General features: G+C 36.7%; 2 protein-coding genes across 4 annotated transcripts; one reads left to right on the top strand and one right to left on the bottom strand.

The window, feature by feature from the left end:
* Positions 1 to 5,981: 5,981 nt before the first annotated feature.
* LON2 (lon protease 2) lies at positions 5,982 to 22,911 on the top strand. Of its 2 annotated transcripts, none has more exons than XM_068611026.2 (17): positions 5,982 to 6,569; positions 6,669 to 6,781; positions 6,866 to 6,974; positions 7,279 to 7,448; positions 8,081 to 8,172; positions 8,655 to 8,834; positions 8,918 to 9,001; positions 9,574 to 9,701; positions 9,878 to 10,079; positions 10,171 to 10,377; positions 11,347 to 11,477; positions 11,903 to 12,116; positions 12,860 to 13,162; positions 13,581 to 13,775; positions 15,042 to 15,287; positions 22,112 to 22,213; positions 22,451 to 22,911. In XM_068611026.2, the coding sequence occupies exons 1-17, from the start codon at positions 6,463 to 6,465 to the stop codon at positions 22,532 to 22,534; spliced, it is 2,667 nt and encodes an 888-aa protein (XP_068467127.1). In that variant the 5' UTR covers positions 5,982 to 6,462; the 3' UTR covers positions 22,535 to 22,911. The 2 variants fall into 2 exon arrangements, with proteins under 2 accessions (XP_068467127.1, XP_068467128.1); XM_068611027.1 differs by having other exon boundaries at positions 6,196 to 6,569; positions 8,092 to 8,172.
* A 33,181-nt stretch (positions 22,912 to 56,092) lies between these two features.
* On the bottom strand, positions 56,093 to 58,262 carry LOC137809957 (BOI-related E3 ubiquitin-protein ligase 1). Of its 2 annotated transcripts, none has more exons than XM_068611024.2 (4): positions 57,555 to 58,262; positions 57,389 to 57,477; positions 57,001 to 57,311; positions 56,093 to 56,842 (listed from the first exon to the last, which is right to left on the bottom strand). In XM_068611024.2, exons 1-4 carry the CDS (start codon positions 57,602 to 57,604, stop codon positions 56,339 to 56,341), a joined length of 954 nt encoding a protein of 317 aa, XP_068467125.2. In that variant the 5' UTR covers positions 57,605 to 58,262; the 3' UTR covers positions 56,093 to 56,338. The 2 variants fall into 2 exon arrangements, with proteins under 2 accessions (XP_068467125.2, XP_068467126.2); XM_068611025.2 differs by having other exon boundaries at positions 57,389 to 57,474; positions 57,555 to 57,817.
* Positions 58,263 to 60,948: the final 2,686 nt, after the last annotated feature.

The raw sequence follows: 60,948 nt of genomic DNA, 5'->3' as shown, positions 1-60,948 counted from the left end.
TAGGATACACCATTAATTTATGTGAGAAGGCTGAAAAAGGGCCAGCATTTAAAGGTTTCGTGAAAACATCCGCGATCTGCAAAGTGGTAGGGACATGTAGAAGATGCAGTTGCTTTTATTGAATAGCATCACGAACAAAATGGAGGTCAAGCTCAAAGTGTTTGGTCTTGGAGTGCATAATAGGATTGGATGCCAGAAGAACAGCGCCAAGGTTATCCGAGCGAATGGTGGGTAGAGTAGGAGGAAGACGAAGTTCAGTGAGCAGATTCTGGATTCATTTGAGTTCAGCAAGCGTAGCAGCAATGAAAGCCAAGCAATAGGATTTGAGCCGAGAAAGACAACAAGGCCGGAGGTAGATTTCCTATCATCAAGATCAGAACCCCAATCAGCATCAGCAAAGGCATTGAGAGTGAGTTGAGAAGGGCGCCGAAAATGAAGACCATGAGTGGTAGTGCCAGCTAGGTAATGGAGAATACGTTTAACAACATTCTAGTGGTGATGCTGAAGGTTGTTCATGAACTGGTATGCTTTGTTGACACTATAGGCGAGTTCAGGATGAGTAATGAGGATATATTGAAGAGAGCCTATCATTGAGCAATAGAATGAAGGATCGTTTACAACAATGGTAGCTATTGTTAAACGAGTAGTGGAAAGCATGGATGTTGGTTGAGGCTTGGAAGAGAGCATGTTGGTTTTAAGAAGGAGATCCTGATTGTATTTAGTTTGAGATAGATGTAAGCCGCCATCCAACGTCCAAGTGGCTTCAATCCCGAGAAAGTAATGAAGAGTCCCAAGGTCCTTTAGGGCAAAGTGCTGACTGAGAGAGTGAATAAGACGTTGAATGGCACTGTTAGAGTTCCCTATGATTAGTATATCATTAACATAGATTAGGACAAAGATAGTAATGTTGTTGTGGAAGTGAAGGAAAAGAGAGGTGTCACTTTTAGTAGGATGAAAACCAAGAGAAAGCAAAGTGGTACTTAGTTTGTGAAACCAGGATCTGGGTGCTTGCTTCAACCCATAGAGAGCTTTGGTAAGTTTGCAAACAGTGTTGGAGTCACCAGTTTCAAAACCAGGAGGTTGACTCATGTAGACAGATTCCTCAAGGTCACCATACAAAAAGGCGTTATTAATATCAATTTGATTGACAGACCAGTTTAATTGAAGAGCTAGAGTAAGGATAATACGGATGGTGACAGGCTTTATCACAGGACTGAATGTTTCAAAATAGTCAAAACCATATTGCTGATGAAAACCTTTGGCGACGAGGTGAGCTTTATTGCGCTGAAATAAGCCATCAACATTGTATTTTATTTTGAAAATCCATTTGCAACCAATGGGTTAAACTCCAGGAGGAAGGGTAGTGAGAATCCAAGTGTTGTTTGTGTTTAGAGCAGCAAGTTCTTCTTACATGGCAGCAAGCCATTGGGGAAGATCTAAGGCCTCTTTGGTGGATTTTGGAAGAGGCAACAGAGGGACAACAATGAAAGCACTTGGACCAAGTAAGGCAGCCTTTGCACGTGTAAGCCTAGGGTGAGTGTTGGGAGGAGCAGGATGTCGTGGAGGTGAAACCGTGGAAGACAAATCAGAGTGAGAGGATATGGATGCAGAGGAAGCAGGTTGGTCATGTGAAGAAGCAGGGGCGATGGGTTGTGAGGCAGGAAGAGCTGGTTGTGACACAGAGATAGTCGGTTACTGGAAAACAGTTAAACTAGGTGAAGAATCGGAGGGGCTATTTGTGGGTGGAGAGACAGAAGAAAAAGGGTTAGAAGAATCAGCATAGGGAAAAACAGATTCATTAAAAGTAACATGACGAGTAATATACATACGTCCAGTGGGAGAGAGACACATGTAGCCTTTGTGATTGGAGGCATAGCCAAGAAACACACACAAAGATGAACGAAAACTCATTTTATGTTTATTATATGGGCGAAGCAAAGGATAACAAACACATCCAAAGGTTTTGTAAAAAACATAATCAGGTTGTGTGTTAAACAACAAATAATATGGGCTTTGATTATTTAAAACAGGTGTGCGTAAAACATTGATAATGGATACGACAACAGTGAAAGCATAGCCCCAGAAATGCATGGGTAATTTAGAACAAGTAAGTAAAGTCAAACCAATATCAACAATATGTCTATGCTTGCGTTCTACATAACCATTCTGTTCATGAGTGTGAGGGCAAGTTAGACGATGAGATATGCCATTGGATAGCAAAAAGGATTTAAAACAGAGAAATTCTTTTGCATTATCATGCTTAACAAAAGAAAACCAGTTTGTTTTTCAACATATATTTTAAAAGATTTAAAAACAGTGAAAGCTTGTGATTTAGCATGAATTAAATAGAACCAAACATATCTAGTGTAAGCATCCACAAAAGAGATATAATAAGGAACACCATTAGTGGCAGGGGTAGCCGATGGCCCCCAAATGTCAATGAAAACAAGCTGTAAAGGTTTAGTGTATATAGGTTGAAAAGCTTTAAAAGGAAGCTGATGGGACTTGCCAACAACACAGGATTCACAAAATTCATGTTTAGCAGTAAAGGGTATATTACACATCTTCATTATTTGATGAATCACTCTTGGTTGGGCATGACCAAACCGGGAGTGCCACAAATGATAAGCAGAAGAGCTAGTAGTGAGTGCAATATTGTAAGCAGAATATGATGCAGTTTGAACTAGATTGGGAAACACATAAAGACCATCTTTAAACTTGAATATTTTGATGGTTCCCTGACGTTTAACAAGACAAACATCAGCATGAAACTCAAAGAAAACATATCACGGGCGAACCTGGAAACACTTAATAGATTTTTAGAAATAGTAGGAACATGCAGAAGGTGGTGTAAAGAGAAGGTATGATGAGTATTAAGATTTGTAAAAGTTGCAGAACCAATAGAAGTAATAGGAAGCTGGAAACCATTACCTACAACCACCTTTTCCGAACCTGTGTAGGGAGTTGTTGTGGAAAGATTGGTGCCATGATTTTTGGGGGTCCCGAGGGGTACCAAAGGGGATCATGGAGATTTTTGGGGGTCCCGAGGATCGAAGGTTCATCATCACAAAGAGAAGAAGGAAAATGAGCAGTATTAGCAATAACTTGAGATGGAGTGAAAGAATCAAACCTATGCCAACAGTGAAGGGCAGTGTGCCCATATTTTCCACAGATTTGACATTGAACCCGAGAAGAGGAAGCAGTAGAAGATATCTTGGGGAAGTTCTTGGATAATTGAAAGTGGGGTTTAGAGTAGAACCGTTGTTTGGCGTGACCAGAGGGGCGGAAAAAGGAGGAAGAATGTGTAGAACTGGATAGGGAGAGAAGGAGGATGGGACAGAAGCAACATTTGCCTGCAGAATGTGATCAACAGATTGTTTGTTTCGTTCAATACGATTTTCTTGAGCAAGAAGCAGTGCTTCAATGTTTGCAACCGTGTAAGGGTCAAGATGGGATGTGATAGAAGTTATAAAAGGGTCGTATTCGTCAAACAGCCCATCAAGAACAACTTCAATGTGATCTTCAGTAGAGATGGGACAACCCACAGCAGCCAATTGATCTACGATTTTCTTGATATCAACAAGGTAGGCAGAGATGGAGCGATCCTTCTTGGGTGTACGCAGCTGCTGCTTGTGCTTCTTGATTAGAGCACGGGTTTGGGACGCATAATGGGTCTGGAGCTTTTCCCAGACTTGGGCTGTGTCCCTACCAACCATCTGGGTGAGGACACCTGCGGTCATTGATGCCAGTAACCAGGCCAAGATTGCTTGATCTTGACGATCATACTGGATGTATTTGAAATTCACAATTGGAGAAGTGTCTTCCTCGATAGAAATAAGACGTGGAGGAATGCATGACCCATCCAGAAAGTAAAGAAGATCTAAACTGCAAAGAGTGGCATTAACTTGCTGCCGCCAGACAAGGAAGTTTTCTGAAACCAGTTTTAGAGGAATTGGTGTATGAAAGATATGAGAGGGAAGGGCTTCGGGCTTGGCAGAAAAAGTTTCAGAATTGGGTTCAGTGGTAGATGATGAGGCCATTTTGTTGGCTCTGGATACCATAAAAGAGTAAAGAGGGAAAGTGAAAGGATTAGGAAGAAGAGAGAGAGATTGAGAGAACTTTAGTATATGATATTTAGCTTTACATGTAGAGCAGCCTGGATATTAATAGTACCCAGTGCAGTATGGAATACAAGTAAACAGTTAGGATTGTTATAAACAGTTATTACTGTTATACCTAATACGAGTTTCCTCCAAATAATTTTTAAATATATATATATATATAAAAGTAACGTTCTTTTTATCTTGTTTAATAAAATGAATTTCTTTAAAAAAATTAGACAAATAAAAGTAATTTTAAAAAAAAAAAAATTCTTAAATCTTTTCAAAGATGTTTAGTCACATAAATCACGCTTTTCTTAATGTTGGAAGGTAATGAGTGATTAATCCAAGAAGAAATCACAATATTGCATCTTTTTCACAGTTCATACAACGGGTCTTCACGATGCAAACAATCCATGAACTTCAGCAGCTTATTGTTGGATAAAAGAACACGTTACATGTTTCTAATCCAAAAATGATAGTTGTCTTGTTAAATTGAGGAGAGACAAACATAATTCTAGGATTCTTTCCGATGCAAATAATAAGGGTTTGTACGGATTTGCAGGATTAATATAATGATTTATAATAGAACATTTTTTCAATGTGTGATGTTTTAGAAAAATATATGAAGAAAACAACAAGAAAAGAAAAAAAGCAATCCACAACAAAAAAGAACAGAAGTAGCAGCAGAGACCAAACATGTCATTCAACCTATTCTGATATTATATTAAATATATTATTCCATTTTGAAAAAATAACAAACAATTTTTTTATATTAAGTACAATATAATCCATGAAACTTTTAGAATAGTGCATGAGAACTGAACAAAACTTTATTAGAAAAAACATATAAAACTCAGGTCACAAGATAATATAAAGAGTCATTCTATAGAAGACAAGCAGGAAGTGCTGAGTAATAGACGCTATCTATGAGAAAAATACATTAAACGGTCTAGTTATTAGACAATACCCATTAAATGATCTCGCTAGACAATAATCTAATACAATACAAATATATTAAAATACATTAAGATCTAAATATGTGTCCACTAAGAGTTACAACACTCCTTTTAAATTAGCTTTACTAATTTGACAACTTTTGTTTTTTTATATGTTATTGAATGTCATGATTTAGTGCGAAAACAAATGATTAAATTTTGATGTTTGGAAAATTCACAATTGAAATAATTTTTGTGTGTTCTAAAAATAAAATTTCACAATAGAATCTAGAAAAATAAATATAAATATAGATGATACATTCTAGAAAAGATTTTATGAGAAACAAAATCCAAATATATATTTAAGAGAATAAATTCTAGAAACAACGAAAATCTAGAAACATATTCCGTATATATTCCAGAAAATTGTTTCGGAAAGATTAATCTAGTAAAATTTTCAGAAACCCAAATTCACAAACGTATTCTGAAATATCAAATACAAAATACATTTTCACCTAAACCTTTCATTTTCAATTCACTTCCTGTAGTGTAGAGTGGAGGTTAAAATTTTAATGGATTAAGGAAGCAACAGCCCATAACAAATTATTGTTTTGTAGAGACAATTATTATATTCAAAATAACAAAGAATATTCTTGCAATCACAATTTGGAAGAAATGAATGACTCCGAAAAAATAAAAAGAACTTTGATGTGGTATATTTGATTGAATTACTTGAAATTTAACATGGATGGTTGTTACGTAGGTAATTGCTTCCTACATCATATTATATAAATGATATCCCAACGCAAAATTTAAAACTTAACATTTTACTTGATTTTATACTTTTGATTTTATTTTTATTTGTGAATATATAAATACGGAGGTGAGTTTTATACGTTCTGATAGGTTATTTTTGTATTTTATTTAAGTTTTTAGATGATCATATGAGTTTCAGATTTTTATATCTGAAATGGTGTTGGAAATTAAAATTCAAAACTCATTTATGTTTATTTACAAATCTTGACTTCATGATGGTAAGTTAGTAAGTTTCGACATATTAGTTTTGGATTTGTAAGAATTAGAAAATGGATATTGAGAAAAAATTTGAAATTATTAATGACGGACATTTCACGTCGTGAGTGTGTTTAGTGTCAGTTAAATTGATATGATGCAGGAGAATCACCCTCATATTATGTATGGTGTATGATTGCGATGGCGCCAGAATAGAGAATAGTAATTGAGTTTTGCAGAGAGTGATGATAAGCAGGTTGCAGTAGCAAGCAGTGAGTTAAGAATATAGGTCGAAAGCGCGTTGGGGTTTAATTGGATTTCATTGCACAGACCCACTAATTTCCACGTCATAGTTCAGTTAAGCTAAGACTAAACCAAACGGAACCACATATTCACTTCTCTCTCTTTCTCTCATGGCGGAATCGATTGAACTTCCGAGTCGGTTAGCAATCCTTCCATTCAGGAACAAAGTCCTTTTGCCTGGCGCCATCATTCGTATTTATTGCACTTCTCCCACAAGGTTCGTCAACCACAATCCCTTTCAATTCTTACAACACTGCTAAATTCAAAAACCACATGCACCTACGTCCCTCTTTCCTTAATGAATCAATGAATGCAGTGTGAAGTTGGTGGAGCAAGAACTTTGGCAGCGAGAAGACAAGGGCTTGATTGGCATCTTACCGGTACGTGATGCTGCTCAACTTAAGACAGCGGCTCCTGTTGTACCCCACGGTGATGAACTCATCTCTAATTTTGCCTTTTTTTAAGATAAAAAGTGGTTTCCAATATTGTTATTTTGTGTTCTCTTCCTTGTAGGGGTAGGTACTGATTCTCTAGACAAAAGCTCAAAAGTGCAAGGCGGTTCGCCAAATTCTCATGAGCTTGATGCGAATAGTCAGCATGATGTTGTTCATTGGCATAAGAGGTATGGCTCGGGGAACATCTTTTGTGTCACATTAAGAATCAATCACATAACATAATTCATCAGGCCATCTGCAGGAAGTTTTCTCACCCACCAAAATATTTTCTTCTAATGAACTTTGATTTAGTTTGCTGTTTCTTTTCTGCTAAATTGACTGTCCCTCTTTCGGATTTCTACATTCATCTTTTCGCATCACACCTTCCTCAATTTTGTTATGCTGCGAAGTGGATAAGTTATCTCGTGGCTTTTTTTTGAAAAAAAAAAAATGATCAGATGGAGGTGGGTTTTAATTGACATTCAATTCCAGGGGGGTAGCTGCTCGAGCACTACACTTATCTAGGGGAGTGGAGAAACCAAGTGGAAGAGTCACATATATTGTTGTTCTTGAAGGTCTATGCAGGTTTAGTGTCCAGGAACTAAGCATGAGAGGAACATACCATACTGCAAGGATCTCATCCCTAGAGATGACCAGGACTGGTAACTCAATCATGTTTTCCTTAACGTGATTTTTTATTTAGGAAATTCATATCTTTATTTTGTGTACGTTACTTTCACACTTCATTCTGTTTTTTTCGGAAAACAATTATAATAATGATAATAATTATCACAATTATAATTAAACAACGGATACATTTAGTAATATGTTCCACTAGTGAAAAATTACGTTATCACTTGGGATCAATTTCTTCATCTTACTAGATGTAAATATTCTGAGCAACTTTTTCTATCTGCTTGCTATGAATTCATAGATCATTAACGCTGTCAATTATTAGCATACTAGCTCAAATCCGTTATTCTATATGAGAAGCTAACAAGTGTTCATTGCAATCTGAGAAAAGTTTAATGTATTTGACACAACAATCTGCTTATTTAAAGATGTTAAAGATAAGATTTTATGACAGTAATATTCAATGTTTCAATAACATACCTTCCAATGATCAATCACTACTATTTTATAAACAATGAGAGGTGGGGCCACATGATTTTAAACGTCTTCAAGTAGTTTTATTCTTTTGATCTCCTTATTTTCATTTCAACATTCTTTATCATTTCAGAAACTTAGTTCTTATCTTTGAAGATGCTGAGTTACTTCTATTTTTCTAATCTAGAGATGGAACAGGTGGAGCAAGACCCGGATTTTATAATGTTATCTCGGCAATTTAAAGCAACAGCCACAGAGCTTATTTCTGTTCTGGAGCAGGTAAAAGCTTGTGACAATATAACATTAAAACGTCTTCAACTAACATAATAACATAGATGTGGAAGGGAATTATTGTGCTAATAAATTGGCCTCCCTTGGCATTGCTAATAAGTTAGATTTTAGCTGGTATAGTATATGCATTCATGCATTACTCTTGACTTTTTCATAATAGGTTTCAACTCCCAATGTTTCGCTTAAAATAATTTTTTTAGATGGAAATGTTGTTTGAGCATTGATCTATTAAATCCCCTGGCATGCTGGAGTAGATGGTTGAAGAATATCATTTGATCGCATGATTGCACAAAGTATTCTTCAATATATGAAATGTTGCCTATGGACATTTGCCTTCATAGTCTAATTGGTTAGTGTGAATGAACTATCATGTTACAGTTATATATTCTTATTATTAATGATATCATGGACATGTAACAATTTCCTTGTTGTATGAGCATTAGTAGCTTATTTTTTATTCTTGTATACAGAAACAAAAAACTGGTGGGAGGACAAAAGTTCTTTTGGAAACAGTTCCAGTGCACAAGTTGGCTGATATATTTGTTGCTAGCTTTGAGATAAGTTTTGAAGAACAGCTATCAATGTTGGATTCTGTTGACCCTAAAGTCAGGCTTTCAAAAGCGACAGAATTGGTTGATAGGCACTTACAGGTAAGTATTAGTGTTACTGATGCATCCTTCTGTTTTGATTTCCTATTATTTATCTTTGATTCCACTACTGTCCACGAATGCAGTCAATACGTGTAGCAGAGAAAATTACACAAAAGGTTGAAGGACAATTGTCAAAATCTCAAAAGGAATTTCTCCTTCGACAGCAGGTTAGGTTTAATTTTCAATTCAAAAGTTTGTTATTAGAATAACACCTCCTCACATGAGGACTGAATATATTGTGGGTGAGTCTAGATAAATATCATCATGGAAAGTGGGTTTTAATGAAGTCTATCTCAACCTCATAAGACCAACTTGTAAGGTGAGGTTTGCACTTACTTATATAGTATAATTTGACTATATCTTTAGTCAATGTGTGATATCTCATAAGAACTTTGATGTAAGTTTGGTTGAAATAAGCAGTGTGTCTTTGTGGCAAATGGTTATTTATTGCTGTACCTTCTGAATTTTCATGGTCTAAGGATTTACAGGACAGAATCAAAACTTTGTTGGCTTTTAAGGGTGGAAAAATACATATTAAAGAGCGTTTTTAGTTTTGATTATAGAAGCAGCGTGTAATTGGTGAAATATTACTATTATGCCAAGAATTTGATAAGGTTTGGACTCTTAGAAAGTTCAACTGCAGAGGAACATTTTACTTCTGTTTCTATGTATTGTCTTGTATGGCTATTTATCTAATAGGAGTTTTTTTGTATTCCTTTCTATGTATAATATATGTTAGATGAGGGCTATAAAAGAGGAGCTCGGTGATGATGATGATGATGAAGATGACCTTGCTGCCCTGGAAAGAAAGATGCAAAGTGCAGGAATGCCACAGAATGTATGGAAGCATGTTCAGAGAGAGTTAAGGTGCTTTTTTGTCAACATAGCCATATACATGCCAATGACTGGTCTTTCAGACTGGTCTTTCAGAGGGAATTTCTTGCCATAAATTTCAATAAAAATGAAATTTGTATATTATCAAAATACAAGCCACTTTACTAATTAGTGGAGGCAATCAATTAATTTTACTCTAATTCTCCCAGGAGACTTAAAAAAATGCAGCCTCAGCAGCCTGGGTATAACAGTTCACGGGCTTATCTGGATCTTCTTGCTGATTTGCCATGGCAGAAGACCAGCAAAGAGCTTGAACTGGACTTAAAAGCTGCACAGGAGCGGCTGGACAATGATCACTATGGTTTAGTGAAGGTCAAGCAACGGATAATTGAATACTTGGCTGTTCGCAAGGTTTTCAAATCCCTGTTATTGTGCCTCCCAGTAAATATATGGTAGTCTGCATCTTAATGTGTATCTGATATTAAATGTATGTGCATTGCAGCTTAAGCCAGATGCAAGGGGTCCAATATTGTGCTTTGTTGGACCACCGGGTGTTGGGAAGACATCATTGGCATCTTCTATTGCTGCTGCTCTGGACAGAAAATTTGTACGCATATCCCTTGGTGGAGTCAAGGATGAGGCTGATATTAGAGGACACAGGAGAACATACATCGGAAGCATGCCTGGGAGGCTTATAGATGGACTGAAGGTTCAGAATCCAACTTAGATATTGAAAACTACCTGATTCTTACAAAATTTGCAAATAATTGTAGGCTTTATTATACATGGACTGCTAGCTCTTTCTTCTTATATGTTATTATTTTCCATTTGATAGTCCTAGTCAATAGACTAGAGCTGAGTGAATAGGAAGCAGAGAGACAAACTCTAGATTCAGAGTGTTTGTGCATTACAGTGATAAGGAGAATGCTGATTGATTTACAATACAAATTCTAAATTCTAGGTTCTAAATAATTGTGCAGTACACAAAGAAGGAAGTGTCCCTGAGTGAAAGCAGGAGGTGCTATGATAGGACGAGGGTATTATGTGGTGCCCAAGTTCCACATCGAGTAGTATGGGATGCTTGGTGGAGTATTTAACTGTTTGACTCAACTCCCTTAATGGCTATCTTTTTTAGGGTGGGTTCTCCGAATGCTTGGGTACTTATCATACTCTAATAAGGAAAGGCCTGCAGAGTGGAGATTTCAAAAGGATAGAAGAAAATTGTCTTCAGATGGATAGAAAAATGTTCAAAAGGATAGGAAAAACATAGCTTCAGATGGATAACAAAATGTTCAAAAGGATAGGAGAAACTTAGCTTCAGATGGATAGTAAAATGTTCAAAAGGATTTTAAGAATTAGTTTTGTTACGCGTGCTAACATAAAAGTTTGCTAATTCTAGTTATCATATACTATGGATGGAAAATAAAAATGAAGATACAGATGGTGGAGAATTCATCTCATGCCTTAATATATATATTATTTGGTAAATAGTAAGTATTGTAAAAGAACAGGTAGGCTTTATCTTTTCTTTTCTATACACACGGTAACACATGCTTGAAGTTTACAAGGTCATGCAATAAGATTGGACTAGACAAATAAAATCTCATGATACATGTTTGTTCTGCTTTTCTTTGGGATCTGATTTAGATTGAAAGTTGCTTTTGTATTTGACCTATAGAGAGTAGCAGTTTGCAATCCTGTCATGTTGCTTGATGAAATTGACAAGACAGGGTCTGATGTTCGCGGAGATCCAGCTTCTGCATTGCTAGAGGTTCTTGATCCAGAACAAAACAAAACATTCAATGATCAGTATCCTGTACTCTTCATAATGACTTTTCCTTATCTTGGTTTATAAATTTTGATATTTTATGTTGGTGTATTTTTAAGATGCAGAATCATTTCAGTGTTTTCTTCTTCTTCACATATGATACGAGAATAGTATCTATTTTCTGAAGTAACAGAAGGTATTTTGCATTTTTACTAGCAAGCTGACAGTCCAAAATGTCAGTCACTCAATCTCGTACATTGCACATACAAGTATTTTCGTTAGATTATTTTGAACGATGAATTGGTGCTAATATCAGTAAACAGTTTTTGTAAGGAAATCATGTTAATATTCTTTATACCTGGTATATCCTTCATTTCACCGGAACTAGTTCATTTTTGTTGTTACTGCTTTATTTTCTTCTATTCCAATAAATAAATAATCCAAAGTTGTTCCTTAAGTTGGCTAGTTATTTGAATGTTCCATTTGATCTATCCAAGGTCATTTTTGTGGCTACAGCAAATAGAGCACATCCTATTCCTCCACCTCTGCTTGACAGGATGGAGGTCATTGAGCTTCCTGGATATACACCTGAGGAAAAGCTCAAAATAGCCATGAAGCATTTGATTCCAAGAGTTTTGGATCAGCATGGTTTGAGTTCTGAGTTTCTTCAGATTCCAGAGGTACTGAAGTTTTTTCTTGAGCAGTGAAAAGTTTGTTTTCATTCTGTTGAAGTGAAAGTAGTTTGGGTGACATTAGATTTAGAGATATAGATGTAGTTTTCTGATCTGTTATTCTCAAGAGAAATATCACTGAAATAAGTGATATAGAGAGAATTTATGAGGGGTTACAAACCCTAAGCTCTAACTATCTCTAAGTTAGAGAGTGCTACAGAATGAAAAGAGCCTACCAACTACAGCTTAACAGAGAGTAAACCTAAAAGAAAAGGGAAAAATAATACAGAGTAAAAGTAGACTCTAGTACATCTTCTTTATTAAACCAAAAGCCTTTAAAAAAACAAACAATATTCTTTGTCCAATCTTTCAATGAAGGGAAATTGGAAATACATAACATATTAATTTACCTGAAATGTGTCCAGAAATTCTATGTGTTAGCTATCCATTCTGGCATCTCTCTTTTCCCAGTTTGCGTAGTATTTTTTTTATTTTTATCAAACTCATGTTAGGGATCACAGTGAAACCTGACATAATGCTTTCTATGTTTTCCACCTTCATAAAAACTTTGTTTGGTGTGCATTAAAAGTCCTTTCTTAGTAATCCTTAGTGTTGCTTGCTATTCTACTAATAAAACTATAGAAAAGATGTAAAGCATACTGTATAGTCACATCGAAATAACCTGTACTGATTGTTATTTTTAGAAAGAATATTTGTGGTGTTGATTCCTGAGTAGAATATTTTTGACGCAGGGAATGGTGGAACTTGTTATTCAGAGATATACTAGGGAAGCTGGTGTACGCAATTTGGAAAGGAGTCTTGCTTCCCTGGCTCGTGCTGCTGCAGTAAGAGTAGCAGAGCAAGACCACGTAGTTCCATTAAGCAAAGGGGTTGAGGGACTTTCTACCCCACTTCTGGAAAGTAAACTTGCTGATGCTGCTGAGGTTGAACTGGAAGTGATACCCATGGGTGTCAACAATCGTGACATTTCAAACACATTCAGGATCATCTCTCCATTGGTTGTTGATGAAGCTATGCTTGAAAAAGTTCTAGGGGTAACTGCTTGGCAAATTTGTGTGTTTGCATTTGAAGTTTCAAATATTATCCCTCCCCTCAAAAGGAAAACAAATATGGGATTAAACTATATAGAAATATTTGTCTGTCCCTCAGCAACTGGAATCTAATGCTCTCATAGCTTGCCGTATAATTCTGTATTGTATCTCAGGAAATAGTGTTTCAAGTGCAAACAAGTCTGTATGTGTAGTATATAATATAGTCCCTTGGCCCCTGTGAATGCAGTGAGCAATATGTTAAAGTTCACTCAAGTTATAAGCTCAAATATAATACATGAATGAGTACCTTGTGTATGAATTCATCTTGACAGTGATTTTATATAAACAAATCTTCAATGGAATTTAATTTGACAATCTGGTTAAACGAGAGAAGTGCCTTATTTGTTGTTGTCAACTACAGCCTCCAAAGTTTGATGGAAGGGAAGCAGCAGACCGTGTAGCTACCCCTGGGGCTTCTGTTGGGCTGGTTTGGACTACTTTTGGTGGGGAAGTTCAGTTTGTGGAGGCTACAACAATGGTCGGCAAGGGTGAATTGCATCTTACTGGACAACTGGGTGATGTGATCAAAGAATCAGCTCAGATAGCACTAACATGGGTAACCGACCAGATCTACTTTAGCTTTAACCCACTTTTATCTTGATTTATTGATTGAATTGTTTTCCTTTATGTTCCCTTCAAATATATTTCCTGTTACTTGTAATAAACTAATAGTCACATGCATGTGCCTAAGTGCATTTTTGCCATTATCCTGCTTTCCTTATTGTTAAGTTTTGGTATGTTATTGTTGTTCCTTCCATTGCTAAACACTAATGTAATGACTGACACTACTAAGATTTTCAAAAAGGAAAGGAAGGAATACCAAGAAAATATAAGACATCCTCTCCTTGAATGGAGCATGTAACTAAATCTTACCCATCCATAATCAAAAAATTTTATGTCTGCCAAATAAATTTAAATAAAAATATAAAATAATAGATCTTGGTTACGTAGATTATCAGTTAGGATTGGTTTCATATGCCCTTATCATCTATCTCGTGGCAATGGCTTCTGTATTTCTTATTATATTATGATGATTTGTTTTCCTATTTAATTAGGACGGTGATATAGTATTAGAATATATAAAGGTCAGTACTTATGTCTTCTGTATTCTGTAACACATACAACAAATCTTACGCATTAAGTTAATATCAATTTCAAAGATTTTAGCCTTGATTTTCTCCTTTCTCTATACCTAAAAAGCCTTACAATTTCAAAATGTGCTAAACACCACATATGACTTTCAAAACTATAAATTTCATGTCATATAAACATGTCTTAGAACAGAAATATCCCTCAACCAATCTTTTTGCTGTAACCTAATAGTAGAATGAATAACAAATCCAAGATTCACCACTGACACCAAAATTTTGTTCCAGATGCAAATCAAATAAATATTACTACAACAACAACAATCAAAATATCCCTATCCCACAAGGTGAATAGATATTATAAACCCAAGTCAAATTAAATTAGTTTGCATGCTCCTTGTTTGTTAAGGTAGTAGTATCTCTACATTATTTTTACTGGTTTATTGATGTAAGGGCTAAGGATTTTTTAAATCTATAGGGCATCATGTGTTTTAAATTGTCTAAGTATTGCTTCAACTGCACCTTTTGTTTCATTTGCGAGCAGCAAGGTGGTTTAGGTTGCAAAAAATAATTATTAGGATAAATTCAGTCTGCATGAAATGAGTTCTACTATTCAGTGGGTAGCTCAAGTTTGAATGCATTTAGCAATTGCCATCTCACTATTACATATGCATGGCAGTTGCTGCCTGTATCATTTCAAGACTCATTTCATTGACTGACTGATTGGTTTATAGGTAAGGGCAAGAGCAGCTGAACTTAGGCTAGCTGCTGCAGAGGGTATTAGTCTGTTGGAAGGCCGAGATATACACATACATTTTCCTGCAGGTGCTGTACCAAAAGATGGGCCTTCAGCTGGAGTGACTTTGGTAACAGCATTGGTATCACTTTTCAGTCAGAAAAGAGTGAGATCAGATACTGCTATGACTGGGGAGATGACGTTGAGAGGTCTTGTACTACCTGTTGGTGGTATCAAGGATAAGGTAAATTTCTTATGTTTTGTGACTAGTGTAAACTTTATATTAGATGCCAATGATTCAATATCAATGATAATGACACAAGGATAATTGTGAATGTATGATTTATTCTAATTTATGAGCACAGCTACAAAATCATTAGTAGAGCTCTTCCTTGTGGAATTGGATTAAGCTAGCTTAAATATATCCCATTGTTATTAGATAGATTAAATTAATTAGCAAGTTCATGAGTTATTTAGGAAATTTTAAATTGGTATTTTTACCTGTTTAGTAAGCTAAGCAATTTTTGTGGTCTGAACTGTATATCTTAAATACTAATGAGAATATGGATCAACCTGTTTGGAAGTTAGCTAGTAATGGTGCTTTGACTTTTAAGGAAGCACATTTGTACGTTAAAGAAAACCCACCTGATGGTGCATGGTATAAACCTCTTTGATCTTCATGTATTCCCACTTCTCGATCCTTCTTGGTATGGTGTTTACCCCATAATTGTCTTCCCGTTAATGAGAACCTATGGCGGCAAGGGTGTATTGTGAACTCAAACTGTAGTTTGTGTGCATGTGCCAAAGAAACCTCCAATCACTTATTTCTTAATTGTCGTTGCCACTATGCTCTAGAATTGGGTGCTAGAGATTTGTCCTTCTGCTCTACATATATCATCCGTTTTGTCTTTGATTTCTATTATACTTTTCAGAATCAGATGGTTGATGTTGTTGCTTCTACCTTTACCTATGTTATTTGTTACATCCAAAGGATGTGTAATGGTCCTTGGTTTGTATTAAAGGAAAAGAAAGAATAGGGTAAATCCCTTGTGTATATTGAACACATAGGGTTATGTTTATATAGGAAAAAGAAACATATGGGCTAAGCCCATTACATAAATATGAGATATCTAACAATATCTATAATATCTCATAATATCAAATAATATCTAATTATATCTAATAATATCTAACACTCCCCCTCAAGCTGGTGCATATAGATCATATGTACCCAGCTTGTTACAAATGTAATCAATCCTAGGTCCTCGTAAGGGTTTAGTAAAAATATCTGCTAATTGATTATTTGAATTAACAAACTCAGTCTTGATATCTCCTGATATAATCTTTTCTCGAATGAAATGACAATCAATCTCAATATGTTTTGTCCTTTCATGAAAAACTGGATTTGAGCTAATATGAAGAGCAGCCTGATTATCACATATCAGTGTCATTTGACTAACCTCTCCAAATTGCAATTCTTTAAGTAACTGTTTAAGCCCAAATAAGCTCACAAGTAGCCGAGGCCATAGCTCTATATTCTGCTTCTGCACTAGATCTTGCCACAACACTTTGTTTCTTGCTCTTCCAAGAGATCAAGTTATCACCAATGGAGACACAATAACCAGAAGTTGACCTTCTATCAGATGGAGATCCTGCCCAATCAGCATCTGAATAACAAACGACTTTAGTATGGTTATTATGACCATATAACAAACCTTTTCCAGGAGAGCCTTTAATGTACTTCACTATACGAATGACTGCATTCCAATGATCTTCACATGGAGAATTAAGAAATTGACTCACCACACTGACTGCAAAGGAAATATCAGGACGAGTAACAGTGAGATAGTTCAATCTTCCAACTAATCTCCTGTACTTCTCAGGATCTGAAAGAGGCTCCCCCTGATTGGGTAGAAGCTTGACGTTGGGATCCATGGGAGTATCAACAGATTTCGAATTCATCAACCCAATTTCCTCCAAAATATCTAATGCGTATTTTCTTTGAGAGATAACAATACCAGTATTGGATTGTGCTACCTCAATCCCCAAGAAATATCTGAGTTTGCCAAGATCTTTGGTCTGAAAGTGTTGACAAAGGTGTTGTTTTACTTGTGAGATGCCATGGTGATCACTGCCTGTAAGAACAATGTCATCAACATATACTACAAGATAGATACACCCAGCACTCGAGTGACGATAAAAAACTGAATGATCGCCTTCACTGCGAGTCATACCAAATTGTTGAACAACATTGCTAAATTTTCCAAACCAAGCCCTAGGAGACTGCTTGAGGCCATATAAGGATTTGCGAAGACGACATACCAATCCAGAAGACTCCCCCTGAGCAACAAAACCGGGAGGTTGCTCCATATAAATTTCTTCCTGCAAATCCCCATTAAGAAAAGCATTTTTAACATCCAGTTGATAAAGAGGCCATTGTTGAAGAGCAGCCATAGCTATGAATAAGCGAACAAAGGCCATCTTTGCTACTGGAGAAAAAGTATCACCATAGTCTAAACCAAAAATTTGGGTATAACCCTTAGCCACAAGACGAGCTTTGAGACGATCAATAGTACCATCAGGACCAACTTTGATAGCAAAAATCCACCTGCAACCAACAACAGATTTCCTAGATGGTAAAGGAACAAGTTCCCAAGTTCCATTATTCTGAAGCGCATTCATTTCATCAAGCATGGCCTGACGCCAACCAGGATGGGCTAAGGCATCACCTACAGATTTTGGAATGGATACAGAAGAAATAGACGAAAGGCAGGTATAAAAGGGTTGAGATAGTCTATGGTAACTCAAAGCAGTATAATGTGGAGAGGGATTACGAGTAGAACGTATACCTTTACGGATAGCAATAGGAAGATCAGGTTCAACAGTCGGAGGTTCAACTATAGGAGCCGGAGGGGGATGAGGTGTTGGCACCAGAATAGAGTCTGCTGATGGACGATGAGACGGTTGACGACGACTATACACCTGAAGAGTTGGCGGCGGTGGTGAATTGTTAGGTGCACTAGGCACAACAAGAGGAATATTAACTTGATTAGATGAAGAAATTGAAGGAGAAGGACAAGACTTAAAGTAAAGGGAAGATTCACTGAAGGTGACATCTGCTGAAATAAAATAACGGTTTAAAGACGGTGAGAAACATTTATATCCTTTTTGTGATCTAGTGAACCCTAAAAAGACACATTTGTGTGACTTAGGAGATAATTTATCAAGACCAGGACTAAAATTATGAACAAAACATGTGGACCCAAAAACTTTGGGAGGTAAAGAGTGGAGAGGGTCATGTGGAAATAAAATAGAATGAGGAATTTTGTTATCTAAAACTGAAGATGGCATGCGATTAATGAGATAACATGCACTAAGAACAGCATCACCCCAAAAACGCTGAGGAACATCACCATGGATTAAAATAGTACGAGTTGTTTCAACAAGATGTCTATTCTTGCGCTCAGCTACCCCATTTTGTTGAGGTGTATAAGCACATGGAGTTTGATGAAGAATACCATGAGAAGCCATAAAATTTTTAAAAGAATGAGAAAGATACTCACGTCCATTATCACTGCGCAAAATTCGGATGGAAATTCCAAATTGATTTTTAATTTCATTGTAAAATATTTGAAATATAGAAAACAACTCTGAACGGTTTTTCATTAAAAATACCCAAGTACATCTTGAATAATCATCAATAAAAGTAACAAAATACTGAAATCCTAAATTAGACTTAATACGACTTGGTCCCCAAATGTCAGAGTGAACTAAGGCAAAAGGAGATGAAGCACGTTGTGAGACACTACGAGGAAAAGAACTACGAATGTGTTTCCCTAACTGACACGACTCACACGATAAAGTAGACACATTAGACAAACTTGGAACAAGCTGTTGCATCTTGGCAAGACTAGGATGACCCAACCGAGCATGAATGAGAGATGGAGAATCCATAATTGCGCCAACATGTGCAGAGATCTGTAGTTGATAAAGTCCATGAGACTCACATCCGGTGCCAATCATCCGTCCCGAACTCCGGTCCTGTAAAGTAACAGAATCTTTGGTAAAAGAAATAACACAGTCAAGGGAACGAGTGAGACGACTAATGGATAATAAGTTAAATGGAGACCCAGGGACATAAAGAACATTATCAATAGATAAAGATGAAAAAAGATTAATAGTACCAACACCATGTGATGGTACCCTATATCCATTGGCCATGGTAACTGAAGGTAAATAACCCGTAGTAGATAGGGAAGAGAAAAAAGATTTATTACCAGTAATGTGTGGCACCTGAATCTAGAACCCAAGGGCCATGGGAAGTGGAGTGAGTGAGGCCAACAAAAGATGTACCTGAATGTGCAACAGAAGCCGTGGAACTAGGGTTCTGACGATCCTCATACCATTTAAGAAATTCATTGAAAATAGCAGGCTGGCTTGGGGTATCAATTGAAGTATGGTCCATGGTAGAAGGTTGCACAGGGGCAATTTGAGCAACCGCAACAGATCTAGGAGGACGACCATGTAAGGCATAACATCTGTCAATTTTGTGGCCAAGTTTGCCACAATGGTCACACTTGTGACGCCCTTTGCCCGGCTTGTGAGGGCGAGTACGATCATTATGCTGAGATACTAAAGCAGAAGAGTCATCAACATGAGACGTTATATCAGCGGTGTGTTTACCTGGCACGCGCAAAAGGGTAGAACAAGTGGAAGTAAAATTGGGCACAATAGGAGATCCCAAAATTTGATCACGAACGTGAGAATAATCATCAGGAAGACCATGTAAACCCAATAACATGAAGAACTTGGATCTTTGTTCTAGTTCTTGAGAAGGAGTAGAGGCAGGAGGTAATAACTCATTAAAATCATGAAGAAGAGCATGAAGTTTACCTATATATTCTGCCATTGTACCATCAAGACGTTTGGGAGCAACAATTGTGAGAAGATTTTGACACACACCATAAAGACGTTGAGTATCATTGGTGTATAATAATTTTGCTTGTTCCCAAACTTCTGAACATGTTTCATAGGTACGAAAAATTTGTTTTAAAGATGAGTGAATGGTCGATTTGATAACAATGCATAATTGAGCATCAATTTTTGACCAACGAACAACCTCATTTTCAGCAAGAGTAGGATGAGTAAGATGATCAACATAACCTTGACTCTTAAGCCATAATTTAATATCTGATGCCCAAGTGTCATAATTGGTTCCATCCAATTTGTCAATGGAAAGATGAACATTGACGTAATTAGTATAAATAGATGAATCCGGCATAATGACTGAAGAAGAAGCCATAGTGGCAGCGGAAGCGGAAGAAGCCATAAAAGATAAGGACAAATCCAGTCACCGGTTAATTGGCGGGAGCAACACAGATGAAGGCTCCGACAGCGATTCCGGCGAGATTCCGGCGGCGTCTCCGGCGAAGGTCCGGCGAAGTTTCGGTGAAGGTCCGGTGAAGGTCCGGCGAAGGTCCGGTGAAGGTCCGGCGAAGGTCCGGCGAAGATCCGGCGAGACAGTGGGGGTGGTGGCTGGAAAATTCCAGTGAATAGTGGATTCACCAATAAAAATTGAACCCTAACCCCTAAACTCTAACCTTATGCTCTGATACCATATTAAAGGAAAAGAAAGAATAGGGTAAATTCCTTGTGTATATTGAACACATAGGGTTATGTTTATATAGGAAAAAGAAACATATGGGCTAAGCCCATTACATAAATATGAGATATCTAACAATATCTATAATATCTCATAATATCTAATTATATCTAATAATATCTAACAGTTTGATAATAGGATGTTACACATTAGTCAAGTAATTACAATAAGAAAAGAACTGGCAGAAGCCATAGAACCAATAAGAAAAGAACTGGCAGAAGCCACGAAAAGAAAACTGATCAACTAGCTCTGGATACCAATGTTATGTTAAAACTAAAAATTGTATTTCTTTACTAAAAAGTGAAGCTCTTTATAAAGCCCATACATATATGGGTAGAGGAGCACAGAAAAGGAAAGACAATGGTAGCAATTGTGAAAATAGAAAACAGAGGGAATAACCTCTCCAACACACACACATATATAAGCTAAGCTTGTGGGGAGGACCCAAGTGTGGTTCCCCCAAAACCCATTTGGAGTTTTAACTAAAACTAAGTCTCGGACTAGAATTAGTTCCATAATTGTTTAAAATAGCTGAAGCTTGTGTAGATTTTTCAGGATCCCACCAAGGAGTCAAACGCTCTAACTCCAATTGTTACCAAAAAAAACCAATTAAGTCTTTTTACTCTTCAACTTTTGAAAACTCTTAGAACCGGTTTTTTCCAGCAGACTATGAAGTTGGACTGAACATATTCAAATTTTTAAGTATGGAGACCTATTTGAAAATTCTCAAAAGTTTAAAGATAAATTTATTAGGTTAAGTTAATCAGAAAGTCTATAACACTAATTAAGAATTTTCAAATTGGTCCTATGCTTTATAGTGTGTTTGGTTCCATATCTGTCTAGTACCAATATCACGTGCAATGCAGAAGTTACTATTTATTGCTTCTGAATTTCTTGCCAAATACACATATCTTGGGCTAGGAAACATGAAGCCAAACTTTCGTTTATAAGTTCAGGGAGCCAATAACAAATTTTCAAAGCATAAGGACTCAATATTCACAATTTTCTTAATAGTTCAATCAGCTTCTAATTAATTTTAACTTATCCTTTACTTGTTTGAGTTCAACAGAAATTTCTCTGGAGGAAAAAGTTAATAAATTTGTATGTCTAGGCCTTGTTTGGGATAGACAAATGAATGACTTTCGTACTTAAGGAACTACAACAATTTTAAAGATGAATAATGCCCACAAGATGAACATCGAGGGAAGGTTTTAAACTTTTAATGCAAACAAAAAAGAATTGGAAATTTATGAACTTTGATTGTCACTTTGAATCGTATTACACTGCAAAAGGTCATGCTACTGAGCAGTTATTTTTACTGGCTTGACCATTGATCAAACAATCCGTATAAACATCCAAGGCCTAAAAACATGTGGCATAATCTGATTCATGTGTATCTTTCGCAGATATTAGCTGCACATCGATATGGTATTAAGAGAGTCATTCTGCCTGAAAGGAACCTGAAGGACTTGGTTGAAGTACCCTCATCAGTACTGGCTAATTTGGAGGTAGCTTTGTTTCCTTCTATTCCAGCTTGTTTGCAGAATTTTCTAGGAGTTTTGTTTCCAGCACAGTTTTTTCTAAGACTTATATTCAGCCTCAAAATATTATCAATGTTTTACTTGTCCAGTCTTATTACATAGAGTACATTTTAAAGACACCATGGCCTGCGTATTTTTATGCTCCACATTGTCTGTATATCACTGAATGAAACACAAAGTTTCCTTTTTTATTATCCTAAACAGATATTGCCTGCAAAACGTATGGAAGAGGTGCTAGAGCATGCTTTGGACGGTGGGTGCCCTTGGAGACAAGGCTCAAAGTTGTAACATCATCCTTGACTTGCACCTTATGTGGCAACCACTGGTGGCTTATGTATTCATTTAACGTCTGACCCCATCCTGATATATATTGTTGCAACATTGGAGGGTGAACACTTATCTGTTCAACTGCTGGTTATTAGCACGACACAAGAAATTCACAATTATTGAAGGGAGTTGAAATCTGCGTGTATTCTTGAGACTCCACTCTCCACAATCCTCAGTAAGTAATTTTTTTGCTTTGGAACAGCTGTACTTGTTCAAGCTCAGCAAATGTGTTTCTCATTCTCCCCCTTTAGCACTCATGTCACTATAATCCTATTGTGCATAAACCATTATACATCTGTTTATATCAATCAGTCAATGGAGAAGCTTTTCTGTCTTCATATTTTTTCCGTGTCCTTGAATGGGTAAAATTGGATGACATTTTTTTCTATTTTTTTATTTCTTTTTCTTTTCTTATTGATCTCTTTCCAAATTTGTCCTTGCCCTAAAACAGGAGTTACAGAGTGAACCTTTAGAATTTGGTTTTTGGTTCACCGGTCACCATTCTTTCACCTGTTACTTTCACCTATATATTTGGAAATAATATATATATTTTTTAATTCTATTTAAAGTTATATATCAATCATTGTAGGAAATAATATATATATATTTTAATTCTATTTAAAGTTATATATCAATCATTGTAGATAATTGCCTAAAATGTAATAATGTTACAAAAGCAGTGAAGGCAAACAGTGGTGTCATGCCAAAGAGTAGGACCAGAGGGAAAAGTGAGAAATTGATATTATTTTTAAAAAATAGAGTATTGTTTAAATAAATTAAAAATAAAAATAAAAATATCTCTATTGAATAATTATTAAAAATATTTTAATTTAATGATACTAATATGCCATGAATAGATATTATTTTAACAATTTAGTGTTTTATTTTATTTTTAGTTTTAAAATTCTTAAATAAGTTTTCTTTTAATATGTATGTGTCTGTATTAGGCACAAAATATCAAAATTTATATAAAAAAATTTAAATCAAGTTAAAAATAATTTAAAATAATATGTAAAACTTAAATTTAATATAGTAATTATGAGTTAAAATAATTTTAATATAATTGTTAGTTAGAATTAATAATTAACATTATATTAATTGTAATATGATAATTTGATGTACTAATTAGTATATTAATTTTGGTTAAATTTAAATTATTTGCCATGGTTTGATTTTTTTACATTACTCTTAAATTTTGATTATCTTCTATATTTAATCAAGGAATACATATATTAAATACATTTCTTAGAATTTTAAACTAATATAAAATTTATGAAAGTTGTATGACCAAATTTGTACCATGATTGAAGTGCAGTATGCAATTGACTATGTAATGTTGGTATTATTATAATTTAAAATAATATCTGCTTTTTAATTAGTTATTCAATTGAAATACACCTTTTATTCTAACAATACTAAAACAAATAATACTGCATTATGAAAATGTGAATTAAAAATAATGAGATTAGATTATCTACTGAAACAAGACAAAAACTGGGTATCTCAGTGTTAGCACTCCCGTGTAATTGTTCTAAATTTAATTTTATCATTTCAACCCTTTGCACCTCTAGTGAATACATTCAGTTTTTGTAGCATGCGTTAACTTTATAGCTTTTACACCTAGATCTTTTTGTAACTAGCACTAGAACGCACTACACTAGGTGCATTATTCGTGTGTTTTCTGAGACGCGCTTGTTGCTGAGAAGAAAGGTAATATTCAAGAGTCTTTCATTACAAAAAATCTCTTGTGAATTTACAATTTCAAAAAACAAATAACCCTGAAACAGTTTCCAGAATAATTATTTCTCTATTCTGAATTTAAAAAGGCAGAACCAACAACATAATATTCATATAATACTTTTGGATTGTTTATTCAAAAGGTCTTTATGAAACTCGATTTTTAAAAATTTCAGACAAAAGGCGTAGTGAGTCCCAGATCGAGAGGGAACAAAATTGGTTTTCCGAAAACAAAACGTTCAGGTTTTTTTTCTCGTATCTTCTTTTTGTGATTCGTTTATGGACGTGCCTTCTTGCCTGGGTGCAAACAACATACGAAAGTGCTTGTGTGAATTTTTTTCAGCGCAATACGGACCCAACATGAAATTGCAAAAATTAGGCCGAAATTTCACAAGTTTCAGTAGATGATAGCCTTGGTTTGCACAAAATTTCTGAAAAATTTTCTCGGAATATTTTTATTCTGAAATTCCACCCAAGAATCTCGACTGAATTTGGGAAAAAATGCAACAAATTTCAGGTCAAACGGATGAGTATTCACCCATGAAAAGAATCAAAGTTTCACACACAAACGAATCTTCCTTTCAGCCCTAGCAGTGATGAATAAAAAATTTATTACCAATCTTGTGGGACGAATCTGGGGCTCAAACCTCAGCCAAAACTCAGTAGACACAGTGGCGAATGTCTGGTAAAAATTTCAGACCAAAATAACCAAGGAGTAAGAAGTGAGTCCCAAACCGAGAGTGAACAAAATCGATTTTTCGAAAACAAAACGTCCTGGCTTTTCTTCTCTGTATCTTCTTTTTGTGATTCGTTTATGGACGTGCCTCCTTGCCTGGGTGCAAGCAACATACGAAAGTGCTTGTGTGATATTTTTTCAGCGCATTACGGACCCAGAATGAAATTGCAGAAATTAGGCTGAAATTTCACAAGTTTCGGTAGAGGATAGCCTTGGTTTGCACAAAATTTCTGAAAAAATTCTCCCGGAATATTTTTTTCATGAAATTCCACCTAAGAATCTCGACTGAATTTGGGAAAAAACGCGGCAAATTTCAGGTCAAACGGATGAGTATTCACCCACGAAAAAAATCAAACAGATTCACACACAAACGAACCTTCATTTCAGTCTTGGCAGTGATGAATAAAATATTTATTACCAATTTTGTGGGACGAATCTGGGGCTCAAACCTCAGCCAAAACTCAATAGTCACAGTGGCGAATGTCTGGTAAAAATTTCACACCAAAATATCCAAGGAGTAAGGCGTAGTGAGTCCCAGACCGAGAGTGAACAAAATAGGTTTTCCGAAAACAAAACGTCCTGGCTTTTCTACCCCGTATCTTCTTTTTGTGATTCGTTTATGGGCGTGCCTCCTTGCCTGGGTGCAAACAACACACGAAAGTGCTTGTGTGAATTTTTTTCTGCGTAATACAAACCCAGAATGAAATTGCAGAAATTAGGCCGGAATTTCTCAAGTTTCGATAGAGGATAGCCTTTGTTTGCACAAAATTTCTGAAAAATTCTCCGGAATAGTTTTTTCCTGAAATTCCTCCCAAGAATCTCCACTGAATTTGGGACAAAACGCGACAAATTTCAGGTCAACCGGATGAGTATTCACCCACGAAAAAAATCAAACAGTTTCACACACAAACGAACCTTCCTTAAAGCCCTGGCAGTGACGAATAAAAAATTTATTGCCAATCTTGTGGAACGAATCTGGGGCTCAAACCTCAGCCAAAACTCAATAGACAGACCAAACTATCCAAGGAGTAAGGCGTAGTGAGTCCCAGAACGAGAGTGAACAAAATCGGTTTTCCGAAAACAAAACGTCCTGGTTTTTCTTTCCCGTATCTTCTTTTTGTGATTCGTTTATAGATGTGCCTCCTTTCCTGCGTGCAAACAACACACGGAAGTGCTTGTGTGAATTTTTTTCAATGCAATCCGGACCCAGAATGAAATTGCAGAAATTATGCCAGAATTTCACAAGTTTCGGTAGAGGATAGCCTTGGTTTGCACAAAATTTCTAAAAAATCCTCCCGGAATAGTTTTTTCCTGAAATTACACCCAAGAATCTCCACTGAATTCAGGACAAAACGCGACAAATTTCAGGTCAAACGGATGAGTATTCACCCACGAAAAAAATCAAACAGTTTCACACACAAACGAACCTTCGTTTCAACCCTGACAGTGACGAATAAAAAATTTATTGCCAATCTTGTGGGACGAATCTGGGGCTCAATCCTCAGCCAAAACTCAATAGACACAGTGACGAATGTCTGGTAAAAATTTCAGACCAAAATACCCAAGGAGTAAGGCGTAGTGAGTCCCAGAAGGAGAGTGAACAAAACCAGTTTTTCGAAAACAAAACGTCCTGGCTTTTCTTACCCGTATCTTCTTTTTGTGATTCGTTTATGGAGGTGCCTCCTTTCCTGGGTGCAAACAACACACGAAAGTGCTTTTGTAATTTTTCTCAGCGCAATACGAACCCAGAATGAAGTTGCAGAAATTAGGCCGGAATTTCACAGGTTTCGGTGGACGATAGCCTTGGTTTGCACAAAATTTCAGAAAAATCCTCCCAGAATTGTTTTTTCCTGAAATTCCACCCAAGAATCTCCACTGAATTTGGGTCAAAACTCCACAAATTTCAGGTCAAACGAATGAGTATTCACTCACGAAAAAAGTCAAACAGTTCGACACACAAACAAACCTTCCTTTCAGCCCTGGCAGTGACGAATAAAAAATTTATTGCCAATCTTGTGGGACGAATATGGGGCTCAAACCTCAGTCAAAACTCAATAGACACAGTTACGAATGTCTGGTAAAAATTTCAGACCAAAATACCCAAGGAGTAAGGCGTAGTGAGTCCCAGACCGAGAATGAAAAAATAGGTTTTCCGAAAACAAAACGTCCTGGCTTTTTTTCCCCGTATCTTGTTTTTGTGATTCGTTTATGGACGCGCCTCCTTGCCTGGGTGCAAACAACACACAAAAGTGCTTGTGTGAATTTTTCTCAGCGCAATACGGACCCATAATGAAATAGCAGAACTTAGGCCGGAATTTCACAAGTTTTGGTAGAGGATAGCCTTGGTTTGCACCAAATTTCTGAAAATTTCTCCCAGAATAGTTTTTTCCTGAAATTCCACCAAAGAATCTCCACTGAATTTGGGAGAAAACGCAACAAATTTCAGGTCAAACGGATGAGTATTCACCCACGAAAAAAATCAAACAATTTCACACACAAACGAACCTTCCTTTCAGCCCTGGCAGTGGCAAATAAAAAATTTATTGCCAATCTTGTGGGAGGAATCTGGGGCTCAAACCTTAGCCAAAACTCAATAGACACAGTGACAAATGTCTGGTAAAAATTTCAGACCAAAATACCCAAGGAGTAAGGCGTAGTGAGTCCCAGAAGGAAAGTAAACAAAACCGCTTTTCCAAAAACAAAACGTCCTGGCTTTTCTTCTCCGTATCTTCTTTTTGTGATTCTTTTATGGACGTGCCTCCTTGCCTGGGTGCAAACAACACACGAAAGTGCTTGTGTGATTTTTTCTCAGCGCAATGCGGATCCAAAATGAAATTGTAGAAATTAGGCCGGAATTTCACAAGTTTCGGTAGGGGATAGCTTGGGTTTGCACAAAATTTCTGAAAAATTCTCCCGGAATAGTTTTTTCCTGAGATTCCACCAAAGAATCTGCATTGAATTAGGGACGAAACGTGACAAATTTCAGGTCAAACGGATGAGTATTCAGCCACGAAAAAAATCAAACAGTTTCACACACAAACGAACCTTCCTTACATCCCTGGAAGTGACGAATAAAAAATTTATTGTCAATCTTGTGGGACGAAACTGGGGCTCAAACTTCAGTCAAAACTCAATAGACACAGTGACGAATGTTTGGTAAAAATTTCAGACCAAAATACCCAAGGAGTAAGGCGTAGTGAGTCCCAGACCGAGAGTGAAAAAAATTGGTTTTCCGAAACAAAACGTCCTGGCTTTTCTTCCCCGTATCTTCTTTTTGTGATTCGTTTATGGAGGTGCCTCCTTGCCTGGGTGCAAACAACACACGAAAGTGCTTGTGTGATTTTTTCTTAGCGCAATATGGACCCAGAATGAAATTGCAGAAATCAAGCCGGAATTTCACAAGTTTCGGTAGAGGATAGCCTTGGTTTGCACAAAATTTCTGAAAAATTCTCCCGGAATAGTTTTTTTCCTGAAATTCCACCCAAAAATCTCCACTGAATTTGGGGAAAAACGCGACAAATTTAAGGTTAAACAGATGAGTATTCACCCACGAAAAAAATCAAACAGTTTCACACACAAACGAACCTTCCTTTCAGCCCTGGCAGTCACGAATAAAAAATTTATTACCAATCTTGTGGGACGAATCTGGGGCTCAAACCTCAGCCAAAACTCAATAGACACAGTGACGAATGTCTAGTAAAAATTTCATACCAAAATACCCAAGGAGTAAGGCTTAGTGAGTCCCAGAACGAGAGTTAACAAAACCGGTTTTCCGTAAACAAAACGTTCTGGCTTTTCTTCCCCTTATCTTCTTTTTGTGATTCGTTTATGGACGTGCCTCCTTGTCTGGGTGCAAACAACACACAACAGTGCTTGTGTGAATTTTTCTCGGCGCAATACAGACGCAGAATGAAATTGCAGAAAAAAGACCGGAATTTCACAAGTTTCGGTAGAGGATAGCCTTGGTTTGCACAAAATTTCTGAAAAATTCTTCCGGAATAGTTTTTTCCTGAAATTCCACCCAGGAATCTCCATTGAACTTGGGACAAAACGCGACAAATTTCAGGTCAAACGGATGAGTATTCACCCACGAAAAAAATGAAACAGTTTCACACACAAACGAACCTTCCTTTCAGCCCTGACATTGACGAATAAAAAATTTATTGCCAATCTTGTGGGACGAATCTGGGCCTCAAACCTCAGCCAAAATCAATAGACACAGTGACGAATGTCTGGTAAAAATGTCAGATCAAAATACCCAAGGAGTAAGGCATAGTGAGTCTCAGAACGAGAGTGAACAAAAAACAGTTTTCCAAAAGCAAAACGTCCTGGCTTTTCTTCCCCGTATCTTCTTTTTTTGATTCGTTTATGGACGTGCCTCCTTGCCTGGGTGCAAACAACACACGGAAGTGCTTGTGTGAATTTTTTTCAGCGCAATCCGGACCCAGAATGAAATTGCAGAAATTATGCCGGAATTTCACAAGTTTCGGTAGAGGATGCCTTGGTTTGCACAAAATTTCTGAAAAATCCTCACGGAATAGTTTTTTCCTGAAATTCCACCGAAGAATCTCCACTGAATTTGGGAAAAAACGCGACAAATTTCAGGTCAAACGGATGAGTATTCACCCACGAAAAAAATCAAACAGTTTCACACACAAACGAACCTTCCTTTCAGCCCTGGCAGTGACGAATAAAAAATTTATTGCCAATCTTGTGGGACGAATCTGGGGCTCAAACCTCAGCCAAAACTCAAAAGACACAGTGACGAATGTCTGGTAAAAATTTCAGACCAAAATACCAAAGGAGTAAGGCGTAGTGAGTCCCAGACCGAGAATGAACAAAATCGGTTTTCCGAAAGCAAAACGTCCTGCCTTTTCTTCCCCGTATCTTCTTTTTGTGATTCATTTATGGACGTGCCTCCTTGCCTGGGTGGAAAAAACACACGGAAGTGCTTGTGTGAATTTTTTGCAGCGCAATACGGACTCAGAATGAAATTGGAAAAATTAGGCCGGAATTTCACAAGTTTCAGTAGAGGATAGCCTTGGTTTGCACAAAATTTCTGAAAAATCCTCCGGGAATAGTTTTTTCCTGAAATTCCGACCAAGAATCTCCACTGAATTCGGGACAAAACGCGACAAATTTCAGGTCAAACGGATGAGTATTCACCCACGAAAAAAATCAAACAGTTTCACACACAAACGAACCTTCCTTTCAGCCGGGCAGTGACGAATAAAATATTTATTGCCAATCTTGTGGGACGAATCTGGGGCTCAAACCACAGCCAAAACACAATAGACACAGTGACGAATGTCTGGTAAAAATTTCAGACCAAAATACCCAAGGAGTAAGGCGTAGTGAGTCCCAGACCGAGAGTGAACAAAACCGGTTTTCCGAAAATAAAACGTCCTGGCTTTTCTTCCCCCGTATCTTCTTTTTGTGATTCGTTTATGGACGTGCCTCCTTGCCTGGGTGCAAACAACACACAAAAGTGCTTGTGTCAATTTTTTTCAGCGCAATACGGACCCAGAATGAAATTGCATAAATTTGGCCAGAATTTCACAAGTTTCGGTAGAGGGTAGCCTTGGTTTGCACAAAATTTCTGAAAAATTATCCTAGAATAATTTTTTCTTGAAATTCCTCCCAAGAATCTCCCCTAAATTCGGTAAAAAACACGACAAATTTCTGGTCAAACGGATAAGTATTCACCCACGAAAAAAATCAAACAGTTTCACACACAAACGAAACTACCTTTCAGCCCTGGCAGTGACGAATAAAAAATTTATTGCCAATCTTGTGGGACGAATCTTGGGCTCAAACCTCAGCCAAAACTCAATAGACACAGTGACGAATGTCTGGTAAAAATTTCAGACCAAAATACCCAAGGACTAAGGCGTAGTGAGTCCCAGACCGAGAGTGACCAAAACCGGTTTTCCGAACACAAAACGTCCTGGCTTTTCTTCCCCCGTATCTTCTTTTTGTGGTTCGTTTATGGACGTGCCTCCTTGCCTGGGTGCAAACAACACACAAAAGTGCTTGTGTGAATTTTTTTCAGCGCAATACGGACCCAGAATGAAATTGCATAAATTAGGCCGGAATTTCAAAGGTTTCGGTAAAGGATAGCCTTGGTTTGCACAAAATTTCTGAAAAATCCTCCCGGAATAGTTTTTTCCTGAAATTTCACCCAAGAATCTCCACTGAATTGGGGACTAAACGCAACAAATTTCTGCTCAAACGGATGAGTATTCACCCACGAAAAAAATCAAACAGTTTCACACACAAACGAACCTTCCTTTCAGCCCTGGCAGTGACGAATAAACAATTTATTGCCAATCTTGTGGGACGAATCTGGGGCTCAATCCTCAGCCAAAACTCAATAGACACAGTGACGAATGTCTGGTAAAAATTTCAGACCAAAATACTCCAGGAGTAAGGCGTAGTGAGCCCCAGACAGAGAGTGACAAAAACCGGTTTTCCGAAAACAAAACGTCCTGGCTTTTCTTCCCCCGTATCTTCTTTTTGTGATTCGTTTATGGACGTGCCTCCTTGCCTGGGTGCAATCAACACATGAAAGTGCGTGTGTGAATTTTTTTCAGCACAATACGGACCTAAAATGAAATTGCATAAATTAGGACGGAATTTCACAAGTTTCGGTAGAGGATAGCCTTGGTTTGCACAAAATTTCTGAAAAATCTTCCCGGAATAGTTTTTTTTCTGAAATTCCACCCAAGAATCTCCACTGAATTCGGGACAAAACGCGACAAATTTCAGGTCAAACGGATGAGTATTCACCCACGAAAAAATTCAAACAGTTTCACACACAAACGAATCTTCCTTTCAGCCCTGGTAGTGAAGAATAAAAAATTTATTGCCAATCTTGTGGGACGAATCTGGGGCTCAATCCTCAGCCAAAACTCAATAGACACAGTGAAGAATTTCTGGTAAAAATTTCAGACCAAAATACCCAAGGAGTAAGGCAAAGTGACTCCCAGACCGAGAGTGAAAAAAACCGGTTTTCCGAAAACAAAACGTCCTGGCTTTTCTTCCCCCGTATCTTCTTTTTGTGATTCGTTTATGGACGTGCCTCCTTGCCAGGTGCTAACAACACACGAAAGTGCTTGTCTGAATTTTTTTCAGCGCAATACGGACCCAGAATGAAGTTGCAGAAATTAGCCCGGAATTTCACAGGTTTCGGTTGAGGATAGCCTTGGTTTGCACAAAATTTCTGAAAAATCCTCCCGGAATAGTTTTTTCCTGAAATTCCACCCAAGAATCTCCACTGAATTCGGGACAAAACGCGACAAATTTCAGGTTAAACGGATGAGTATTCACGCACGAAAAAAATCAAACAGTTTCACACACAAACGAACCTTCCTTTCAGCCCTGGCAGTGACGAATAAAAATTTATTGCCAATCTTGTGGGACGAATCTGGGGCTCAAACCTCAACCAAAGCTCAATAGACACAGTGACGAATGTCTGGTAAAAATTTCAGACCAAAATACCCAAGGAGTAAGGCGAAGTGACTCCCAGACCGAGAGTGAAAAAAACCGGTTTTCCGAAAACAAAACGTCCTGGCTTTTCTTCCCTTGTATCTTCTTTTTGTGATTCGTTTATGGACGTGCCTCCTTGCCAGGTGCAAACAACACACGAAAGTGCTTGTCTGAATTTTTTTCAGCGCAATACGGACCCAGAATGAAGTTGCAGAAATTAGCCCGGAATTTCACAGGTTTCGGTTGAGGATAGCCTTGGTTTGCACAAAATTTCTGAAAAATCCTCCCGGAATAGTTTTTTCCTGAAATTCCACCCAAGAATCTCCACTGAATTCGGGACAAAACGCGACAAATTTCAGGTTAAACGGATGAGTATTCACGCACGAAAAAAATCAAACAGTTTCACACACAAACGAACCTTCCTTTCAGCCCTGGCAGTGACGAATAAAAATTTATTGCCAATCTTGTGGGACGAATCTGGGGCTCAAACCTCAACCAAAGCTCAATAGACACAGTGACGAATGTCTGGTAAAAATTTCAAACCAAAATACCCAAGGAGTAAGGCGAAGTGACTCCCAGACCGAGAGTGAAAAAAACCGGTTTTCCGAAAACAAAACGTCCTGGCTTTTCTTCCCTTGTATCTTCTTTTTGTGATTCGTTTATGGACGTGCCTCCTTGCCAGGTGCAAACAACACACGAAAGTGCTTGTCTGAATTTTTTTCAGCGCAATACGGACCCAGAATGAAGTTGCAGAAATTAGCCCGGAATTTCACAGGTTTCGGTTGAGGATAGCCTTGGTTTGCACAAAATTTATGAAAAATCCTCCCGGAATAGTTTTTTCCTCAAATTCCACCCAAGAATCTCCACTGAATTCGAGACAAAACGCGACAAATTTCAGGTCAAACGGATGAGTATTCACGCACGAAAAAAATCAAACAGTTTCACACACAAACAAACCTTCCTTTCAGCCCTGGCAGTGACGAATAAAAAATTTATTGCCAATCTTGTGGGACGAATCTGGGGCTCAATCCTCAGCCAAAACTCAATAGACACAGTGACGAATGTCTGGTAAAAATTTCATACCAAAATACCCAAGGAGTAAGGCGTAGTGAGTCCCAGACCGAGAGTGAACAAAACCGGTTTTCCTAAAACAAAACGTCCTGGCTTTTCTTCCCCCGTATCTTCTTTTTGTGATTCGTTTATGGACGTGCCTCCTTGCCTGGGTGCAAACAACACACGAAAGTGCTTGTGTGAATTTTTTTCAGCGCAATACGGACCCAGAATGAAATTACATAAATTAGGCCGGAATTTCACAAGTTTCGGTAGAGGATAGCCTTGGTTTGCACAAAAGTTCTGAAAAATCTTCCCGGAATAGTTTTTTTCTGAAATTCCACCCAAGAATCTCCACTGAATTCGGGACAAAACTCAACAAATTTCAGGTCAAACGGATGAGTATTCACCGACGAAAAAAATCAAAAAGTTTCACACACAAACGAACCTTCCTTTCAGCCCTGGCAGTGACGAATAAAAAATTTATTGCCAATCTTGTGGGACGAATCTGGGGCTCAATCCTCAGCAAAAACTCAATAGACACAGTGACGAATGTCTGGTAAAAATTTCAGACCAAAATACCCAAGGAGTAAGGCGTAGTGAGTCCCAGACCGAGTGTGAACAAAACCGGTTTTACGAAAACAAAACGTCCTGGCTTTTCTTCCCCCGTATCTTCTTTTTGTGATTCGTTTATGGACGTGCCTCCTTGCCTGGGTGCAAACAACACACGAAAGTGCTTGTGTGAATTTTTTTCAGCGCAATACGGATCCAGAATGAAATTACATAAATTAGGCCGGAATTTCACAAGTTTCGGTAGAGGATAGCCTTGGTTTGCACAAAATTTCTGAAAAATCTTCCCGGAATAGTTTTTTTCTGAAATTCCACCCAAGAATCTACACTGAATTCGAGACAAAACGCGACAAATTTCAGGTCAAACGGATGAGTATTCACCCACGAAAAAATCAAAAAGTTTCACACACACACGAACCTTCCTTTCAGCCCTGGCAGTGACGAATAAAAAATTTATTGCCAATCTTGTGGGACGAATCTGGGGCTCAATCCTCAGCCAAAACTCAATAGACACAGTGACGAATGTATGGTAAAAATATCAGACCAAAATACCCAAGGAGTAAGGCGTAGTGATTCCCAGAGAGAGTGACCAAAACCGGTTTTTCGAAAACAAAACGTCCTGGCTTTTCTTTCCCCGTATCTTCTTTTTTTGATTCGTTTATGGACGTGCCTCCTTGCCTGGGTGCAAACAACACACGAAAGTGCTCGTGTGATTTTTTTCAGCGCAATACGGACCCAGAATGAAATTGCATAAATTAGGCCGGAATTTCACAAGTTTCGGTAGAGGATAGCCTTGGTTTGCACAAAATTTCTGAAAAATCTTCCCGGAATAGTTTTTTTTTCTGAAATTCCGCCCAAGAATCTCCACTGAATTCGGGACAAAACGCAACAAATTTCAGGTCAAACGGATGAGTATTCACCGACGAAAAAAATCAAAAAGTTTCACACACAAAGGAACCTTCCTTTCAGCCCTGGCAGTGACGAATAAAAAATTTATTGCCAATCTTGTGGGACGAATCTGGGGCTCAATCCTCAGTCAAAACTCAATAGACACAGTGACGAATGTCTGGTAAAAATTTCAGACCAAAATACCCAAGGAGTAAGGCGTAGTGAGACCCAGACCGAGAGTGAACAAAACCGGTTTTCCGAAAACAAAACGTCCTGGCTTTTCTTCCCCCGTATCTTCTTTTTGTGATTCGTTTATGGACGTGCCTCCTTGCCTGGGTGCAAACAACACACGAAAGTGCTCGTGTGAGTTTTTTCAGCGCAATACGGACCCAAAATGAAATTGCATAAATTAGGCCGGAATTTCACAAGTTTCGGTAGAGGATAGCCTTGGTTTGCACAAAATTTCTGAAAAATCATCCCGGAATAGTTTTTTTTCTGAAATTCCACCCAAGAATCTCCACTGAATTCGGGACAAAACGCGACAAATTTCAGGTCAAACGGATGAGTATTCACCCACGAAAAAATTCAAACAGTTTCACACACAAACGAACCTTCCTTTCACCCCTGGCAGTGACGAATAAAAATTTTATTGCCAATCTTGTGGGTCGAATCTGGGGCTCAAACCTCAGGCAAAACTCAATAGACACAGTGACGAATGTATGGTAAAAATTTCAAACGAAAATACCCAAGGAGTAAGGCGTAGTGAGTCCCAGACCGAGAGTGAACAAAACCGATTTTCCGAAAACAAAACGTCCTGACTTTTCTTCCCCGTCTCTTTTTTTTGTGATTCGTTTATGGATGTGCCTCCTTGCCTGGGTGCAAACAACACACGAAAGTGCTTGTGTGAATTTTTTTCAGCGCAATACAGACCCAGAATGAAATTGCAGAAATTTGGTCGGAATTTCACATGTTTCGGTTGAGGATAGCCTTGGTTTGCACAAAATTTCTGAAAAACCCTCCCGGAATAGTTTTTTCCTGAAATTCCACCCAAGAATCTCCACTGAATTCGGGACAAAACGCGACAAATTGCAGGTCAAACGGATGAGTATTCACCCACAAAAAAAATCAAACAGTTTCACACACAAACGAACCTTCCTTTCAGCCCTGGCAGTGACGAATAAAAAATATATTGCAAATCTTGTGGCACGAATCTGGGGCTCAAACCTCAATCAAAACTCAATAGACACAGTGACGAATGTCTGGTAAAAATTTCAGACCAAAATACCCAAGGAGTAAGGCGTAGTGAGTCCCAGACCGAGAGTGAACAAAACCGATTTTCCGAAAACAAAACGTCCTGGCTTTTCTTCCCCGTATCTTCTTTTTGTGATTCGTTTATGGACGTGCCTCTTTGCATGTGTGCAAACAACACACGAAAGTGCTTGTGTGAATTTTTTCAGCGCAATACTGAACCAGAATGAAGTTGCAGAAATTAGCCCGGAATTTCACAAGTTTCGGTAAAGGATAGCCATGGGTTGCAAAAAAAATTTTAAAAATCCTCCCAGAATAGTTTTTTCCTGAAATTCCAGCCAACAATCTCCACTGAATTCGGGACAAAACGCGACAAATTTCAGGTCCAACGGATGAGTATTCACCCACGAAAAAAATCAATCAGTTTCACACACAAACGAACCTTCCTTTCAGCCCTGGCAGTGACGAATAAAAAATTTATTGCCAATCTTGTGGGACGAATCTGGGGCTCAATACTCAGCCAAAACTCAATAGACACAGTGACGAATGTCTGGTAACAATTTCAGACCAAAATACCCAAGGAGTAAGGCATAGTGAGTCCCAGACCGAGAGTGAACAAAACCGGTTTTCTGAAAACAAAACGTCCTGGCTTTTCTTCCCCCGTATCTTCTTTTTTTGATTCGTTTATGGACGTGCCTCCTTGCTTGGTGCAAACAACACACGAAAGTGCTTGTCTGAATTTTTTTCAGCGCAATACGGACCCAGAATGAAGTTGCAGAAATTAGCCCGGAATTTCACAGGTTTCGGTTGAGGATAGCCTTGGTTTGCACAAAATTTCTGAAAAATCCTCCCGGAATAGTTTTTTCCTCAAATTCCACCCAAGAATCTCCACTGAATTCGGGACAAAACGCGACAAATTTCAGGTCAAACGGATGAGTATTCACGCACGAAAAAAATCAAACAGTTTCCCACACAAACGAACCTTCCTTTCAGCCCTGGCAGTGACGAATAAAAAATTTATTGCCAATCTTGTGGGACGAATCTGGGGCTCAAACCTCAACCAAAACTCAATAGACACAGTGACGAATGTCTGGTAAAAATTTCAGACCAAAATACCCAAGGAGTAAGGCGTAGTGAGTCCCAGACCGAGAGTGCAAAAAACCGGTTTTCCGAAAACAAAACGTCCTGGCTTTTCTTCCCCCGTATCTTCTTTTTGTGATTCGTTTATGGACGTGCCTCCTTGCCTTGGTGCAAACAACACACGAAAGTGCTTGTCTGAATTTTTTTCAGCGCAATACGGACCCAGAATGAAGTTGCAGAAATTAGCCCGGAATTTCACAGGTTTCGGTTGAGGATAGCCTTGGTTTGCACAAAATTTCTGAAAAATCCTCCCGGAATAGTTTTTTCCTCAAATTCCACCCAAGAATCTCCACTGAATTCGGGACAAAACGCGACAAATTTCAGGTCAAACGGATGAGTATTCACGCACGAAAAAAATCAAACACTTTCACACACAAACGAACCTTCCTTTCAGCCCTGGCAGTGACGAATAAAAAATTTATTGCCAATCTTGTGGGACGAATCTGGGGCTCAAACCTCAACCAAAACTCAATAGACACAGTGACGAATGTCTGGTAAAAATTTCAGACCAAAATACCGAAGGAGTAAGGCGTAGTGAGTCCCAGACCGAGAGTGAACAAAACCGGTTTTCCGTAAACAAACCGTCCTGGCTTTTCTTCCCCCGTATCTTCTTTTTGTGATTCGTTTATGGACGTGCCTCCTTGCCTGGGTGCAAACAACACACGAAAGTGCTTGTGTGAATTTTTTTCAGCGCAATACGGACCCAGAATGAAATTACATAAATTAGGCCGGAATTTCACAAGTTTCGGTAGAGGATCGCCTTGGTTTGCACAAAATTTCTGAAAAATCTTCCCGGAATAGTTTTTTTCTGAAATTCCACCCAAGAATCTCCACTGAATTCGGAACAAAACGCGACAAATTTCAGGTCAAACGGATGAGTATTCACCCACGAAAAAAATCAAACAGTTTCGCACACAGAACCCTTCCTTTCAGCCCTGGCAGTGACGAATAAAAAATTAATTGTCAATCTTGTGGGACGAATCTGGGGCTCAATCCTCAGCCAAAACTCAATAGACACAGTGACAAATGTCTGGTAAAAATTTCAGACCAAAATACCCAAGGAGTAAGGTGTAGTGATTCACAGACCGAGAGTGACCAAAACCGGTTTTTTGAAATAAAAACGTCCTGGCTTTTCTTCCCCCGTATCTTCTTTTTGTGATTCGTTTATGGACGTGCCTCCTTGCCTGGGTGCAAACAACACACGAAAGTGCTTGTGTGAATTTTTTTTCAGCGCAATACGGACCCAGAATGAAATTGCAGAAAGTAGGCCGGAATTTCACAGGTTTCGGAAGAGGATAGCCTTGGTTTGCACAAAATTTCTGAAAAATTCTCCCGGAATAGTTTTTTCCTGAAATTCTACCAAAGAATCTCCACTGAATTCGGGACAAAACGCGAAAAATTTCATGTCAAACGGATGAGTATTCACACACGAAAAAAATCAAACAGTTTCACACAGAAACGAACCTTCCTTTCAGCCCTGGCAGTGACGAATAAAAAATTTATTGCCAATCTTGTGGGTCGAATCTGGGGCTCAAACCTCAGGCAAAATTCAATAGACACAGTGACGAATGTCTGGTAAAAATTTCAGACCAAAATACCCAAGGAGTAAGGCGTAGTGAGTCCCAGACCGAGAGTGAACAACACCGGTTTTCCGAAAACAAAACGTCCTGCCTTTTCTTCCCCCGTATCTTCTTTTTGTGATTCGTTTATGGATGTGACTCATTGCCTGGGTGTAAACAACACACGAAAGTCCTTGTGTGAATTTTTTTCAGCGCAATACGGACCCAGAATGAAATTGCAGAAATTTGGCCGGAATTTCACAAGTTTTGGTAGAGGATAGCCTTGGTTTGCACAAAAATTTCTGAAAAACCCTCCCGGAATAGTTTTTTCCTGAAATTCCACCCAAGAATCTCCACTGAATTCAAGACAAAACGCGACAAATTTCAGGTCAAACGGATGACTATTCACTCACGAAAAAAATCAAACAGTTTCACACACAAACGAACCTTTCTTTCAGTCCTGGCAATGACGAATAAAAAATTTATTGCCAATCTTGTGGGACGAATATGGGGCTCAATCCTCAGCCAAAACTCAATAGACACAGTGACGAATGTCTGGTAAAAATTTCAGACCAAAATACCCAAGGAGTAAGGCGTAGTGAGTCCCAGACCGAGAGTGACCAAAACCGGTTTTCCGAAAACAAAACGTCCTGGCTTTTCTTCCCCCGTATCTTCTTTTTGTGATTCGTTTATGGACGTGCCTCCTTGCCTGGGTGCAAAAAACACACGAAAGTGCTTGTCTGAATTTTTTTCAGCGCAATACGGACCCAGAATGAAGTTGCAGAAATTAGCTCGGAATTTCACAGGTTTCGGTTGAGGATAGCCTTGGTTTGCACAAAATTTCGGAAAAATCCTCCCAGAATAGTTTTTTCCTGAAATTCCACCCAAGAATCTCCACTGAATTCGGGACAAAACGCGAAAAATTTCATGTCAAACGGATGAGTATTCACACACGAAAAAAATCAAACAGTTTCACACACAAACGAACCTTCCTTTCAGCCCTGGCAGTGACGAATAAAAAATTTATTGCCAATCTTGTGGGTCGAATCTGGGGCTCAAACCTCAGGCAAAATTCAATAGACACAGTGACGAATGTATGGTAAAAATTTCAGACCAAAATACCCAAGGAGTAAGGCGTAGTGAGTCCCAGACCGAGAGTGAACAACACCGGTTTTCCGAAAACAAAACTTCCTGGCTTTTCTTCCCCGTATCTTCTTTTTGTGATTCGTTTATGGACGTGCCTCCTTGCCTGGGTGCAAACAACACACGAAAGTGCTTGTGTGAATTTTTTTCAGCGCAATACGGACCCATAATGAAATTACATAAATTAGGCCGGAATTTCACAAGTTTCGGTAGAGGATAGCCTTGGTTGGCACAAAATTTCTGAAAAATCTTCCCGGAATAGTTTTTTTCTGAAATTCCACCCAAGAATCTTCACTGAATTCGGGACAAAACGCGACAAATTTCAGGTCAAACGGATGAGTATTCACCGACGAAAAAAATCAAAAAGTTTCACACACAAACGAACCTTCCTTTCAGACCTGGCAGTGACGAATAAAAAATTTATTGCCAATCTTGTGGGACGAATCTGGGGCTCAATCCTCAGCCAAAACTCAATAGACACAGTGACGAATGTCTGGTAAAAATTTCAGACCAAAATACCCAAGGAGTAAGGCGTAGTGAGTCCCAGACCGAGTGTGAACAAAACCGGTTTTACGAAAACAAAACGTCCTGGCTTTTCTTCCCCCGTATCTTCTTTTTGTGATTCGTTTATGGACGTGCCTCCTTGCCTAGGTGCAAACAACACACGAAAGTGCTTGTGTGAATTTTTTTCAGCGCAATACGGATCCAGAATGAAATTACATAAATTAGGCCGGAATTTCACAAGTTTCGGTAGAGGATAGCCTTGGTTTGCACAAAATTTCTGAAAAATCCTCCCAGAATAGTTTTTTCCTGAAATTCCACCCAAGAATCTCCACTGAATTTGGGACAAAACGCGACAAATTTCAGGTCAAACGGATGAGTATTCACCCACGAAAAAAATCAAACAGTTTCACACACAAACGAACCTTCCTTTCAGCCCTGGCTGTGACGAATAAAAAAATTATTAAAAATGTTGTGGGACGAATCTGGGGCTCAAACCTCAGCCAAAACTCAATAGCCACAGTGACAAATGTCTGGTAAAAATGTCAGACCAAAATACCCAAGGAGTAAGGCGTAGTGAGTCCTAGACCGAGAGTGAACAAAACCGGTTTTCCGAAAACAAAACGTCCTGGCTTTTCTTCCCCGTATCTTCTTTTTGTGATTCGTTTATGGACGTGCCTCCTTGCCTGGGTGCAAACAACACACGAAAGTGCTTGTGTGAATTTTTTTCAGCGCATTAGGGACCCAGAATGAAATTGCATAAATTAGGCCGGAATTTCACAGGTTTCGGTAGAGGATAGCCTTGGTTTGAACAAAATTTCTGAAAAATCCTCCCAGAATAGTTTTTTCCTGAAATTCCACCCTAGAATCTCCACTGAATTCGGGACAAAACGAGACAAATTTCAGGTCAAACGGATGAGTATTCACCCACGAAAAAAATCAAACAGTTTCACACACAAACGAACCTTCCTTAAAGCCCTGGCAATGACGAATAAAAAATTCATTGCCAATCTTGTGGGACGAATCTGGGGCTCAATCCTCATCCAAAACTCTATAGACACAGTGACGAATGTCTGGTAAAAATTTCAGACCAAAATACCCAAGGAGTAAGGCGTAGTGAGTCCCAGACCGAGAGTGAACAAAACCGGTTTTTCGAAAACAAAACGTCCTGGCTTTTCTTCCCCGTATCTTCTTTTTGTGATTCGTTTATGGACGTGCCTCCTTGCCTGGATGCAAACAACACACGAAAGTGCTTGGCTGAATTCTTTTCAGCACAATACGGACCCAGAATGAAGTTGCAGAAATTAGGCCGGAATTTTACAGGTTTCGGTAGAGGATAGCCTTGGTTTGCACAAAATTTTTGAAAAATCCTCCCGGAATAGTTTTTTCCTGAAATTCCACCCAAGAATCTCCACTGAATTCGGGACAAAACGCGACAAATTTTAGGTCAAACGGATGAGTTCACCCACGAAAGAAATCAAACAGTTTCACACACAAACGAACCTTCCTTTCAGCCCTGGCAGCCCTGGCAGTGACGAATAAAAAAAATATTGCCAATGTTGTGGGACGAATCTTGGGCTCAAACCTCATCCACAACTCAAAAGACATAGTGACGAATGTCTAGTAAAAATTTCAAACCAAAATACCCAAGGAGTAAGGCGTAGTGAGTCCCAGACCGAGAGTGAACAAAACCGGTTTTCCGAAAACAAAACGTCCTGCCTTTTCTTCCCCGTATCTTCTTTTTGTGATTCGTTTATGGACGTGCCTCCTTGCCTGCGTGCAAAAAACATACAAAAGTGCTTGTGTGAATTTTTTTCAGCGTAATACGGACCCAGAATGAAATTTCTGAAATTAGGCCGGAATTTCATAAGTTTTTGTAGAGGATAGCCTTGGTTTGCACAAAATTTCTGAAAAATTCTCCTATAATAGTTTTTTCCTGAAATTCCACCAACCAATCTGCACTGAATTAGTGACGAAACACGACAAATTTCAGGTCTAACGAATGAGTATTCACCCACGAAAAAAATCAAACAGTTTCACACACAAACGAACCTTCCTTTCAGCCCTGGGAGTGGCGAATAAAAAAATTATTGCCAATCTTGTGGGACGAATCTGGGGCTCAAACCTCATCCACAACTCAATAGACACAGTGACGAATGTCTGGTAAAAATTTCAGACCAAAATACCCAAGGAGTAAGGCGTAGTGAGTCCCAGACCGAGAGTTAACAAAACCGGTTTTCTGAAAATAAAACGTCCTGCCTTTTCTTCCCCGTATCTTCTTTTTGTGATTCGTTTATGGACGTGCCTCCTTGCCTGGGTGCAAACAGCATGCGAAAGTGCTTGTGTGAATTTTTTTCAGCGCAATACGGACCCAGAATGAAATTGCTGAAATTAGGCCGGAATTTCACAAGTTTCGGTGGAGGATAGCCTTGGTTTGCACAAAATTTCTGAAAAATTCTCCCGGAATAGTTTTTTCCTGAAATTCCACCAAAGAATCTGCATTGAATTAGGGACGAAACGTGACAAATTTCAGGTCAAACGGATGAGTATTCACCCACGAAAAAAATCAAACAGTTTCACACCCAAACGAACCTTCCTTACATCCCTGGAAGTGACGAATAAAAAATTTATTGTCAATCTTGTGGGACGAAACTGGGGCTCAAACTTCAGTCAAAACTCAATAGACACAGTGACGAATGTCTGGTAAAAATTTCAAGCTAAAATACCCAAGGAGTAAGGTGTAGTGAGTCCCAGACCGAGAATGAACAAAACCGGTTTTCCGAAAACAAAACGTCCTGGGTTTTCTTCCCCGTATCTTCTTTTTGTGATTCTTTATGGACGTGCCTGCTTTACTGTGTGAAAACAACACACGAAAGTGCTTGTGTGAATTTTTTTTCAGCGCAATACGGACCCAGAATGAAATTGCAGAAATTAGGCCGGAATTTTTCAAGTTTCGGTAGAGGATAGCCTTGGTTTGCACAAAATTTCTGAAAAATCCTCCAGGAATAGTTTTTTCCTGAAATTCCACCCAAGAATCTCCACTGAATTTGGGACAAAACGCGACAAATTTCAGGTCAAACGGATGAGTATTCACCCACGAAAAAAATCAAAGAGTTTCACACACAAACGAACCTTCCTTTCAGCCCTGGCAGTGAAGAATAAAAAATTTATTGCCAATCTTGTGGGACGAATATGGGGCTCAAACCTCAGCCAAAACCCAATAGACACAGTGACGAATGCTTGGTAAAAATTTCAAGCTAAAATACCCAAGGAGTAAGGTGTAGTGAGTCCCAGACCGAGAGTGAACAAAACCGGTTTTCCGAAAACAAAACGTCCTGGGTTTTCTTCCCCGTATCTTCTTTTTGTGATTCTTTATGGACGTGCCTCCTTTCCTGGGTGCAAACAACACACGAAAGTGCTTGTGTGAATTTTTTTTCAGCGCAATACGGACCCAGAATGAAATTGCAGAAAGTAGGCCGGAATTTCACAAGTTTCGGAAGAGGATAGCCTTGGTTTGCACAAAATTTCTGAAAAATTCTCCCGGAATAGTTTTTTCCTGAAATTCTACCAAAGAATCTACACTGAATTAGGGACGAAACGCGACAAATTTCAGGTCAAACGGATGAGTATTCACCCACGAAAAAAATCAAACAGTTTCACACACAAACGAACCTTCCTTTCAGCCCTGGCAGTGACGAATAAAAATTTTATTGCCAATCTTGTGGGACGAATCTGGGGCTCAAACCTCAGCCAAAACTCAATAGACACAGTGACGAATGTCTGGTAAAAATTTCAGACCAAAATACCCAAGGAGTAAGGCGTAGTGAGTCCCAGACCGAGAGTGAACAAAACCGGTTTTCCGACAACAAAACGTCCTGCCTTTTCTTCCCCGTATCTTCTTCTTGTGATTCGTTTATGGACGTGCCTCCTTGTCTGGGTGCAAACAACATACGAAAGTGCTTGTGTGAATTTTTTTCAGCGTAACACGGACCCAGAATGAAATTGCTGAAATTAGGCCACAATTTCACAAGTTTTGGTAGAGGATAGCCTTGGTTTACACAAAATTTCTGAAAAATTCTCCCATAATACTTTTTTCCTGAAATTCTACCAAAGAATCTGCACTGAATTAGGGATGAAACGCGACAAATTTCAGGTCAAACGGATGAGTATTCACCCACGAAAAAAATCAAACAGTTTCACACACAAACGAACCTTCCTTTCAGCCCTGGCAGTGACGAATAAAAATTTTATTGCCAATCTTGTGGGACGAATCTGGGGCTCAAACCTCAGCCAAAACTCAATAAACACAGTGACAAATGTCTGGTAAAAATTTCAGACCAAAATACCCAAGGAGTAAGGCGTAGTGAGTCCCAGACCGAGAGTGAACAAAACCGGTTTTCCGACAACAAAACGTCCTACCTTTTCTTCCCCGTATCTTCTTTTTGTGATTCGTTTATGGACGTGCCTCCTTGTCTGGGTGCAAACAACATACGAAAGTGCTTGTGTGAATTTTTTTCAGCGTAACACGGACCCAGAATGAAATTGCTGAAATTAGGCCACAATTTCACAAGTTTTGGTAGAGGATAGCCTTGGTTTGCACAAAATTTCTGAAAAATTCTCCCTGAATAGTTTTTTCCTGAAATTCTACCAAAGAATCTGCACTGAATTAGGGACGAAACGCGACAAATTTCAGGTCAAACGGATGAGTATTCACCCACGAAAAAAATCAAACAGTTTCACACACAAACGAACCTTCCTTTCAGCCCTGGCAGTGACGAATAAAAATTTTATTGCCAATCTTGTGGGACGAATCTGGGGCTCAAACCTCAGCCAAAACTCAATAAACACAGTGACGAATGTCTGGTAAAAATTTCAGACCAAAATACCTAAGGAGTAAGGCGTAGTGAGTCCCAGACCGAGAGTGAACAAAACCGGTTTTCCGACAACAAAACGTCCTACCTTTTCTTCCCCGTATCTTCTTTTTGTGATTCGTTTATGGACGTGCCTCCTTGTCTGGGTGCAAACAACATACGAAAGTGCTTGTGTGAATTTTTTTCAGCGTAACACGGACCCAGAATGAAATTGCTGAAATTAGGCCACAATTTCACAAGTTTTGGTAGAGGATAGCCTTGGTTTGCACAAAATTTCTGAAAAATTCTCCCTGAATAGTTTTTTCCTGAAATTCTACCAAAGAATCTGCACTGAATTAGGGACGAAACGCGACAAATTTTAGGTCAAACGGATGAGTATTCACCCACGAAAAAAATCAAACAGTTTCACACACAAACGAACCTTCCTTTCAGCCTTGGCAGCCCTGGCAGTGACGAATAAAAAAAATATTGCCAATCTTGTGGGACGAATCTTGGGCTCAAACCTCATGCACAACTCAATAGACACAGTGACGAATGTCTGGTAAAAATTTCAAACCAAAATACCCAAGGAGTAAGGCGTAGTGAGTCCCAGACCGAGAGTGAACAAAACCGGTTTTCCGAAAACAAAACGTCCTGCCTTTTCTTCCCCGTATCTTCTTTTTGTGATTCGTTTATGGACGTGCCTCCTTCCCTGCGTGCAAACAACATACAAAAGTGCTTGTGTGAATTTTTTTCAGCGTAATACGGACCCATAATGAAATTGCTGAAATTAGGCCGGAATTTCACAAGTTTTGGTAGAGGATAGCCGTGGTTTACACAAAATTTCTGAAAAATTATCCCATAATAGTTTTTTCCTGAAATTCCACCAAAGAATCTGCACTAAATTAGGGACGAATCGCGACAAATTTCAGGTCAAACGAATGAGTATTCACCCACGAAAAAAATCAAACAGTTTCACACACAAACGAACCTTCCTTTCAGCCCTGGGAGTGACGAATAAAAAAATTATTGCCAATCTTGTGGGATGAATCTGGGGCTCAAACCTCATCCACAACTCAATAGACACAGTGACGAATGTCTGGTAAAAATTTCAGACCAAAATACCCAAGGAGTAAGGCGTAGTGAGTCTCAGACCGAGAGTGAACAAAACCGGTTTTCTGAAAATAAAACGTCCTGCCTTTTCTTCTCCGTATCTTCTTTTTGTGATTCGATTATGGACGTGCCTCCTTGCCTGGGTGCAAACAGCATACGAAAGTGCTTGTGTGAATTTTTTTCAGCGCAATACGGACCCAGAATGAAATTGCTGAAATTAGGCCGGAATTTCACAAGTTTCGGTGGAGGATAGCCTTGGTTTGCACAAAATTTCTGAAAAATTCTCCCGGAATAGTTTTTTCCTGAAATTCCACCAAAGAATCTGCATTGAATTAGGGACGAAACGTGACAAATTTCAGGTCAAACGGATGAGTATTCACCCACGAAAAAAATCAAACAATTTCACACACAAACGAACCTTCCTTACATCCCTGGAAGTGACGAATAAAAAATTTATTGTCAATCTTGTGGGACGAAACTGGGGCTCAAACTTCAGTCAAAACTCAATAGACACAGTGACGAATGTTTGGTAAAAATTTCAGACCAAAATACCCAAGGAGTAAGGCGTAGTGAGTCCCAGACCGAGAATTAACAAAACCGGTTTTCCGAATACAAAACGTCCTGGCTTTTCTTCCCCGTATCTTCTTTTTGTGATTCGTATATGGACGTGCCTCCTTTCCTGGGTGCAAACAACATACGAAAGTGCTTGTGTGAATTTTTTTCAGCGCAATACGGACCCAGAATGAAGTTGCATAAATTAGGCCAGAATTTCACAAGTTTCGGTAGAGGATAGCCTTGGTTTGCACAAAATTTCTGAAAAATTCTCCTGGAATAGTTTTTTCCTGAAATTCCACCCAAGAATCTCCACTGAATTTGGGACAAAACGCGACAAATTTCAGGTCAAACGGATGAGTATTCACTCACGAAAAAAATCAAACAGTTTCACACACAAACGAACCTTCCTTTCAGCCCTGGCAGTGACGAATAAAAAATTTATTGCCAATCTTGTGGGACGAATCTGGGGCTCAAAGCTCAGCCAAAACTCAATAGACACAGTGACGAATGTCTGGTAAAAATTTTAGACCAAAATACCCAAGGAGTAAGGCGTAGTGAGTCGGAGACCGAGAATGAACAAAACCAATTTTCCGAAAATTCAAATTTGATATGACGCGGAAAGTAATTGTCTATGTATACACACATAAGAAGACAGATAATGAAAACTCTTCTACTTCAAAACAGCTCGAAATTATCCTCCTACAAATTGGTGGAGAAATGATGGTAAAGGTAGGATTTACACACCAAAATGACATAGACAATCTCCTTTAACTTGAACACTTAACCTTACATCTCTCTCCCTCTTTAATCGCCTCACCAATCGATTTTATCATTTTCTCCCCCTACCTTAACAATCTTTATGCTTTACAACTCAACTACAAGTCACAACTGAGGTAAGAGTACCATGTTATTTATCAGAACTTTGACACACTCGCATCAAGGGGTCCTTTTTCATCCATATTAATTGATTTTTTCAAGTGCAATGTTGCAGTTAGTGAATTTGTGAATTAATTCAACCCTCAACAATATTATTAAGCACTAGATGTGAATCATTACAGCATGATACTCTTCCATTCTGTTACATTGCATGGTGTATTCTGTACTATTAAAAGCAGTTGACAAGAAAGGGCACCAGAATCTGTTACCTACATACCTAATCTGCTATAAATGTCAACATGCCATTCAAGACTCTGTCACTGACTTCATGACTTAGACTACATTATTGTATGTAATTATTTTTCTCTTCTTATTTATATATTTAATCTGATATGAAGGAATGAATTTAAATTATAAAAAAATAAGATTGATTGAATTAAGATAATAGAATATAAAATAAAAAAATTATAATTTTTTTAATAATTTGATAGATATAATGAATTTAAAATTTATAAAATAATATATATATATATAATAATTTATATTATTATAAATAATATAAATTAATTTTATCTAAATAAAAATAAAATTTATAATTAATTAATAATTTTAATTTTATTATTATTACTGTTATTTAATTTATTTATTATTTATTAGAGTTCTTATTTCATAAGGGATAACAGTAATCATTGGGGTTTAGTGTGTCATGTTGGGAAGTGATAAAAGTTTGCAGTGGTTCCTAATTATTAAATAAAATGGAGCAAGATGTTTAAAAGAAAGTCTAAAAATAAATAATATGTAGTTGCACACCTAAATAATTTTGTGATATAAATCTTTATGATTATTAATTATGAAGCCTTGGTGAAAGGTTGTTAGAAGCTTTACAATTCTTGTAAATTTATTAATGTGGACTATTTTGATATCAATATTCTACAAATATTTTATTAATATTAGAAACTATTTTTATTTTTAAAATCTAGAATCTTATATAATTTTTTTTTAATATCTTTTTACATCAACCCATATATTAGTAATAAAATGTACAAGAGTCTTAGGTCAAAAATGATCTTAGAGTGAGCAGCAAGCACAGTGACATCGGGGACCAGGGTTGATGACTGATTAGACAAAGCATAAAATGTCGGTGTTGAGACCAAAAAAATAGGTCGCAAGTTGTCAGAAAATTAGAGTCATGGTTACAGTGAGTGAATTGGTGGATGTTGAAGTGGCAGTGATGTAATTAGAAACTGCCATTAATGTGTTCGTTGCCCAGAACCACGTTTCTCTGTGTCTGCCACGTTGCCCCCAACACTCACCACCATTCATGCTCAACTCACACAAATCATCATATTCTTACAAATACTTTTTTATTAATTTCATTACGATTTTTTTTCTCTCATATCTCTTGTTGGAAACCGGGTGAAAATAAGGTACACGTTTAAATAAATGTCACAATTTGGATCTTAAAAAAAAATAGTATACCTAATAGACAACCATATTGACATACACAAATACACTGTATACAAAAAAATATCTATTACATTATATATATAAATATCTTTTACATTATATATAAGTAACACATATACCGGTCGACACGGGGTGTTTACGTTAAATCAATTAATTTAATAACGAACGTGGTTACACGTGGAGTGAACAATTATAACATTCGTTGAATACGTCAAGCACGTTCTCTATAGCACCCCACCATCCCTGGATTTCAGAAAACCACCAGGCACGATCCAAAGACCACTAAACATGTCTCTAGCCATCAGTTGTTTGGCTTACAGGGCCAAGACACAAGTCAACCTACTAAAGGGACTTCTGAAAGGGGGAAAAGGTACGTTTTTCATATTATCAAAGAATTCTCACTGAGCACTTGGACTGACTTGAGCGTCGGAGTGCAATCACGGGTACCCCCACCGACCGGCCGAAGCACACGAAGAAGAAGAGAGGCTTGAAGAATTGGACATCTAAAGATACGACAACTATTGTGTATCGACGTGGATCAACATTACTTGGCCTCCAATATCCATTCAGGTACACATATTATTAATATTGTTTTTAATGACCTATTTAGACTTATATGTTATTTTATAAAATAAAAACCCTAAACCCTAAAATAAATATAAAAACAAAGTAAGATAAATAAAACATGTTAACCTAAATAAACTATTCAATATTCAATTCAATCGAACTTCACCAACTCACCTTTTGAAATGATCCAATAAATTAATTTAAGAATAGAACTAATTTAAATGGATGAAAAATATGGATATTTTATTATTTAAGTTAAAATAATTTATAAAATAAAAATTAATCTATTTAAATTTTATTTAATAAAAATTACTCTAATATTCATATTAATCGGGTCTAAGTACTACATTATGCATTTTATTATCAAAATAAATATTTACATATGTTAAAATAAAATATCCAAACAAAACATCAAATGTTCCATTTGTTCATAGTGAAGTTCTTTCACCTAAAATATCATCTGCTTATGTGTAAAAATACTACCATCACAGATAAAAAAAATAAATACAATACAAATAACAGGGTAAACTAACTATTTTTAAATTTTTTAATATAAATGTAACTTTATACAAAGACCATCAATTCATCCATTCTCATACATTTTTTTTTAAAGCAATCAAGTGTCTATAATAATTCACAATTCATATTTCTTATGTCAGACTTCTATTGATCATCATACAACGATACTTTACTTTAGTTTCAGAAGACCCACTTGTACAAAATATCAAAACCACTACCCTATATAAAGACGGTTAGTAGAAAAGTGTCGTAAAAAAAAAGACGATGACAATTTCGTAATTATATTGTATTTTTAATGATGATTCTAAGGAAAATTGTCGTTAAAAATGGTTATGGGAGACATATAAAGACGATTTTGGGAAGAATTGTCGTTAAAAACTGTTCTGGGAGAGATATAAATCTCAGAGGAACCGTCATTCAAAAGTGTAATTTTTTTTGAAAAAGTATTGCGTCGCGCGCGTCTCCCTCTCTTATTTTGTCTCGCACTCATTCTTCTCAATATCACTTCTCTCACTTTCTCACACACTCGTCTCTTTGCCACCACACTCCAACTGCGACGTCCACCACACCACGAAACCGCCACCATGCAACTGACTATCGCGCAACCTCCATCACTCCAATCGCGCGACACCGCGACCTCCACCACACCGCAAAACCGTTGCCGCACAACCTCCATCACACCAGCCGTGCGACCCGGTCTTAGTTGCACCACACCGGAAAAGCGCCAGCTCACGTGACATCGCAACCTTCACCCTCATTCCTAGTTGCACTGCACCGAAAACGCGTCAGTTTCGCGATTCAGCTTTATGCAACACTACCCCAACTGTGACCTCTGCACCCAGCCGCCCCCCACTGGAGTTCCTCCCTCCGTTTCCCCACCAGCTTTCTATTTTTTTTTTATTATTATTTTCTGAATTAGCGACGGTTCTAGAACCATCGTTATAAATTCTTGATTTATAACTACACCCAAATTAACAACGGTTTTAGAATCGTCTTTAAATGCTCTTTTTAACTGTCAAAAATGTTGTTTTCTGTAGTAGTGACTCATGCATTGACTTAGACTCAGAGATCTGCATTTGTCATACAACTCTACTATGAATCCATACAATCATGTGCATAATAATCTCAATATCGAATCACCTCATATGACAAAGTTAATTCATATAATAGGTCAAATCAATTATCTTTCAAACAATTGACCCATTCATATGAACCTCATTCGACTCTCACCACCTCAATAACTTCATCTATGTGATTCCATTATATCAATATAGTCAGGATACCTCCTTCTAAACGAATCACTAGCCAATGCAAGTCCTAACATTTTCAACACAGTATTTTCTTTCATGAAAATACTATGTCTCGATTACAACTTCATATTTCATATCTCACATTATAAAAAATCAATCCATTAAATCACGCCAAAGCTTAGAAAATCAACTTTAAAGCAAATCAACTCGAGAACACCCCATTTTCACCCCATGTTTGCTTGAGTGAAATTGGGTGTTACCTGAGCAAGATTCCCTCTCGCTTGAGCGAAAATGGACCCACGAACACCCCATGTTCGCTTGAGTGAGATTCTCTCGCTTGAGCGAGATATGTAGGGAAAAAGTTCCTAAAAATTGATTTTTAACGTTTTTCACCAAAAATTACATTCAAACTTGTATTTCAAAAACCTATAATATCAAAATAACATCTTTTTACTCAAAGTTGTAGAGGTACTCTCAAAGACATACTTTGTCAACCTATATATCTATATGTTCATTATCTCTAAATCAAAGTCACTCAAAATCAAACAAATATTCGTCAATCTTTATACCTCAAAGGATCCATAATACAATTCAATTCAGACTACCATTCAAAACTTTCAATCTCATATAAAATACATTCCATAACCCATTCAGATCAAAAACAACATATACTATACAAATTTAACAAACTCAACCATTTCACATTTAATTTCTAGCGACCACTATTTTCTAGCAATATACTAGCGGGAACATAGTTTACACCTATGTATCTACATTTTTTATTTTTATCATTATTTATATTCGTATTTTTTACAAAGAATAAGAAATAAAAAATCAAATAATAAAAAGGATAACAAGTAAATCAAATAATAAGAAGAAATAAAAACCATAATTATTTTTAAGAGAGATGAAGATATGAAAAAAAAATTATTTCAGATTGCAAGAAGTGTTTCACTGTTTCGTTCCATATTTGACAAACTACTCTATATTTAAAATTTAAAATTGATAATTGTTTTTTACAAAATGACAATATATTAGTAAAAACCAATTTTTAATTAATTATAAGAATAATTAATTATTTAGTAAATAATTAAAAATAAAAATAATTGAAATATTCAAAATAAAATATTAATAAGAATTAAATAAAAATAAATTTGTATAATGAAGAATTTTCTTTCTATATAACTATAGATACGTATAAATGTACCACATGATATAATGTTACATTAATCATTGAATCAAATGATAATAAATTTATAATCTCAACTAAAAGATAATTTAATTATACTTTTTAAAGGGCAAGGAATATAAATCCGAATAGGAATAAATTTAAAAACCAAATGTGACTTACAGAAAGTGTTACACATGCCAAAAACAAGAATCGCACAAGAGAATCATGAATCGGATCCCTCCAAAAGGGCCACACCACACTATTATTGAGATCATGCATTTGATCCGTGGCAAGAGCCTATAAGAATCAATATCAATAATCAATAATGCTTTAATTTCTTTAATTAAGAACTCCTTCCCGTGAAAACCTTATCTTATTAATTGTAGTAGTTTATTTCATGACTATCATATTTTCCTGCACTTTCTGGATCATACAAAAGTGTGCCATTTTTTTATTCACTCACTCACAGGAAAAATCTGACAAGGCTTTAATAAGGTTCACACTAGTTAAGATTAATTTGAATGCAATCATCAATATCGATCATGACTTCAATTTTACAAAAGCAAATCATGATCCTCTTGAATGAAACGCTAGGAATAGGACCTTGCATCCATCCATATATTAATAACGTCACAAACTTGTTTGATATGTAAACCTTTCACTCACAACAAACCATTTTCTTTTACATGTTACGTACTCTTGCCGAAACCAAATTTGACACAAACTTTTTCAGACAGATGATTTAGACAACAATAATAATCAAATGTATCACTGTGCATTATGAACAAGAACAACATAACATATTTAGAAAAAATACTTTTAATGTCTTAGATATAATACTCGACAGTAATAATTGAGAAAATTATATATTATTAATTTAGGGACAGCATCGTGGACAAGGTGGAGTGTGATCACATGTGTGATAATCTGATAATGGTGTCTGTGTAATATTCATACGAGTCAGTGCCATAACCACTCAGTATTATTATCATAACATGTAATATCAAAACAAAATACTTTCTCCATGGATAGATACGTAGACCTAAGATATATATAATCTGTTTTTGACTCTGTTCTATTAATAACACCTACCCTATTCTCAGTTTTTGGCTAACAATTTGTTTTCAATTTGTGTTCCATAATCAATCACAGAATACTAATCATAATAAGATTTTTGAAATGGGAAGCTTTAAACTTGTGTGTCTATCCATATAATAATGGTATTTTTTTAATAGAAGACTTCACATCAAATGAGATGCTGAGACTTGTTCAATTCTCTTTGTTTGGCCGAATAGTATTTTTCTTCTTCTTTGATTCTTTCGTTTTGGTTTTACAAGTAGCAATAAGGTCAATTTTGATTTTTAAGATTGTATTTGTTTTTTCAAATCTTGGAAGTTGAAACTGAGGGATTGTTTTTGTCATTTTCCTATTGACTTTGGAGTACATGGATTGGCTAAAAGCTTGGATAATAGTAAATTTAGATAATCTATGTTAAAAGAGAATCACTTGAACTGCCAGTGTTTGTAATAATAATGACTTACCAGTTCAGTGCTTATGTGTGCACCACTTTAACTTTCTTTAATTGAAAGCTTGGATTTGGGTAGATGAAGCAAGAAAAAAAAGGGAAAAAGCAAGCGATTAGTCATGTTACATACTGCAAAAAGCAATGAAAATTATAAATATGGTTAAAGAGATATTGTTTATGAAAGCCAAAAAAAAATAACATTTTGGAAAGAGATTTGAGAAGAATGATGATGGGGTCAATGTTTTCTGGACAAGTACTCCAAACTCACATGGGCCTTTTTATGACATGTTTTGGGCTTTTCTGAAGTTAATATCTTGGTAAATGTTCAGGTTTCGTGCACTAAACGACAACTGAATACTACTTTTATGACCGTTAAACTGTTGGATGTTGGAAAGTAAGTTTGATTTTTTTGAATTACATATTTTTCCCTTTAAACTACACAATTTATTGTCTCTCTTCTTCTATGGTTTTGCAATTTTCTTTTCATGTTCAACTTTTTCCTTTTCTTTCGGCTCATATGCAACCAAGAGATATTTCATACAATTATTGTACTATTTTATATACTTTTTCTTTTATGTAAGAGAAGAAATATATAAATTTAAAAAACTTGGATGTTGTTTAAATTATTGAAATTTTAAAAAAATACAATTTTATGGAGTCGCTTTGTTACCACTAAATAACTTTTGATCTTAACTAATTGCAGAGCAAGAAAGTACAATTACATGCACTGTTAAAGCCTCTTTATATTGTGGTCTATGGTACCAAGTAACCATGTCATCGTGCTCAGAAAAAAAAAATTGCATTTAAAGTTAAGAAAATGGTTGGCAGAGGTCATGACAAGAAAGTGGTCGTGTCCCATGTGGCCATTCCAAAATTCAGGGTGGTTGTGCAGGGGAAAGTGGAAGAGTTGAAATAAAAATAGATTTCAAGATGGTAAGAAAAATACGAAGAAAAACTTAATTTTGATTTATTATTGATATAAATTTGTGATTCATTCTACTACGCATTTAGGGTCATTTAAAGCATGTATTAACAAATTTCAATAATACTATACATAATTTAAATAAACTCCCAAAAAGGGAGAAAATTGAAAGATTAAAATTGTTTAAAGTGAGAAAAAGATATGTAATGTGTTCCAGCCGACAGTGGAGTCCATGAATTGGTTCCCTTCCCACAACCAAAACCATATCCCATAATTCAATTCAATTTGTGTGCCCTTGTAAATTCAAACACTATTTGCCCAACCAATGTTCTTCACTTTTCATTCACTGTTCAAATCAAACCAAATTTCAAATTATTCGTGGCATGGATGCCAAATTAACCAAACTTTTTCTAATTATGCAAGATTCTGACATCCAAATGGAGACAACAGCACCTTGACACTCTGAGTTTGGAAAGGCATCACATTCAAAGTATTTATCCAATAAATGTATTTATTGGATACTATTTCTATAAAAAAAAAAAAACAATAATAACCACGTGCCCATCATGTACATCACCTACGGAATTAAATTAACTGTGCTCTTGAGAAGAAATATAAAACTCAAGGAGGGTTAAAAAGTTAAATAAAAAATAAAAAATGAGTCACCCTGCCTTCTCAATTCTGTTCTCAATCATGTACAACAAGAAAGAAAGAAAAAAAAATTCCCCTTGGATTCATTAAAAAGATAGGAACTAGAGAAAGAGAGGAAAAAAAACATTTTATTTGATTTTATTTTTATTATTATTACTATTATTATTATTATTGTTTAATAAGATATTGATTTGGGTGTGTTTAGTTTTGAAGGAGAGGCATGTGAATTGGTACTAAAATTAAGATAGATAGACTTGAACGGTTGAATTTTTAACGGTGAGACAAACGGGACATGCCCGAAAATGTGTGTTGCACTGAGCGCAGATGCATAGGTGGCGACACGGCAAAACCACCACCGTAGCCACCCGTTTAGCGCACCCTCTGCATTTCGGACCAATTCGCTCCGGGTCAACATATGCTGACTCAGCATCCTCCGCCTCGCCCCCGGCACATGACAGCCCTCCCGCCGCGCCGTCCTCGCCGCCGCTCATAATGGCCTGCTGCAGCTGCGCCTGCAACGACACCGCCGTCGCTTCCTGCGCCTTCGCCTTGGCCTGCCAAAGCTGGGTCTCCAAGCCAAGCTGCGCCGCGCGTGCCTCCAACTCCGCGTTGCGCCTCGTCGCCTTCTCTACCTCCGCTTCCTTCTCCCTCAGCCGCCGCAACACTGATTCCTCCGCTGCCCTTAGCAGCGTCCGATAATGTCTCCCTCTCTTCTCCGCTAATGCCCGCCGCAATTGCTCGCCCTGCACAATTCATCGCTACTCTCAAACTAATATATTTTTCTAACTCTGCCAATAAAAATCGAAACGTTGGTTTACCAAAAAAAACAGGTCTTTGATTAAACCCAAACTCCATTCTTGATAACACAAGTGCAGCATAGAAATTTAAAAAGGAAAGGTACCTGGGCTTGAAGGAATTGGTCAATTTCGTCATGCTGTTGTTTGATTTGCGAGGTCAAACCATCCGATAATAGAGATAGGAAAGAAGAGGAGTGACACCCATGTTGTTGTTGTTGGTGATGATGTAGTTGTTGTCTTTGCTGTTGGTCACCAAAGGATAACCCCAGCCCCGTGGAGACTACATTTTGATTATGAAGTTGAGTGAGTTCTATGAGCTGCGGTGATTGTGATTGTAAAGAGAACGAATTCACAAGGTTTGGCCCAATGGCCTTAGCTCCTGTTCCTTCTCTTCCTCTCTTTCGAGAATTACTATCTGTTTCATCAATAATTCAAATTGGTTATCCCAATAGGCTAAAAAGGTCGTGCACTCATCTGGGACACAGAAAGTACCTCCGTTGTTGAACAACATAGGAGATTGATTATGATCAAGGAGTTCTCCCGGCAAAGAATAGTCATGCGGTTCTTTTCCACTTTTGCTGCTGCAATTTGCATATAGATGGTTATGTTGTGGAAAAGAAGGTGGATTGAAAAATTGAATGGAAAAGAAGAGGCATACCTGCAGTTTAGGAAGAGTACATTGGAGGGGTATTGAGCTTGAACAGCCATGAAGGTGAAGGGGAGAGGAAAAAGGCAATAATAATGAGAAAGAGAGAAATAAAGATGGGAACAGCTGGAAGAAAAATGGAAGAAAGAAGCAAAGGCAACAGCAGAAGCAGGAGATTTAAGTTTGAAGAGTGGTGGTAGTAGAAAGAGGTGGGGAAGCGATAGATGCGTTTGAAGCGAAACAGTCCAATAAAACACCTTATTATGCTGCCTACCCTTTCTTTCTCTTTTTTCTTTCTCTCCTTTCCTATTATTACTTTCCTAATGCCAAAATTATTTTAATATCATATACCAAATTTAGTCCCTTTTTTTTTATTTCCTCAACAATAATTAACCATTGATAACAAAAATTACTAATAATAACACCACTAATATGCGTGGTTACTGTGTGAATGAAGGAGTCCTTGGTGCTGTTATCATTGTAAGGGTCACCACTGCAGGTTTCTGCCTCTGGAAAATTCTTTGCACATGTCTCCCTTTGCTTTCTTCACAACCTTCTACTTTCTTCTTTTTGCCTAAAAACACTAACTGCATCAAATCTTTTCATATTCATCACATCAAAATAAGTATATGCTTAAGCTAAACTTCTGGTTACTCCTCTTTTCCGTTTCATTTTGAGAGGTGACGGAACTCTTCAAAATACATGCCACACGCTCGTTTCAAACAACATATCTTTCCATTTTTACTATTTATGGACAATTACTTCCACCTTTATTATTATTCTTTATATTAACCCAGTAATTATAGTATACTTTAAGAACATCTTTTTTATTTATCTATAAGATTTGTTTCTTTATATGACTCTATAAGATTTTGTATTTATTTTAATGTTTATAAAAAATCAAATAACCAAATGGTTATTAAGAAGTTTTACATCATACTGGATACATAATTGACTTTTTTTATGATTTTGATGTGCGTGTATTGTATATGTGTAAATTGCAGACAAATAACTTTAGTCTTGTAACTTTCTTTGATCAAATCACATTCTTTTCTGTAAGATTTTTTTCTTCATTCAAATAAAAAAAAAAATCTTCTCCCTTGTCTTTAATACATCAAGATTTTCTTTATTTCTTATTTAACCAATTTGCTTTTCGTTGGTTAAAATATATAATTTATATATTTTAATTTATTTAACCAGTCATTTTTAACAGGTTGTTGTGTTACATATTTCACGTTACAAATTTCACATCTACTAGAAATATTTTGATAAAAATAAATTTGCTATAAGTATAACGTTGATCAATTTATATGTAGGTCTTCTAAATATAAAATAAATATAAATATAAATATAAATATAAAAATAAAAAAAAAGTTAGTGAAGAAAACTAAATTTTTTAACTTAAGGATATCATTAATATATATATATATATATATTTATATATATATATATATATATTTATATATATATATATATATATTTATATATATATTGAAATTATTTTCTTAGAAATTGATGATAAACCGTTCAAAATATTATTAACTTTTTTAAAATTTAATTTTATTAATTCAATCTTAAAAACATTTCACATAGGACGATTTCAAACATTCAAAACTAACATTTCAAATTTGTCTCATCCTTTAAAAAATTCACTTACAAATTGCAATTAATGTTTATAAGTTTAAGTGGTATCAAATCAGAGTATTTAAGTTATTTTTTAGTTAGAGTTAAGTTGTACTTGTAAGAAGATTTTCCTTAAATTATTTTGAGGTAAAATCCTAAATACTAGAAAACAAATTCCTAAAATGAAAAAACTTTTATTACTACAAATAATTTTTTTAGGGTAAAAACTTGAAGTGATAGGAAAAAAACTCATTTTTAACTCTATTAAACCCTTAACTAATTTTACTTATCTTTAGTTCTTCTAAAATTAATCTCTAATTAAGCTATGATCGTTATTGATCTTAATCATTATAAGGTTAATCTCCGATCGAATTGGGGTTAATACTTACCTTAGTCACGTTATTAGACAATGCTGGATTATTTTTAATACTTATAACTTCATACTGTTTTTAAAAAGTTACTTTAGAAAAGAGAAAAGAAAAAAAAAAGTTAAAGAAAACAATGACAAATTTTTCTTCCACCTTCCACCTTTTTACTTTCTTCTATACTTAAAAGTCAATTTTAATTTTTTTAAATCCTATATTACCATAAAAAAAATAAGTTTTGGCTAGTTTTATCAAACTATATATTTTTATTTGTTTAATAAATCATTAATCTAAAAGCACGACGCGGTTAACGACTTTGCTAATTTTCACAATAACTACCTCTGTTCAAGGATGCAAAACGATATAAGGAAGAAAAAATAACATGCTAGAATATTTACCACTTTGAAATGTAACTATATTTCCAATGCGTTTTCTTCATCCAAAAATTGTTAAGCAGAAACTTAGATAGCAATTGCAAAATAAAATTAAAATTCATTGATGATAAGATATCTATTTTTACTCTTTTTTTTTACAGAGAGTATGCTCAATAATTCTAATTAAAAATATTTTGGATTGTATAATTCAATAACTTATTTCTATCACTAATATTTATTATCAAACCACCACCACCAATTAAAAGTAATTGAAAGTAGAAGAAGACAACACATTTTTTATTATTCTTAAAAAAATATGTTGGAACTAAAAAAGAAATAAAAAATTACAAGAAAAAATGTATGAAGAATTTGCCGGAAGCAATCTCTACTTTTGTACGTGTTAAAATAAATGTTCTTAAATAAAATCAAAGATAACCAAAATAAATTAATGTTAAATATGACAATACACCAAACATTACACGCATACTAATATATTTTGAGAATGAACTGTTTTCTTTCACAGTAGTTTGTGAAAATTAATTAAAGTTAACTAATATTCGTGTTGTCACCAAAACAATACACTGATATTAGGAAAAATATTAGTTATGTATATAAATCGATTAAATATTAAAGAAAAATTAATGTTATTTTAGATTTTAAAAATGATAGATAAATAGGAAAAATACTTTCAAAATCCGGCCGTTAAAAGAAATTGAGATTACAGAATATTTTTTAATACATAAATTATATTATCATAATAAAAAGGCATAATATAAATAAATATTTTTATCATATTTTCATAATAAACTAATCATATTAACTATTAATATGGTTTTTCATATTAAAAATATTAAAATAATCATAAAACTAAAAGAAAACTCTAATAACTATATATATATATATATATATATATATATATATATATATATATATATACACAAACGGAGAAATCAATGTATTTTAAAAAAAGTAAAAAATAAATAAATTGAATGCAAGATATGCTGAAAAAGAGATGGTAAAATAGGTAGCGAAATATTAATGACG

Source organism: Phaseolus vulgaris, chromosome 2 (assembly GCF_051622355.1).
Source record: "Phaseolus vulgaris cultivar YP4 chromosome 2, ASM5162235v1, whole genome shotgun sequence".
In the NCBI taxonomy this organism is placed as follows: domain Eukaryota; kingdom Viridiplantae; phylum Streptophyta; class Magnoliopsida; order Fabales; family Fabaceae; genus Phaseolus; species Phaseolus vulgaris.
This window is presented reverse-complemented; position numbering and strand designations above follow the sequence as displayed.

Excerpts from the sequence above, each read along its gene's own strand:
- LON2 (XM_068611026.2), top strand. The coding sequence starts at position 6,463 with ATGGCGGAATCGATTGAACTTCCGAGTCGGTTAGCAATCCTTCCATTC. Across the intron at positions 10,378-11,346 it reads GGCTTATAGATGGACTGAAG|AGAGTAGCAGTTTGCAATCC; the intron begins GTTCAGAATCCA and ends TTTGACCTATAG. Across the intron at positions 12,117-12,859 it reads AGTTTCTTCAGATTCCAGAG|GGAATGGTGGAACTTGTTAT; the intron begins GTACTGAAGTTT and ends TTTTTGACGCAG.
- LOC137809957 (XM_068611024.2), bottom strand. The coding sequence starts at position 57,604 with ATGGCTGTTCAAGCTCAATACCCCTCCAATGTACTCTTCCTAAACTGC. Across the intron at positions 57,478-57,554 it reads GTACTCTTCCTAAACTGCAG|CAGCAAAAGTGGAAAAGAAC; the intron begins GTATGCCTCTTC and ends TGCAAATTGCAG. Across the intron at positions 56,843-57,000 it reads ACCAATTCCTTCAAGCCCAG|GGCGAGCAATTGCGGCGGGC; the intron begins GTACCTTTCCTT and ends TGAATTGTGCAG.